General features: G+C 44.4%; 1 protein-coding gene and 1 pseudogene across 1 annotated transcript; one reads left to right on the top strand and one right to left on the bottom strand.

Moving 5' to 3' along the window:
* Positions 1–5,967: 5,967 nt before the first annotated feature.
* On the top strand, positions 5,968–6,457 carry LOC129503746 (ATP synthase subunit d, mitochondrial-like; annotated as a pseudogene).
* Positions 6,458–31,775: 25,318 nt separating this feature from the next.
* SCPEP1 (serine carboxypeptidase 1) lies at positions 31,776–64,208 on the bottom strand. Its single transcript, XM_055328399.1, has 13 exons — positions 64,089–64,208; positions 60,564–60,712; positions 56,539–56,628; positions 52,265–52,420; positions 51,842–51,916; positions 46,847–46,919; positions 43,421–43,458; positions 42,837–42,965; positions 41,842–41,935; positions 40,937–41,050; positions 37,984–38,121; positions 36,298–36,461; positions 31,776–32,366 (listed from the first exon to the last, which is right to left on the bottom strand). Exons 1-13 carry the CDS (start codon positions 64,150–64,152, stop codon positions 32,304–32,306), a joined length of 1,347 nt encoding a protein of 448 aa, XP_055184374.1. The 5' UTR covers positions 64,153–64,208; the 3' UTR covers positions 31,776–32,303.
* Between the last annotated feature and the right edge of the window lie 7,881 nt (positions 64,209–72,089).

The following is a 72,089-nucleotide window of genomic DNA, read 5'->3' as shown; positions in this document are numbered from 1 at the left end:
AAGAAGAAGAAGAAGAAGAAGAAGAAGAAGAAGAAGAAGAAACAAGATTTATCAAGTCACACTAAGGCTCTTGGACTCATTCTGTTATCCCATATGGGGGACAGCATAGATAAAAGAATTCTCGAGCTGTTTTACTGTGCAACTTAGGTTATTTAATTAGCATGGGGACAGTACCCGTGGGCAGAAAGAACTGCACTTTTGTTGTATGAAGTTTGTGGTCAGATGTTTAGTGCCCAAGGAGAAGAGGACGTGCAGGGAGTAGGAGATCATAAATGTCTTTGAATTTCTATATATAAAACTACTTTTGCAAGATTTCTCTGGTGCTTATTATTCAGTTTGATATTAACTATCAGTGGGTTAAGGGGCATGAGACCCTTTAAGAATGCAGAAACCAGCACATATTTGATTCTTTTTTTTTAATTTTTATTTATTTATGATAGTCACACACAGAGAGAGAGAGAGAGAGAGAGAGAGAGAGAGAGGCAGAGACACAGGCAGAGGGAGAAGCAGGCTCCATGCACTGGGAGCCCGACGTGGGATTCGATCCCAGGTCTCCAGGATCGCGCCCTCAGCCAAAGGCAGGCGCTAAACCGCTGCACCACCCAGGGATCCCCACATATTTGATTCTTATCAAAACTATACAGGCCATAGGTCAACCTTCTGAACTAAAGATGGACATTTTTCTTCTTCTATCCCTCATCATATAGTACAGTATTATTAGCCATAATCGCCATGCTGTACATTAGATCATCAAACTTGTTTATCTTATAAATAGTAGTTTGTGCCCTTTGACCGATGTCTCCCTATTTCCTCCATCCCAACCCCCTTGTGGCTCTCTTTTTTTTTTTTTCTTTTTAATCATCAAACACTATTCCACTGTCTGCATGTACCACAGTTTGTTTATCCATTCACCTACAGAAGGACATCTTGGTTAGTTCCAAGTTTTGGCAATTATAAATAAAGCTGCTATAAACATTCATATGAAGGTTTGTGTATGGACATAAGTTTCCAACTCATTTGGGTTAATACCAAGAAGTGTAATTGCTGGATCGTATGGTAAGACTATGTTTAGCTTTGAAGAAACTGCCAAACTGTCTTCCAAAGTGGCTGTACCATTATACATTCTTGCTTTTTTGGATTCTCGTTTTTTTTCCTTAATGTGTAATGAGAATTCAAAGTCACTTAGAGGAAATCTGAATATAGACTTCTAGATAATAAAAGCTTTATTTCAGTCCCTCACAGAGATCAACCCAATTCCAATGAATTAGATCCAGTCAACCAAATCAAATTCTAACGATATTTTTTACATTATTGAGAGATTCCAAAACATCTAATTTAGAATTTTCTTCTTTTGTCCATATTATCTTTTGAAAACCTTTTTATTACAGAAAATTTTGTACATAGCTCAAAAAGCAGATAATCAGTGTAATGAAATCAATGTGTAAACACCCCCCTGACCCACCAACTGGAAACCAACTTGTGGCCAACAGTGTCTCATCCATAACCCTGTTCACTTCCCCTCCCATATCTTAGTTTTCCAACTAGTAATTTTATTGAGGTTATTTCTTTATTTCTTTTTTATTTTTTAAAGATTTATTTATTTATTTATTTATTTATTTATTTATTTATTCACTCACTCATTCATTCATTCATGAGAGACACAGAGAGGCAGAGACATAGGCAGAGGGAGAAGCAGGCTCCATGTAGGGAGCCTGATGTGGGACTCGATCCCGGATCTCCAGGATCACGCCGTGGGCTGAAGGCAGGTGCTAAACCGCTGAGCCACCCAGGCATCCCTGAGGTTATTTCTTTATTAAGGTAAAATTCGTTTACAATAAACTGCATACATTTTAGTCTACAGTTTGATGAGATTTAACAGATATATACACCGTTGAAACCACTGCCATAATCAAAATACTGAACATTTCTATCATCCCCCAAATTCTCTTGTGTCCCTTTACAGTCTCTTTCTCCTTCTGCTGCTAGTTCCAGATCACCATGATCTTCCCTTTTTTCAATATACATCCCCCCTTATATTATTTTGAAGCAAATGTTAGATATCACTTTGTTTAGAGATATTTTATGTTTAATAAATATTTTAGGATACATCTCTAAGACATAAGATCTCCTTTTTTTTTTTAAAAAAAAAAGCATAACCACAATACCATGATCACACAGCATAATTAACAATAGTTCCTTAACATTATTACACATCCAGTACAGAGCAGATGCATAACCTGCACACTAGGTTGAAGCCTCCAAAAGCTGGGAAAGGGGAGACAGGTAGGGATCATGAGCAGAGCAAGGAAGCAGTATCCACTACTAGCTGCACAGTGTTCAGGAGCAGCCTGCCTACACCTGGCAGATGCTGAATGCCTTCTCCTCAGGTTGCCAGCTTTAGGAAAAAAAATACAGGATATTGGGATCCCTGGGTGACGTAGCGGTTTAACGCCTGCCTTTGGCCCAGGGCGCAATCCTGGAGACCCGGGATCGAATCCCACGTCAGGCTCCCGGTGCATGGAGCCTGCTTCTCCCTCTGCCTATGTCTCTGCCTCTCTCTCTCTCTCTCTCTCTGACTATAATAAATAAATTTTTAAAAAGAAAAATAAAAATACAGGATATTGAATTGGATAGTTGAATTTGAATTTCAGATCGGCAATGAATAATGCTTAAGAACACCTAGGTGTTACATGGGACATACTGATACTAAAAAGTTATTTATTGTTTATCTGAAATTTAAATTTAGCAGGTGTTTATCTGGCAATCCTACACCTTCTCCCCAACACACACATACACATTGATACAGAACACACGCTCTTCTAGGCCCTCAGCTCCATGTGACCCTGCCTTCAGTGCAGGCAACCAACCCCCACATCTATATATGGAACACTGTCATGAGCCCAGGAAACATCTAGAGGGCTGCTAATTCAGAAAGCTAAGTTCCATCTTGACCAAGGTGGGACTGGATAGAAAGAGCTCAAAATCCCCAAAGGAGAAAGGATATCTCCTCCCAGTCCCCCTCTTCTTCCCCTCCCTCTTCATGGACAGAGATTGACCTCCAAGTTCCTCTTGTGTATATCCAACTGGTCTAGCTCCAGAGTCTCAAACTTAAACCCAACCCAAAAGTCCTCTCTGCTTTTTCTTTTTTTTAAGTTTGTTTGTTTGTTTAAGTAATCTCTATGTCCAATGTAGGGCTCAAACTCACAACTCCAAGATCAAGTGTTGCATGCTCTTCTGACTGAGCTAACCAGGTGCCCTGCCCCCACTCTGTTTTTTGACAGGCTCAGAAAGAGAATAAATTAAAACGTCATTAATTGGAAGTACCCAGGGAGTAAGCTTTCCCTCACACTTTTGTACAGAGTTGCTCTTTGCTGTGGAAAGCTCCTAGTGGCTACTGTTAAAACATGACTAGGGTCGCATTCTTTAGCAGTCCTTTTGGGAATGCTTGGACATGTTGGCTCAAATGGCAAGATGATCTCACTTGATGAAGATAAAGCACTGTCCTTCTCACAATTTATTTTGGGTATAATGCATGTTACTGTAGTGGTGAGCCAGGCTGCAGGTGCACCTGTGTGGGACATTTGCAGAAGGCAAAAAGACCTTTATGCCCCTTGTGTGTCTGAAGAAGAGAGCTCTTTACCTGCCATCACAAGTGCCTGCACCAGGCCAATAACATCCCTCATGACACAATTGTTTTTTACTGGAGTTTTATTTATTGTAAACTATGTCATACATACAGAGGAGTAAACAGAGCATATGTACAGCTACATGTATCATGATAAATTGGACAGCCACCACCAGATCCAGAAGAGTACTCAGCTCTCCAGAGGCCCTTTGTACACCCACCCCTCTACGTTCCCTTCCTCCCTTCAGAGATGGCCACCACCCTAATTTGTGGAAATCATTTTTTACTTTTCCATTCAGGTGTCTAAACAACCCCACCACTAAACAAGCCTCTGTTTCTGAAGTTCATATAAATGGAATGTCATCGTATGTATTCCTTGTGACTTGTTTTGTCCTTAAAATTGTTCTTGGACTAACGATGTTTTCAAGCTTGTGAGTTCAGGAGTATGTCATCTTCACAAATATTAGTGGCCCTGATGTCACACGGACCAGCTTTGGCCTCCTAGCTCAGCCACTTACTTATTAACAGTGTGGCTCCTCTTTTTCTCCCTTGTAAAATTGAATAAATTATGCCTCTGGACATGAACACCTCAAGAACAGGAAGTGTACTTCATTTGTCTTTCTGTTTTCAGCAGTTCAGCGCCTGCTAGCTGATGAATCCTAAGTGAATAACGGAGTAGGGGGCCCCTGGCTGCTTTAGTTGGTAGAGCATGTGACTCTTAATCTCAGAGTGGTGAGGTCAAGTCCCATGTTGTGCTTGGAGCCTAGTTAAAAATAAATAAAATAGGGATGCCTGGGTGGCTCAGTGGTTGAGCATCTGCCTTTTACTTAGGGCATGATCCTGGAGTCCTGGGATTAAGTCCTACATCGGGCTCCCCACAGAGAGCTAGCATCTCCCTCTGCCTATATCTCTGCCTCTCTCTGTGCCTCTCATGAATAAATAAATAAAATCTAAACAAACAAACAAATAAATAAAAATAAAGGAGTAAGGATGAGGTGATATGGTGAGGACCTAGTACCACCTCTAATTCATAGCAAATGTTCAACACATGGTGGGTAAACTTATTACTATTGTCATTATTGTTTTTTGCTTTTTTTTTTCTTTTAAGTAAGCTCTACACCCAACATGGGGCTTGAACTCAGACCCTGAGATCAAGAGTCCCATGCTCTATCAACTGAGCCAGCCAGGCATCCCCCATTAGTGTTATTTATTTGAATATGCTATGGGAGGCAGCCTCTGAAAGGGCTGCCAGTGATCCCCAACTCCTGGTATTCTGGTACTTGTATCTTCCTTGAGTATGGCCTGGACTTACTAACTCAATTCTAACAAACAGAATGTGGTAAAAATGATGGGATGTCACATCCAAGAGGAGGTTATAGAAAGCCATGACTTCTACTGTGGGTCCTCTTTCTCACTGCCTCTTGGGCTGCTTATCCTGGAGGAAGTCAGCTGCTATGTCATGAGGTAGTCCTGTGGAGAGGCCAAAGTGATGGGGGCCCATGGTCTGCCAAAAAACGTGCATGTGAGCTCAGAAGCCTATTTCCCTTCCAGTTGATCCTTCAGGTGAGATGGTGACCCCAACTACAGCTTGACAACAACCTCACAGAAGACCTTCAGCCAGAGGCTCCCAGCTAAGCCATGCCTGGACTCCTGATGCACAGAAACTGTAAGATAACAAATACTTGCTATTTTAAGCTTCTACATTTGGGGGCAATTTGTTATACAGCAATAGATAACTCATGCACACCCTTCTCTTGGATGAAAGGAGCACTGGCAATTTTTAGAGCATGTGACAGATGAGGAGATGCACTGCTCAGATCTCCATTTAAGGAGATCTTAAATGCCGGATGCAAGGAGTGCAGTTCACTGACAGCCTTGAGGGGCCAGACCAGTTTTCAACCTGAGATCATGGCATGCTCTCCCCAGCTGATGGGTGAGCTGAAGTAGTGGTACAAGGGTCCACCCATCTCTGCCCAATGCAGGCCCCCTTGAATGGGCAGTCTTTGCTTCAGAGCTCTATGCTAGGCTGGCAGAGATTTTGTCTGGTCTGTACTGCATCTTGCCCATCTGTGGGTGTCACTCCCCAATAAACCTCTCTCATTCTCAATCCCACTTTGGCCTCAATTCCTCTTTTACCCATTCTGTAACCAAGGGCAATACCTGCTTTATAGAAATCTGAACTTTCTGGTCAACTCAGACCTGGGTCTGATACAAACTCCACCCCCTCCTAGCTCTGTGACTCTGGGCAAGTTACTTAATCTGTCTGAGCTTTTTCTTCTCACATGTAAAATGGATGATAGGCTGTGGACTGTGGGCTGCTGGGGTCAGTGAAGGATCTCAGGATGGCTGGGTGAAAACTTGCTCTAAAAACCATTGACTGGGTAGCTTTTGGGGAGATCATACCCTGAAACCAGAAGGCCATTGCCAACTCCCTGAAATCCAGGAATGAGATACTTACCTCCAGGTTGGCTACTCTTCCTGAGAAACCACCTGCTATTGACTGGGCTTACTGCAAGGCCAATGTGGCAAAGGCTGGCTTGGTAGATGACTTTGAGAAGAAGTTTAATGCCCTGATAACTCCTTCTTGTGCCAGAGGATAAATACACTGTTCAGGTGGATGCTGAGGAAAAAGAAGACGTGAAAAGCTGTGCTGAGTTTTTGTCTCTCTCAAAGGCCAGGATTGAAGAATATAAAAAAGAGCTGGAGAAGATGAAGAACATAATTCCATTTGATCAGATGACCATTGAGCACCTGAATAAAGTCTTCCCAAAAACCAAATTAGACAATAAAAAGTATCCCTATTGGCCTCACAAGCCAATCAAAAATTTATAAACTTGAGTTGGGGAGAAAGCCCTGGCCCTTATATTATAAACTTTGGACATTAAAGATAATGATATGGAAATAAATAAATAAATAAATAAATAAATAAATAAATAAATAAAATGGATGATAAATAATGTGGAGCTCAGGTGAAATATTTATAGAGTATATAACAGAATGTGGAGCACATAGTAAGTGCTAAATAAAGGATAACTATTGCATATCCACAGAACACACACCAACCAGCCACTTAACATTTTCCATAAAGTTGTATTGGAAATCAGTTCAAGATACTGTGTAGTGTATCTATATAGTAGATCCTTTTTTTTCTTTTTTTAAAGATTTTATTTATTTATTAAAGATACAGAGAGAGAAAGGCAGAGACACAGGCAGAGGGAGAAGCAGGCTCCATGCAGGGAGCCCAACGTGGGACTCGATCCCGGGTCTCCAGGATCACACCCTGGACCAAAGGCGGCACTAAACCGCTGAGCCACCTGGGCTGCCCTCTATAGTAGATCTTTGACATTCATGAGGATTATACCCATTACCCTTATGAAAACTACCAAATGCCCCCATAGCACATATTATCACCCATAAAATGAAATAAAGTACAACCGAACATTATCCATGACGTTTTAAGATCCTTAACAGTTCTGTAAATAGGGAACTAAACCTTTATAAAGCTGTTAAGTTGTGCCAAAACAGTTTAGTGAATTGTTTCTCTTGTTTGCATTGGACTTCATCACATCAGAGGACTGAGTCACCTCTAAATGCCACCCTTTTAATAAACCCAGACATCTGAAATTTAGCATGCCCAAACCTATTCCTCCCACAATCTGCTTCACTTTGGTAGATAATTCCAAGCCAGAAAACAGGAAGCCATCTATGGCACCTCCCTCCTCTCATTCCCACCTTTGATCCAATAGCATGTTTTGTCTTTTTGTTTTCCCTTCAAAATGCCCTAAACCCAAGCACCTCTATCTGGCTCCATTGACGCTGCTCTGGCCTCTTTCTTCTCTTTCAAGAACCTCCTAACTGGATTCCTCTTGCATTTGGAATAAAGACCAAAATCATTGCCAAGGCTTAGAGGCTTTGCATGAGCTGGCCTCTGCCCCTCTGCAATACTACCTCTACTCCCCAAACACGCTGGAGTGCCAACTTTGCTCCTCCTATAGGACCATCCCACAGGCACTTCCTGTGTCTGGAACTCCTCTCCACCTACTCTTTGCATTGCACACTCCTTCTCTGCCTTCAGTTCTGAATCTCCATGGCACCTACTAACCACCTTCTGAAGTTCCAGGGACGCGTGGGTGGCTCAGTGGTTGAGCATCTGCCTTTGGCTCAGGGCGTGATCCTGGAGTCTGGGATGGTGTCCTGCATCAGGCTCCCTGCATGGAGCCTGCTTCTCCCTCTGCCTCTGTCTCTGCTTCTCTCTGTGTGCCTCTCATGAATAAATAAATAAAATCTAAAAAAAAAAAAAAAGTAGGTTCCATCACCCACAGCCTCCTCCCACTGTCAACTGCAGCAGCCAGGCCATCTCCTTTGTTGCATGCATCCCAATTTGCCATGACATACTTGTTTATTTATTGAAGGCTTTCCTCAGTTCATTGCAGCTTCTTTGAGTGCATGAGTCTTCCTTATCCTTTTTGCTCAATCAGTGCTAAGCCCAGGGCTGGCCATACCATAGGCTTCGTAAACACCTTTCAAATGAATTTCCCAGCTAAGTATGCCTATTTTGTCCTTAACAGTCATTTTCCCCCGATTGCAAAAGCCATATGTTTTCATTGTATAAAAGATTATATTTAAATACAGATTTAAGAAAAGGATAAAACTGTGTCATCTCTCATTTAGAGACAGCCACCATTAACCCCCAGATACATGCTTCTAGGGCAATTGTAATGCATCTTAACCACATATATAGGGACATATATGTTCCCAAGTCCTTCAGCTTTGTGTGGTCACTCTTACAACAGCCAAATAGAACATCTTGGTCCCCATGCACACCCTGAGGGAAATCAGGCCTTCTGGAGGGGCAGTAATGGGGGCTTGGCATCCTTGTTTACAAGGAGTAAAGAGTTCAGATGGTAGCATTCAGTGACAGCCTCTGGAAGGTCCCCAGAAGCAGAGGAGGAGCAGCTCACATGGACAGCAACCCAGTGCTGGTCAAGAAAGGGAAACATACGGTTCATAATAAATGTGTCTGACTTAGAGTTTCCCACCAGTTTAGATTTCCTCGTGCTTCTTGAGACAGCCTGTACCTCTGAACTAACCCAGTCCTATTTCAGCCAACCTGCTTGGCAAAGCTGAGGCTAATAGCATGTCCAGACAACACAGAGAGGAACAATTACCAACAAGTGAGGTTAACCTCAGCCAGACTTAACCAAACGTGGGAAAAGTCTGAAAAGTCTAGGAGCCCCCAGAGCCATTTAGAATGCATGTGGAGGGATGCTTGGGTGGCTCAGTGGTTGGGCACCTGCCTTCGGCTCAGGGCGTGACCCTGGGATCTGGGATTGAGTCCTCCATCAGGCTCCCTGCATGGGGTCTGCTTCTCCCTCTGCCTGTGTCTCTGCCTCTCTCTGTGTGTGTGTCTCTCATGAATAAATACATAAATATTTTTTAAAAAAATAGAATGCATGTATAGTCATGCAGAGTGGGACAAGGGAGCCACTGGGCCATTTCATGATCAGACTAGATGAACAGGATGTGGCCAGACACTTTCCATGGGAGTTTATTTCCCCAACAACCCTGCAGGGCAGGGGATGTGTTTTTCACCCCTTTCACAGGGAGGTTAAGTCACGTGACCAGAGTGACCCAGCTAGAGGGGACAGAGCTGGGATTGGAACAAATCTGTTGGACTCTAGCATCTGAATTCTTTCTGTGGGTCAGAAAAATAGATAAAATGATAGCATCAAAACATGTTATTCATGCCATGGTCCTATGTTGTTAGAAAGTCATGAAAATAATAACTAATATTTATCACCTTGTGCTAAAATTCATATGTACATAACTTCACTTACTCCCCCCTGATAATCCTATAAAGAGGGCACGGTTATTTGTCTTGCTTTTGCAGATGAGGAGACTGAAGTACAGAGAATCAGAATGATTTGTCCAAGGTCTAGTAAATACCTGTGCTAGAAATCGAACCCAGAAAATCTTGCTCCCAAACACACCCATTTATGGCCTGTGCTATGCTCCTCCCAACAGAACCAGAGGCCAGCAGCTTTTAGGCGCTACTTGCAATAGTTCCAAAGCGCTGTCCAGGAGGAGGGACAGGACTACCCAGATCATGGAGATGGGGAGCTCTGGGGTTTGGCATTGCTGAATCCACATTTAGCCCGGCCACCTCACCTTGGGGCTGCCCCTCAGCTCAGCTCCAGGCCTCCATTTGTTCACCCCTGAACACCTCTGGCTGCCATCTCCTTCCTGCCATTTTGCCAGGACTGTGATGTGAACTCACAGAGGAACGAAAGTGCCACAGCCCTGCTGGGGCTTTCCTACCTCCTGCATCCAGCACCATTCTCTCTCTCTTTCTCACCTTATGTCAACAGACTGTGGGACTCAGCGCCTCCTTAGTTTCCAGAAAGATTGTTCTCGCCCACACACATAACAGGGAACATCATCTACTTGAATGAAGATTGAAAGCACAGCTGGGGAAGGGGACCCACAGCCCACCACTCACAGAAAACCATTATTCTAGTTTCATTCTCCAGCACTTCTCTCCAGCCTGCCACCCAATTGTTTGGCATCCCCATCTTGGCCTTTTTCCCACACGTATCCCCTGCCGTCCGGGGTGGCAGATGGTAGCCCAGAAAGGACTTCTCTCTTCTCTGTGTCTTTGCTTTTCACTTTCCTCCTCACCCCCTGGGCACACACAGATTCCTCTAAGAGCTTTGTCTGGCTTAGCCACTATCTTTTTTTTTTTTTTAACCTATTAAGTAAGCTCAACACCCAATGTGGGGCTTGAATTCAGGACCCTGAGATTGAAAGTCCCACACTCTAGCAACTGAACCAGCCAAGTACCCCAACCACTGCATTTTCTTATATAGTACATCCTTTGGGTCCTCCATCCAGCCCAGGTGATTTGTTAAAGGATTTGCTCCAACTAAGTGCTGTTCTCACCTCTGCTTGGAATCCTGGTTAATGCATGAGCTCCCTCTACCTCCCACTGCCTTCACTGAAATGAAGATCTCTAGAAAGAGGACGTTGGAAAAGCCTAACCAAAGCTGTGGTGCCCATGATGTGTGTGTGTGGGGGGGGGGCGTGGGGGGTAGTTCAGCTGCCTTTGCCTGTACTGGCCTTTTCTCCACTTCCTCCCTTTTTAAAGGTCATTGGCTTCAAAGGTCTTGGCAAGTGTGTCCCAAACTTTTATTTTTCCATCTGTGGGTTTCTAGCTCCTCCTAACAGCAAGAGGGATTTGTCTCTGGTGAAGGCTGCCAAAGGTAGTGGCAGGAATCTCTCAGAGAGCAATTACCTTGAAGAGCCTTCCCTGGAGAACAGGCTCTTTCTCTTCCAAATTGGAAAATTCTCACATTGTGCCAATTAGTCCAGAGGGCACTTGGAACTTTACCAGCTGAAATACGAAGGACTCTTAAAGGGAAAGTGAGCAAGGAATGAAGGCGCCCTTCCCTGTGCTGTGGCAGCAGGCAGGTGGCTTTCAGAAAGCACAGGTTAATAATGAGCCATTCTCCTGGCTGAACACACTGGAATAGAATGTTAAAACTCATCACCAATTAAAGTTAAATGCAAGGCTTACCTCTCCCTCCCCTGCTCCCCAAGAGAGTATAGATTTCATTGCCAGGTTCTCCTTTACCCTAGAGGTGAAATACCTATTCTGAAAAAGACATAATATCAGAAACCTTTTTTAAAAAAAGATTTTATGTATTTATTCATGAGAGACACAGAGACAGAGGCAGAGGGAGAAGCAGGCTCCATGCAGGGAGCCCGACATGGGACTCAATCCCGGGACCCTGGGATCATGCCCTGGGCTGAAGGCAGATGCCCAACTGCTGAGCCACCCAGGCGTCCCTATCAGAAACCTTCTAAAGTCCACACATAAATAGATAATTTGACCTGCTGAAAGTTAATTATTTATCGTAACAGGAGAACGGCCGAGGATGGTTGAATGTTTTCATTATATTGGCTTTGGGATGCACTGCACGATTTCTTTTGTGTGTGTGTGTGCGTGTGTGTGTGATTTTATTTATTTATTAGAGAGAGCACATGCAAGAGACAGGGAGAGAGAGAGAACAGGGGCAGAGGGAGAGGGGACTTTGGGATCTTGGCCTGAGCCAAAGACAGACACTTAACTGACTGAGCCACCCAGGTGCCCCTGCATGATTTCTTTTGAGACAGATTTGCTACCTCTGTCAGGCTTTGCCTAAAACAACACTTAACTTTGTTTGTTTGCTTTCCCCACATGGGCAGCAACTGCCTGGAGTAGTCCAGAGGTGTGCATACTGGCAGGAGGATGGCTGGGTCAGGTTAACACGTTGCCAGTGCAAAATCACACGCTGCATAGCCTCTCTTCCGGCTCACTTGAGAATTGACTGCCCACAAACCTAGCTTCAGTCCATAGTGAGTTAGGTGGAAAGAGGGAATCTTGCAGAAACTGGCCAGAGCCATCATTCTTGGTTTGGTAGAGGGGACAACATGCAGGGAGTTTGGAAAAGAGAGTGAGCTCTGTACACCAGAGGACATCAAATTAAGCTAACTTGATGTTACTATTTAATTCTGGAGAGAATCATCTGAGTGAAGCTCTTTGCTTTTGAGTCTGACCCTGATTTTCACTGCTGACCAATTCGAACTTTGGCAGGAAGGAGTAAGCACTAGGATTCCTCTAAACATCACAGCAATATATTGCACCTCCCTTCACCACACCCACAAATAACTTTTTAAAAAAGTAATCTCTACACCCGACATGAGGCTCAAACTCACAACACCGAGATATGAAGAATTGGATGCTTTACTGATTGAGCAGCTAGGTGTCCAGTAACCATCCTTTTTTTATTCGAGGAAAAACAACCAAAAACACCCTGATTCCCCAATCCTAATGTATTTTATTTTATTTATTTTTTTATTTTAAAAAATATTTTATTTATTTATTCATGAGAGACACAGAGAGAGGCAGAGACACAGGCAGAGGGAGGAGAAGCAGGCTCCATGCAGAGCCCAATGTGGGACTCCATCTCAGAACCCCAGAATCATGTCCTGAGCTGAAGGCAGACGCTCAACCGCTGAGCCACCCAGGTGTCCCAGTCCTAATATTTTAGATCTGACTCCCAAAGTGTATTTTCAGCAGACTTGATTTACTGTAACCGAAGTACATTCTAGCATAACCTTTATTTGAACTTGGCATTTTGCTTGTTAGATTGGCATTGTTGTTTTAAAATATTTTGTCAGTGGTTTTCCTTTTCCCAGCCCAGATGAAAACATGATTTGACTTGAGCTTTTTAGCAAATTAAAACAGGTTATTCTTCTAGGAGCAGAGTTAAATGTGTTCCCAGAAAGATGCCAAATGCCACTTTATTTTTGGTTGCAGTTCTCTCAAGAGGGCCTTTTAATAGTTCTTGGAGTGGGGATGGTAATCTCTGGAAACAAGATAATCTGGGAGAAGATTACCCTGTCCCAAGGTCCTTTCTTTTCCCTTACACTCAAGGCAACTATATTAGAAATTGGACGTCGTGAATCTCACAGTTTAACTTGGAATTACCTGCTTGCTGACACTAGATTTTGTGTTGGGACCAGGAATACTTTAAGAAGCTAAACCTAATGATATGGTCTGAAAATACATTTGAAATGCTTCCCATGGCAGTAATTCCCAATGTCTCTGGGCTTATGAAATGGAGTGTAGCAATGCCACTCCTAGTTTCTAAAACCACACTGTATTAGAATTAGGTTTAGCAGATGGCTCAGCAGTTGAACATCTATCTGCCTTCGGCTCAGGGTGTGATCTTGGGTCCTGGGATCAAGTCCCACATCGTTCCCTGCAGGGAGCGTGCTTCTCCCTCTGCCTCTGTCTCTGCCTCTCTCTGTGTGTCTCTCATGAATAAATAAATAAAATCTTAAAAAAAAAAAGAATTAGGTTTGGCCATATGTGGTAGGAAACCCAAACTACCAGGGGCTTAAAATAGAACTTTCTTTCTTTCCCATGAAGAGAGGGAAGTGGTGGAAAAGTGGAATGGTGGCTCTGTACTTCAGAGTCCTCAGAGACCCTGGTTTCTTCCAGCTTTTCTCCCAACTATGCCTGTGCTTTGGTCCTTATGCTCATTACCCCAAAAGGTGTCATGCACTTTCTAGCCACTAAAATGAAAAAAAGGGGGAAAGAGGGCAAAAAAGACCTAATGGGAAAGGTTTTGAGCCACCAACAGGAGAATATTTCTGCTTCTATTTCATTGGCCAAAACTTAGTCACATGGTTGTGCTGGGCTACAAGGGAGGCTGGCAAATGTAGTTCTTTTTTCTAGACAGCAGTTAAAAATCCTATTTCTTTGTCATATACTCTAGGGCTTATATTCTTAAAATTCATCAGTGTTTATCAATTTATCTTGAAAAAATTAGAATGGCTCTTGAGATTATTATAGAACAATACAAGATGGTGTCAAATCAGTATTAGAGGGATGCCTGGGTGGCTCAGTGATTGAGTATCCACCGTTGGCTCAGGTTGTGATCCCGGGATCGAGTCCCACATTGGGCTCCCTGCATGGAGCCTGCTTCTCCCTCTGTCTATGTCTCTGCCTCTATCTCTGTCTCTCTCATGAATAAATAAAGAAAGCCTTTAAAAAATTATATCAGTATTAGAAATGCCCCACTTTGGGATGCCTGGGTGGTTCAGCGGTTGAGTTGTCTGCCTTTGGCTCAGGGAGTGATCCTGGAGTCCCGGGATGGAGTCCCACATCAGGCTCCCTGCATGGAGCCTGCCTCTCCCTCTGCTTATGTCTCTGCCTCTCTCTCTCTCTGTGTCTTTCATGAATGAATAAATAAAATCTTAAAAAAAAAAAAGAAATGCCCTACTTGGGCACCTGGGTGGCTTAGTCGGTTGAGTGTCTGCCTTTGGCTTGGGTCATGATCCCAGGGTACTGGGATCAAGCCCTGCACTGGGCTCCCTGCTTAGAGGGGGAGCCTACTTTTCCTCCCTCTGCCACTCTCTCTCTGCTTGTGCTCTCTCACTCTCTCTGTCAAATAAATAAAATCTTTAAAAAAAAGAAAGAAATGCCCCACTCTATAATATTCATATTATTTGACCAGTAATTTTGCTTTTGGTAGTTCATAGTAATTAAATACTTCTAAATACAGAAGAAGTTTTAAACAAAACCATTATTAATCACATGGTTATTTATAACTGCACACACACACACACACACACACACACACAAAATGGAATTAGAATACCAAAATGTGAGGGAATGGGCACATCAACTATGGAATATGTTCTTAATGAACTACTATACCTCTGTTAAAAATTAGGTTTACAGGACAGCCCCGGTGGCTCAGTGGTTTAGCACCACCTTCAGCCCAGGGCATGATCCTGGAGACCCAGGATTGAGTCCCACGTCAGGTTCCATGCAGGGAGCGGATGCAGGACTTGATCCCAGGACTCCAGGATCTTGCCCTGGGCTAAAGGCAGGGAGGTACTCAACCCCTGAGCCACCCAGGCATCCCAGCATCATTGTTAACACCACTTGTAATGGGAAGTCACCGTTCCGACTTGCCAGCATCAAGGGAAATCCTCTGCTGGAGAAGTCCTGGGGTCTCAAGGGGGTTAGCCCTCCACTACATCTGCTTCTTGGCAATTAGAGTGATGTCCTGTGACCCAAGCACACTGATCAAATAAAATAAAGCATGGGATATACTTTAAAAATAATCCATTGGGGGCTGCCTAGGAGAGGGCACAGTCAGTTAAGCATCCAACTTTTGACTTCAGCTCAGGTCATGATCTCAGCATCATGTATTGAGCTCCATGCTCGGCATGGAGCCTGCTTAAGATTCTCTCTCCCTCTGCCCTTCTCACCCCAATCGTGTGCTCTGTCTAGCTCTCTCTCAAACAATAAACAATAATAATCCATTTTGGAGAGGGTGGTGGAATGTAGAATAGGTAAAAAAAAGTTTGCCCACGAGTTGATCATTGTCCAAACAGAGTGATGGGAACATGGTGGCTCATTATACTATCATCTCTACTACCGTATTTGCTTGAAATTTTCCATAATATAATTTTGTAAAAAATAGTACCTAGGATTTACTCCAGTTTCTGAAACTGGCTGGCTAGGCAATGCCAACAGTTCATTTAATTAAGCATTAACAGCTTTGAACAAAGCAATGAAATTTAAGGCAGGAGGCAAATATGAATTAGGTACCACTTGTATCATTTAGGGCTGTTTCAGTTGCAAGTGAAGGAAAATCTAATTCAAAATGGTTTAAGCAATTCATCAGATTCCACAGGAAAAAGTTGGAGAATACTTCTCCCTTCAAATATTATTTGATACAGGGTTCAAATATATCATTACGTTGGGACTCTATTGCTCTCCATTTCTTGGCTCTGCCTTATGCCAAGTTAGCCTCCTCTTCAGGTTTCCTGAGGTGTCTCTTGAGGGTCACATCTGTCCTGGTTCAACCCCGGCAGAAAAAAGGTTGTGGCTGCTGTTGGTGTCCAGGAGGGTCCTCCCACCCATGCACACATGCACACACTGTATCGTACATTTCTGCATCCCACCATCATCCGACATGGTTCCTGCACATGGAAGGGTTCAACAAATGCTTCTGAATACCTCTATGAATGGAAAATGTTGTGCCAGTGTACCATCACGGGATGAGCCAGACAGACTCAGAGGAGGAACTCCGTACCACCCCAGAGGGAACGGCCTTTCATTAGGCCCATCTGATGACTAATGTTTATTAATTCTGTGGAGGATAACACCATTTGCAGGCTTCTCGAGGGATTAGCCTTTACCAAAACAAAAACTAAAACTAAAACACCTTCCTCTTCTGTGGAATGATTAACAATGATAGCAGCTGATGCTCACTGAGGGTTTACTGTATGCCCTTCACACTTAACCATCACAATAACCTTACAATATACCTTTTGATTCTTTTTTAAAAATATATTTCTTTAAGTAATCTCTATACCCAATGTGGAGCTCAAATTTACAACCCCAAGGTCAAGAGTCTCATGCTCTATAGACTGAGCTAGCCTGGCATCCCGGTTATTATTATTATTATCCCTATTTTACAGAAGAGGAGGTTGAGACACAGATCACCTGGGTAGCAGTGACCTGAGCCACGACTGAATCCAGGTAATTTGTCTATGAGATGATTCTTTTAACCTCTCTGCTTCCTGGTCTTGGAGACGCTTACTTCCAAGCACTCCTTGCTCAACACTGATTTCAGGTTTCTTCCTACTTCTCCAAGTTCTCTTGTAAGTCTGCCTCCTCTGTCGGGTTGTTACATGTTTCAAGTTCCCATAGGATTCTCACTAGGCCTCCCTCTCTCCTCACAGTCTAGACTCTCCCTGGGCAATTCCATAAAGGCCCCCTGGGTTCAGCAGTCATCAGTAGCAGGGTAGCATTTGCCTACATGCAACAGAAAAAGTCATTATACTATAACTTAACCAAAGAGGGGCTTATTTTTCTAGTAAGAATACGTGATCTGGGACTGGCATAGTAGCTCTACAATGTCATCATTGTCCCAGGGCCCCTCTCCTGTTCTTCTCCACCATCCTCACACGTAGCTTGCACTTGCATGCTCTTTTTTGCCTTAAGAAAGATGGATGCTCTGCCTCTAGCAAGTTTATATTTGGGGCAGATGGGGAAAAGACAAAACTGCACTCAAGTCTCATCTATCCCTTTGTATAAAGTATGCTGGTAAACTATCCACCTACTTCTCCTTCCCTCCCATTGGGCAAAGCTGGCCATTCCTAGCAGCCAGGGAGTCAGAGGCACACTTCACTCTGAACAAATTTGAGACTGACAGAATGAAGAGAATTTACATATATGCAGTGGAATATTATTCGGCCATAAGAAAGAAGGAAATCCAGCCATTTACAACATGGATGGACCTTGAGAGTACCATGCTAAGTGAGCTAGTAAGTCAGACAGGGAAAGGGAAATACCATATGAAATCAGTTACATGTGGAATTTTAAGAACTCATAAAACCAGAGAGTAGAATGGTGGTTACTGGGGATTGGGAGATGGGAGAACTGGGGAGATGTTTAAGGTTACAAACTTGCAACTAGTAAATAAGTTCTGGAGATTTGATACACAGTATAGTGATAATAGTCAACCATACTCTAAGCTTCAGATTTGCTAAGAGATTAGATCTTAATCGTTTTCCCCATGAAAAAGAAATGATAATTATGTGACATGAAAGAGGTGTTAGCTAATGTACTCTAGTCATCATATTGCAATGTATTGCGATGTAGCAAGCCAATATGTTGCACACCTTAAACTTACACATTGTTATATCCACTACATCTCAATTAGAAAATGAGAATTAATATTGGACGGGCAACCAATGCACCATTTATACACCGCTGATCCCAAATTTACAATTCTATTTCAGACCTCTGCAGAAACTCAAGATGAGTTGAGTTCCCTATTGCCAGAGTTTTACTAACCTCAATCTCTATCCTTAGATCTATCCTCATCACTTTAATTAAGCTCCACTTTTGTAGATCTTTGATACCATCTGTGTGTAAGGCACACATTCTCCACCCTTTCCTTGCAGGGCCTTTTTTTCTCAAATACCCTTTCTTTTATATTGCAAATCAAAAGCTATGGTTCCTAATTTTTTTTTAATTTTTATTTATTTATGATAGTCACATAGAATGAGAGAGAGAGGGGCAGAGACACAGGCAGAGGGAGAAGCAGGCTCCATGCACCGGGAGCCCGACGTGGGATTCGATCCCGGGTCTCCAGGATCACGCCCTGGGCCAAAGGCAGGCGCTAAACCGCTGCGCCACCCAGGGATCCCTCCTAATTTTTTTTAAGTAATCTCTACACCCCTACATGACCCCAAGATCAAGAGTTGCATGCTCTACCAAGAGCCAACCAGGTGCCTCTATTTGCATTATTCTAATAGCGCCAGGCCTCCCTCCCTTCCTTCCTTCCTTCCTTCCTTCCTTCCTTCCTTCCTTCCTTCCTTCCAAGTAGACTCCATGCCCATTGTAGGGCTTGAACTCACAACCCAGAGATTGAGAGTTGCATACTCCTTGGACTGAGCCTGCCAGGTGCCCCTCTCCAGGCATTTTAGATGTCCCCGGATGATTTGGTGAAGGGCCATACACTCAGTAAGACAGAGAAGAAAATCACGAGTATTAGCATTTCAAAATATTATCTTGTTGTAGATAAAGAATGCTTGTGGCAGTAAATGTAAAGAGAGGCTAACATAAACATAAAGATGAATGACATCAACCATTACAAATCAATTTCCTGGGGCAGCCCCGGTGGCCCAGTGGTTTAGCTCCGCCTTCAGCCCAGGGCGTGATCCTGGAGACCCAGGATCAATCCCATGTCAGGCTCCCTGCATGGAGCCTGCTTCTCCCTCTGCCTGTGTCTCTGGCTCTCTCTCTCTCTCTCTGTCATGAATAAATAAATAAATAAAATCTTTTAAAAAAATCAATTTCATAGAATTACTCTGAGTCCAGAAAATGGGAACTATAAAATTTACCTAAGTACCTGGAAAGATATTGTGGTTGTTATTTTATTTACTATTACTGGTTTATTAGAAAGGATGTAACTCAGGAACAGCCAAATGGAAGGAATACATAGGGTGGGGTATGGGGGCAGGGTGAGGTGCACGGAGCTTCCATATCCTCTCTGTGTATGTCACCTGTTCAGCACCTGGATTTGTTCACCAGTCTGGAAGCTCCAATCACTGGAAAGTTTTCTGCGCAATACTATTCAATTATGCCCACTAAACAGGCATAAAATAGAAATTCATGATGTTTAAAAACATACCAAAATTAAATTTCCTTAGGGATCAAAACTAGAAGAGCTTATACTTAATCTTTCTAAACTGATTTCCTCATAAATAGGATGTTTTTAAGGTGTCCATTTCATGAGGTCAGTGTAAAGAATAAATAAGACAAATGAGGCATGTATGAATGCCCAGCATTTCATACACAGCAGGTGCTCAGTGTATGATAGTTGTTCACATGGTATAGTAGTCAGAAATGCAAATTTTAAGATGATAAGGTAGGAAAGGCACTTTTTTTTTTCAAGAATTATTTCAAGGTCACACATTTTTAAGAAAAAAGGATCTTATGAAAACTTGTTTCACTTAATGAAACCAAAGTGTCTGCTGATGACCTGATCAGAATCCTATGTATCTCCAAGACCAGACATATTAAGAAACTCCTCATCAAGACCCTGAGGTAATGAAACAGTGCAACCCAAGTTTGGTTCCCAGTTAGATTTGGAATATTGTTGGAGTCCGGAGCCAACAGCCAGGAAAGAATTCTTGAGATGTGTTTGGTGCAAAAAGGTGGTTTTATTAAAGCATGGGGATATAACTCGTGGGCAGAAGGAGCTGCTGCTTTAGGATTTTGAGGAGCAACTGATTATATACTTTGGGGCTGTGGGATATAAAGACAAAGGGAAGTTCCAAAAGGATGTTCATATGGTAAAGAAGACTATTACAAGGTACTGGAGGCCTGGCTCTTGTCAAGCTAAGGTTGTTTTCCCCTCTAGCAAAGTATTAACATTAAAAGGGTTGAGAGTTTCCTGGAGGAACTTTATACTCTGCCTGCCTCAAGTATTTGTCAACTGGCTACAGGTTATGAGGACATTTAATTTTATCTACATTTCCTTCTGCCTTTGTTTCCCACATCAGGTCATGCTACAGGTCAACCAGACAGAGCTCTCCAGATCATTCAAAGAAGGAGCACCTGGCAGGAGTCCACAAAAGGTCTCAGAGTGTGGTGAGAGGTGAGTGAAAGGGGAAATAGACTTTCTTGTAAAGGCAGCCTTCTCCATTTCTTAGGTAGGCTCTGTGCTCCCAACATGATGCCCACAATTTCAGTTCAGCTAATATTTATCAAGTGCTCTTTACCTGTCAGGATGTGGGCCAGGTGCTTGGGATATAGAGATGAGTCAGACACTTTTCTGTTCCCTTGAAGAGCTCTGTTGCCTGGTAGAGGAAAGAGATAATGGTAATTCCAGGGACAGTCCTACATCAGAAGCTGTACCAGATGACAGAGAGTCTTATTAATCTGGGGACAACGTGGAGGTGAAGTCAGAGAGGGCTTGTCCAGGTAGTTGAAGTCCTCTAAGATATAAGACAAATCCATTTTGCAGCAAATAAGGCTTTGGCACACTCAACCTACAACCTGCTTGATAATCAACACCACTACATGGGTATGGACTTCCATAAAGTCCAACCTCACAACAGGCAGCTCTAAGTCACAGCACAGTTCCTTGTGAGAAATGCCCTTCTTGCAGTCACTGAAGACACTACTCCCAAAGATCCGACTATGGCAAACCTCATCTGCCAAAACACTTGGAAAAAGGGCGGCACAAATAAGGAGGCCAAGTTTCTGAAAGGAGGAAATGTGGCAAATTTTCATAAACAGATGAGACAAAAAGTGGGTGTCATCATTAAGTGTTGAAATTCCACCAAAGTAAATGAGGTAGGTAGGAGCCTGCAACAGAGCAAACTCCAATGAGCCAAGAATGAAGCTCGAGGGCCACACTTCCCAATCTGGAAGAGGTCCATCGTGCCCTTCCTCCGTCCCCACCCCGGAACGCCAGCCAGCCAGCCATCTAATGAACACTGAACACCCTCCCTGCACCAGGGACATGAGGACATCATCACAAGGAGCCTGAGGGTTAGAGTATGGGTAGGGTGCTAGGAGGGGAGCTCTCAACCTCATGTGGGGGATCAGAGAAGGCTTCTGGGAGGGGGTCTTGTTTATGCCAAGACCTGAAAGGTAAGTAAGGAAGTAGCCAGGTGGGGAGAAGCAGGACATATCTCATCAAGAAGGGCACGTGACCAGTCCAGGGCTGGGTGTTGGAGTAGGGAGGAGAAATGCCTCTTCCTTATTTCTGGTTTTAAGTCTTCCCTAAAGAAGGGCCTCTGGCCCTTAATCCTCCACAGTGAGGAAGGGTGAGTTATTTGATGGGTATCTGTTTTGTGTTAGTCTCAGCCTATAGACAGTAATGTGATGGCACCAGCCAGGAATGCCTGGGAGCACTCACCTGGGCCCCTACTACTGCTGTGCGCCTTCCCTCCTCCCACTGGAGTCAACCCGGAGGCTGAACTGCAAGATGCACATCCCAATAAGCTTCAGGGAACTTGAACAAAACAAGGTTTATTACTCACAAGCCCCAGAGGGGGCATGACAGCCTGAAGGCCACATCCTGAGGTCAGGGATAGACAGCAGCAGACCCGGGACTCTGCCTTTTCTGAGTGGAGTTTGGGGACCTAGGTTTCATGAGTTCACTCTTTATTGGTGAATTTAAAACATAAGAGCGGGTAAATAAGTTCTGGGGATCTAATGCACTGCATAGCAATTACAATCAATTGTACTATAAAGTTCAAAGTTGCTAAGAAACTAGATAGTAACTCTTTTCACCACACACTCAAAAAATTCTGTGACATGACAGAGGTGCTGGGTCCAGTTGTGCTGTAAGCATGCTACAATACGTAAGTGTAGCAAGTCAACAGCTCCTATGCCTAAGACTTATGCGATGTTGTGTATCCATTATATCTCCATGAGAAAAAGAAAAAGAATAACTTTAAAAATAAAACATAAGAGCAGAATTAGAGCCCAGGAAGGGAAAGGCAGGGACACTCACGTGGCCAGTTATATAGGTCACCCCGGGCTCTGTAAAAGGGGAACTTCATGGATGGGGCAGCCTGGCTCTCTATCTATGTGTGTAGCTGGCAGTATGCTTATTGGACATGAACGTCTTTAAGATGGATGCCTTGGCAATCAAAGGCTTAGTTAATGGCAGGCACTTGTGTTATGATCTAAAAAGCTAATTGTCAGGCTCTGGCACTACAGTATCATTCAAAGTTTGGTGCAGGAAAGAAAAAGCTCTCTAGATGCTTTGGGTAGGAAAGGATTTACCAGGTTTCTGTGCTTACATCATTGGAAAGACAGAGGAGGGGAAGAATTGGCTCTAGGATAAGGCCTCCAGGGTCACTCCAAGAAGCCAGGAGAAATGGCCCATGTGGGGCTACTACCTTTAAGCCCTCCACTGGATTACTGACTGAACACAGACCTCCATAGTTGCAACTCAGAGGCCTGGAGACCTTAGTCAAGAAACTGCCACAAGAGCCTGTTGATATGCTCCAAGAATGAGTGCTGGATGGCTGCTGCAGAAAAATCTCATGTGTCTACACCCCAACCTGTTGGCAACAACAACAAAAATAAAAAAGGGGCCACTATCAAATTTGCACCTATTTCCAACTAGACCCCTAGCTACAAAGGAGTCTGTGACTACATTTTTAGCCTTCTGACCTCTGCAGTCAGGAAGGTGCCTTTGAGGGTGGGCTGGAGGTTGGAGAACTGAGCCACAGTACTCATCATCACAGTGGGGCACTGACATTGGTCAACATTTCTTGACTGGGTAGATCCAATCTAGCATAGGTGCTGGATCTCAGGATTTGATTTTTCCTTTTTCTCTCTCTACTGAGATAAGTGAGAGGCAGTGTCTGCCCTCCACGGGCCACCTTTCCCTTAGGAGGGCTGGTCCAAGGTCAAGATTGGGGACTGGGAGTTAGCAGGTGGATTTTGACTCAAACACTGAGCTATGTCCTCCAATCTATTTTGGTTTTCTTATCTGCTGACTTTTTTGTTTTGGGGTTTGTTTGTTTGTTTTGAATTGTTTCTTGGGAACCCCGGGTGGCTCAGTGGTTTAGCGCCGCCTTCAGCCCAGGGAGTGATCCTGGAGACCCGGGATCGAGTCCCACATTGGGCTCCCTCCATGGAGCCTGCTTCTCCCTCTGCCTCTCTCTCTCTCTCTCTCTCTGTCTCTCTCGCTCTCTCTCTGTGTGTGTGTCCCTCCATGAATAAATAAATAAAATCTTAAAAAAAAAAAAGAATTGTTTCTGAGTGTGGGTAGGGAAAAATACAATGTATGTAGGATCCTCCCAAAAACCCATCTTCTAATATGCTGCAGTGCAAAGAACTAGAGATAGAGAGACACCAAATGAGGCTGAAGTGAATGATTCTATTAGGTGTTCTGGGTCTACTAAGGATTGTGGATTTGAACATAAGGCCACAAGAGAGCCATTAGAGAAGCATATTTGAAGGGATAGGCCTAAAGTAAAAAGGCATTAAGTGGACAAAACAGCAAAACGAGGAGAAACCCATTGCAGGAAGGTACGATGAGCTGGTCCCCTTGTTCTGCCCCTTGTGGGCTATGTGACCTCTGGGTCTCAGTTTCTTCATCTGTAAATTGGGCATAATTAAATCTTTATATCGGGAGAACAAGAAGGGAAAAATGCCTAGGATGGTGCTTGCCAGAAAAGGGTTGAATCTGAATCCAACTTTGTAATCACTAATGAGGCAAGTTCACAAAATGAATTTGGACGAAAACAAAGTACCTAAAGCACCCTCTCTCTGAAACCAAACCCCAAACAATGAGTTTGCCTGAGAGCATTTGAAACTTTGTATGGTGGTTACACACTTACATTCCCAATCTTCCACCCATAGCTGTGGGAACGCAGCCAAGTTATGTGATCTTTCCAAGCCTTAGTGCTTTAAAATGGCAACAAATAGGGGCAGCCTGGGTGGCGCAGCGGTTTAGCGCTGCCTTCGGCCCAGGTTGTGATCCTAGAGACCCAGGATGGAGTCCCACGTCAGGCTCCCTGCATGCTTCTCCCTCTGCCTGTGTCTCTGCCTCTCTCTCTCTCTGTCTCTCACGAATAAATAAATAAAATCTTATTTTAAAAAATGGCAACAAATGATTGTACTTCACTGCAGAAGCCTGGGGGAATCAGATGTGAAAATCCATGCAGAACGTCTAGCACAGAATAAATGTTCAAAGGTGGTCATCTGGACCAAACTGTCAGAGGATGAGCAGGTTTGAGACACAACTCCCCCCTGCAAGGCAGGACTGCAGTGTGGTGCAAAGTGAGTGGATGCCAATTCTTAAGGGTCGCACCACTGCTCCTCCCACTTGCCAGGCAGGCATCAGGAGAGACCTAAAACATTTTGGTGAGCTCATTCTTCCACCATAGCAGTGTGGGCAGCACGTCACCATGCTTTCTCCACTGACCTATTCCTGACAGAAAGGGATCTGAGGTGAATAAAGATAGAAGCAAGTATGAGAAAACAGAGTGTCAACCCACCATGGTAGCTGGCTTCTAAAGGATTCCCGATGATGGTCCAGCTCCTGGTACTCAGGCCGTTCTGTAATCCTCTCCGCTCCTGTGTGGGCTGGACCTGTTGACTTGCTCCTAAAGAACAGAACAGGCCAAAGTGGTGAAGTAGCATTTCCGAGATCACTTATTAAAGATGGTGACCTTGATCTTGCTGCACTCTGCCTCCTCTCTTGCTTGCACTGATGAAGCAAGCTGTCACACTGTGAGCTGCCCTCGGGAGAGGCTTACAGGGCAAGTAACGGAAAGGCCCTCAGAACAACAGCCTGTGAGGAACAGAATCTTGCCGACAACCTCATGAGTGAGCTTGGAAGCAGGTCCCACTGGAGTCTTGAGGCGACTATAGCCCCGGCCAACCCTGTGATGGCAGCCTCGTGAGAGACTCTTAAGTACAGGACCCAGCTAAGCCACACCCAGGTTCTTTTTGTTCTTTTTTTTTTTTTTTGAGATTTTATTTATTTATTTTTATTCATGAGAGACATACAGAGAGAAGCAGAGACATAGGCAGAGGAAGAAGCAGGCTCCCCACAGGGAGCCTGAGTGGGACTTGATCCCAGGACCCTGAGATCACGAGCTGAGCCACCCAGGCACCCCATACCCAGGTTCTTGACCTACACAAGCTATTGGATAATAAATGTTTTAAGTCACAGTTTATAAGTAATTTATTATGCAGCAATAGATAATTAATCTGCCCAGCAAATAAGAAGTCCCTAGGTCTCTCTTGACTTTGCTTCTTACCAAAGTGGTTGGTTGTTCATCCTGAAGCAGAAAACACTTCTGAACATATGAATACAGGGAATATGTTCCCAATAATTACTGCCCAATCTGCCAGCATTCCCTCCCTCAGGCAGCGGAAAGACTAAATGGACCATATAGAACCACAACATCCAATCTTCCTAAATAAGAACTAAGTAAGTGAACGATCTAAGAAATAGCCAGATGAACTGGATGGGGAATTAGAGGATTCCCATCACCACCCTCATTCAAACAGATACATGCACAAAAAAGCAAACACACGAACATGAAAAACACACAAAAAAACCAACACTCAACTAAAATGGAGGAAGTTAATGAGAGATACAAAAGATAGATGAGGAACATTCCTTCGAAGGTTTATACTAGGAAAGTCTAAATACTTTGCTCCCTCTCAAGGAGATTAGAGCAAACATGGAGTCCAGGAATTAGGAAATGAAGAGGCAGACAAGAAGACATCAATAAAAAGGTGAAACAGGAGCTGGTGTAACTGGGGGAGATTAGGAAAAAGATAATTATAGAAAATAAAAACGCTTTAGAAACATCAAAAATTGACCAAATTTGGGGCACCTGGTTCAGTCAGAAGAGTGCATGACTCTTGATCACAGGGTTATGAGTTCAAGCTGCATGTTGGGTGTAGGTAGGGGTGACTTAAATAAAACTTAAAAAAATATTGACCAAAAAAAAATTAACTCAGAGTTTACCAAAAATTATAGTAATATTGATGTAGTCTTGTTTTTCCCAGATTTTTTTGAGATATAATTGACATATTGTGTGAGTTTCAGGTGTACAATGTATTGATTTGACAGGTTTATACATTGCAAAATGATTAGCACCCTAGTAGCGCTAGCTACTACCTGGCAGCAGTCTTGGTTAAAAGTACCCAGGATGAAAACTGAACGACAAAAAGTGGGAACAAGAAGTTGAAATGATAGGGCGGCCAGGGTGGCTCAGTGGCTAAGCGCCGTCTTCAGCCCAGGGCGTGATCCTGGAGACCCGGGGATCAAGTCCCACGTCGGGCTCCCTGCATGGAGCCTGCTTCTCCCTCCACCTGTGTCTCTGCCTCTCTCTCTCTCTCTCTCTCTCTCTCTCTGTGTGTGTGTGTCTCATGAATAAATAAAATCTTTAAAGAAAAAAAAAGTTGAAACAATGTTCACATAAACAGTGGAAAGCATTGCTAAACTGAAGATCTGAATCCAGAAACCAAAATGCTCACTACAGGGCCACCTGGATGGTTCAGTGGATTAAGTGTCTGACTCTTGATTTTGGCTCAGGTCATGATCTCAGGGTTGTGAGATCGTGCCCCCTGTCAGGCTCCAAACTCAGCATGAAGATTGCTTGAGATTCTCTCACTCCCTCTCCCTCTGCCCCTCACCCCTCCTCATTCTCTCTCTCTCTCTGAAAAAAAAAAAAAAAACTCTAAAACTTACTAAATCTCAGGCAAAATTACTTAAAAACTATAAACACCAGAGACGCCTGGGTGGCTCAGTGGTTGGGCATCTGCCTTTGGCTCAGGGCGTGATCCCAGGGTCCTGGGATTGAGTCCTACATTTGGGCTCCTTGAAGGGGGCCTGCTTCTCCCTCTGCCTATGTCTCTGCCTCTCTCTGTGTGTCTCTCGTGTATAAATAAAATCTTTAAAAAAACTATAACCATCAATGTACCATCTGTAGTTACCAACTAAAAGATTAAACGAAGAGGTGTATAGCATCCAGGTATCAAAATTAACTGTTTATAAAAGTAAAGAAAAAACAAATAAACAAAGTCAAGTTGTTTTCAAATTTCTCAGCAGCAGTTGAAGCTAACAATGAAGGAGAGATGTGACCCAGGGCTCTGCATCTGATTAAGTTGGTGCTCACATGTACAGAACAGAAAGGCATTATCACACATGCAGATTCCAGTTGTGGGGACCTTTGAATCCATTAAAGAATAATTGAATCTAATTTATGGTATCAGTCAGGATTCAATCAGGAAGCAGAACTGTGTGCATGCACATCCATGTTTGTGCATTTGTGTGTGGTGGGGGGATTTGACTCCTGCAGTGTGGGAGCTGAGTGGGCAGCCTTCTTAAAGCTGGTGCCTTTGAAATGTGTTGCTGGAGACTGAAGGACACAGGGCCAGCAGTCGGAAGGGACAGGAGACATACAGTAGAGAAAGAACAAGAACAATCTGAATCCCATGAGTTGGTGTCCAGGAGGACAGTCCATGGGACAGAAACTCATGCCAGCTGGGTCCTTATCACAGAGCTAAGCACGCTCAACTGGCCCAAGAGGCAGAGAAGCTCCAGGAGGATCCAGGGGAAGGTGGAGCCATTGCAAGCGCGGCTGCTAATGAGCTGAGCCGACAGATAAATGATAGCATGATTGGGCTGAATTGGCCACTGTCTCATGTCCATCCTCCAAATCTCCATGAGCATCTCTAGTAGTTGGGCCATTCTAATCAGAAACATGCAGGAAAGGTAATTCTAGAAAATATAATTTGGCATAGGCAAGTGGAAACACTACAAAGATCCCACAGTCCATCCCTTTTTGTCTTGGCATCTGTACACACTGCCTTAAACCACACTTATTCTCCAAATAGAGATAACAACAAAATCACGCCTCTGCATCACATGACACAATATTCCCTGTGCACCCAAAACCACACTGACCTTCTCCTCAGAACAGTCTCAGGGTCCCTTATGTCTTTGAATAATGTGCTTTCTCTTCTGAGCTGGTTCATACTCTCTTTTTGACATCTTATAATTTAAATACATATAAAGCTATTTACTATGAGCATATCTTAAATTAGAAAATAAAGGGTTGGGAGAAGAGATTTTAAAAATTTGGCTAATATTTATTAAAATATATTCACACTCAAATAAGGAAGAAATAATTGTAACTATGACAGTCTTTATTCTATACCAGGTAATGAGGTCACAGCTAGTATTTATAACTACAATTATTCATTACTTATTTCGTATTTCTTTTGTCCTCAGCACATACCTCAGTTGGTTGTAGTCCTTCTCTTGGTGTAATGACCCAAAGCTTTGTGGAGGGTGTGGGCCATTACCAGTATAGACTGAGTTATTACTGTTTTCCTTTGACTTTAATCAGAGGCCATGAGGGTACTATAAGGTATCACAAAGGATCTCCTGCATTCTCCCTCCTTATCCTACTGTGTAGTAACAACCCAATTTCCTTTGATAGCTAGGATCAATCAACCCACCAGTCCTTTGCCTGTTTATTCAGTGCCCAAAGACACCAGATGGCAGCTTCAAGCTCCATTTCAAGGCAATCTTTGCTGTATCTCCCGGTGAAAGCATTTCTCCCTTTATAACTAAGACTTCTAGACCAGCAGAGGCTAAAGTTGTAGGAAGGGGAAGCAAAATTTTGACTAATGGGTCAATAGGGCTGATAGTGAGAGGAGTGACATTCATTTTTAATGCCTTGATTGCTGGACTCCTGGATCCAGGGTGTGGGAGAAGCATGATGCTGATTTAGAGCATATACCACATACTGAAGGACACTGCCTCAGCCCTGCAAGGTATCACCACCTAGCTGGTACTGTAACTAAATCTTCAAAAAGTCATTCAACCATGCATCAGGGCAGTTGCCTCAAGATGACGGGGAAACATGGTAAGACCAGTGAATGCCAAGAGCACGAACCCACTTCTGCACTTAGTCTGCTATGAATACCATGATGGTGGATGACACATTCTGTAAGGCCACAGATGGCAGTTTTGGCAGAAGAACTGTGGGCAGTGAAGGCAAGTCTATGTCCGGGGCAAGTGTCAACTCCAATAAGAACAACTTGCTGCCTCTTTCATAGTGAAAGTGATCCAATGTAATCAACCTAACACCAGGTAGCTGGCTGATCCTTCTGGGCAACGGTGCCATATCAGGGGCTCAGTGTTGTCTCTTCTGCTGCAGATTAGGCTCTCAGCAGCTGTAGCCAGGCCAGTCTTGGTGAGCACAAGTCCATGTCCAAGAGCTAATGCATGACCTCCATTACTGTCACTGTGGCCACTTTGGTTGGCTTTGAGTTCACAGGAATTGCTGGGGGAGGAGGCTGTCTGATGTCTACGGAATGGGTCATCCTACCCATCTGATTATTAAAATCTTCCTCTACCCTTTGGCGAGGATTCACATGGAACACAAATTAGCTTCATATTTTGCCATAAAGGTCTATCCTCATACCTCTTCCTCAGGTCTTTTGATTTTTCCGTTGTGTTCCTTCTAAGTCCAACTACTCAGCCAAAAGAATGAGTTGGACAGACCCTTTCTTCTGACCATCTCTTTCCAGGAATGAACAAACAGGTACATGTCCAAATTCTGTCCACTGGGGGGATTTCCCTTGCTCATCTTCCAGGGCTGTCTCAGAAAAGGGCTTTAGTGCTATAGCTGTTCACTCTCAGGTGATGCATGCCCACCATGTAGAACCATCTGTAACTAAACCCCAGACTTCCTCCCCAAGGGAACTGATCATAGGGAATTTCCCATGAAGGCATGAGTGTGGGTTGAGAAAGAATGTAATGTGGCCGGAAGAGGGCTTTGGGCATCTTGTAATTGGTTATAGGATCTTAGGGGAAGAGAAGATTAACTTCCTTAGGCAGGGATGGAAGAGTTGATTCTAGTGGCAAAAAAGATTTGAGGTCCCTAGCTTCACTCCAATCTACCCATGTGACTATCCTAACGTTAAAACTCAGATTCCTTCCCAACTATTACCCTAACTTCTTTTTCTTTTTTCTTTTTTTTTTTTTTAAGTAGGCTCCACACCTAACTTGGGGCTTAAACTCAGGACCCTGAGATCAAGAGTCACATACTATACCAACTGAGCCAGCCAGGTGCCCCCTAATACCCTAACTTCTAACGAAAGAGACCCTGGGAGGCTGGGAATTCAACTGTGTTGTAATTCAATGCTAGAAGGACTCACAGGACTCAGTAAGTAGTTACATTCATAGGTAAATCTTTCAGTAAAGGATACCCAGCAGAAGCAGCAGAATAATATGCACTGGTGGAGTCCAGGAGGATCCAGCATAATAAGCCTGTCATGTTCGTTCTTGTCCAAGGGCACACAGGAGTGCTTTCTCTCCAGTAGGGAACCACGGGTAAGTCCGGGCTGCCCCTGCCCAAGGAGGCCTGCTTTAGTCTCAGCTCCAAGGGGGCAGGCTATATAGATATAATCTTTTTGTTTGTTTGTTTTTAATTTAAATTCAATTAGGGGCACCTGAGTGGCTCAGTCGGTTGGTTAAGCATCTGCCTTTGGTTCAGGTCATGATCCCAGGGTCCCACAATCAGGTCCCACATCAGGCTCTCCACTAAGTGGGGAATCTGCTTCTCCCACTTCCTCTGTGCTCTAATAAATGAATGAATGAATGAATGAATGAATAAATAAATAAATAAATAAATAAATAAATTCAATTAACCAACATATGGGTTACATCATTAGTTTCAGATGCATAACCCTCTATTAACACTCTCTTCAGGTTCTACAGGAAGACTCTGGGTTTGCTTTTCTTTTTCTTTTTAAGATTTTTTTTTTTTTTTAATTCATGAGAGGCACAGAGAGAGAGAGACAGAGACACAGGCAGAGGGAGAAGCAGGCTCCATGCAGGGAGCCCGACGTGGGACTTGATCTCGGGACTCCAGAATTACGCCGAGGGCCGAAGGCAGGCACCAAACCGCTGAGCCACCCAGGGATCCCCCTGGTTTTCTTTTTCTTTTTTTAAAGATTTTATTTCTTTATTCATGAGAGACAGAGAGAGAAAGAAAGAGAAAGAGAGAGTGAGAGGCAGCAACACAGGCAGAGGGAGAAGCAGGCTCCATGCAAAGTGCCCGACATGGGACTCCATCCCAGGTCTCCAGGATCATGCCCTGGGCCGAAGGCGGCACCAAATCACTGAGCCACCCGGGCTGCCCTGGGTTTGGTTTTCAGTGTCTCAGTGCCACAACCACATGACATAGTGTTTCTTTCAGGGCCATCATAGAGGCCATTATATCCCTTCTTCAGACTGCGAGCTGCAAATTAAAACTTAAAAGTCCTGATTTTAAAATTAAAGACATCATTTTAATTTTAAAGAAGTTACAATTCTTTGACTAAACAATTAAGCCTTTAGGAATTTACTGTAAGAAAATAATAAGGATGTGTATAAAAATATAATTGTCAGGATGAATCACCAGAGCACTGTTTATAGCAGTGACAAAATAGATGTTGCTTCCATGAAACAGTTGTGCATTTGGTACTGACAGTACATCCACAAAATGGAATGCTCAGCACCTATTAACAACGTTATAGAAGAACGTTTATTGACATGAAGAGGTGTTTGGGGCAAATTGATATGTGAACCAGGTAGTAAAACAACATACAGTAATGATTTCATTTTTGTAAAAAATATATATGCATATAGAGCAGAAAAAGACTTGCAAGGGTAGATGCTAAATTGATAAGAGCTTATCCCAGGGAAAGGAGTAAGAGGGTGTTTATTTTACCTGTATCTCTATTTTGTCCTATAAATTACATAATTTACTCTTGTAATACAAAAATGTTAACTATTTCAACCCTTCATTTTGATGAAAACAAATCCATTAAAAAAAGATTGAGGTTTCTTAGAAGCAGAAATGATTTCCAGGTGCACAGAGGCAGCGAGTGTTTTCTGGAGAAGTGGGTGGGAACCATCATGGGCCAGGCAAGCCTTGCAAGCCAGGTGCAAGCCACAAGCCGGTGGGGAGAATGGTGCCTCCTACAGCTTCAGAGTCCTTACTCCGGCCTCCTGAGCCTCAAGGCCAAGCACTTCACCTCCAGACAATCCTACTCTTGCTGAGTCACCATCCTCATCATCTTCAGAGCCATGTCCCCTTGGTCAGAAGGAACCTAGAACCAAACAGTATCTGAGTTTGCACTCCTGGTTCTGAGTTCAAAGGGGTTCAGGGATGACATACCAAGACCCTGCTCCTGGGAGGAGTGCCAGCTGCCAATGATGCCCCTGAAGGAGGGTCCCATCTGTGCAATGACCCCTGCATGGGACAAAAGCTCATCAGGTTGCAGGGGTCTAAAGAAGTTAGCATTTAGGAAAGAATGTGCCACTCCAATTGGAGCTGATCTGCTTGCTTGCTTTTTCTTTTTTTCTAAAGATTTCTTTTTTTTTTTTTTTTTTTTTTTTGAGAGGGAGGGAGGGAGAGGCAGAGGGAGATAGGAGAATCAACAAGTGGATAGCCTGCTGGGCAGAGTCCAACTCAATCTCATGACCGAGAGCCAAAATCAAGAATTGGATGCTTAACCTACTAAGCCCCCCAGGCACCCGTTGATTTCTTTACGAGACCCTTGATTTCTTTATAAGACCCTCTCTCTGTCTCTCATGAATAAATAAATAAAATCTTAAAAAAAAAAAAAAAAACAGTGCTTATGTTACCAGGACCTAGCCTGTTCAAGGAAGAGGGATGATTCTAAACATTTTTTTTTTTTTTTTTAAGATTCTAAACATTTTAAAGGATTCTCTGAGTACAAGGGATCCCAGACTGGGAATGGAGTACAAAATAGCCAAGAGGGAAGCCAATAGTAAATCTATCAACAGATATAACAAACAGATGCTTTGTTTGAGTGGCATCCCATTTTTTTTGGGGGGGGGAACATCTCATTTTTTATTATTGTTATTATTCAATTTTCTTTTGTTTTTTTCTTAGATTTTTCTTTTTCTTTTTTTTCTTAAGATTTTATTTATTTATTCATGAGAGACACTGAGAGAGAGAGACAGAGAGGGAGACATAGGCAGAGGGAGAAGCAGGCTCCCCGCAGGAAGCCTGATGTAGGACTTGATCCCAGGACCCCAGGATCACGACCTGAGCCAAAGGCAGTCAGTCAATCACTGAGCCCTCCAGGTGCCCCTCCCTTAGATTTTTCAAGTAGGTTCCACACCCAATGTGGGGCTCAAACTCATGATCCTGAGATCAAGAGTCACAAGCTCTACTGACTGAGCCGGCTAGGTACCCTATCCCTTAGATTTTTCAAATAATTCCTTTATAAACCTCCTTCCCATACACCATCAAAAAGGGGAGGGACAGAGGCCTCAGTTTCTCCTCCTCAAAGATGGATGTCGAGGTCAGCCCAGGTGGCTCAGTGGTTTAGCGCCACCTTCAGCCCAGGGCCGGATCCTGGAGACCCAGGATCGAGTCCCATGTCGGGCTCCCTGCATGGAGCCTGCTTCTCCCTCTGCCTGTGTCTCTGCCTCTCTCTCTCTCCTCTCTGTGTATTCTCATGAATAAATAAATAAAATCTTAAAAAAAAAAAAAAAGATGGATGTCGAGTTGATGGTCCAAGTTCTGAGAGTCCATAGCTCCTTGCTTCTCTATGGCACACTACTGTCCCCAACCCTCCTGTCCAACCCCAACCCTGAGACACAGGCACAGTGGGGTATACCAGAACGACATTTCATCCACTAAAGGGGAAGTGGTTGGGGATAATTTAATAACAGTTTCCAGGAGCTATTTTAAGGCTGTGCCAACTGATGTCTTGGTTCTATTGGTGACAAGCCAGAGGAAATGGCCTGAACTCCAGCACGCCAGCGAGAGACCATGCAATCTCCTTCTTCTACCCTTTCCTCTTCCCCTCCCACCTGCCCCTGCAGGGACCCTTTTCTGGTCACAGTACTGTGCCCTAAGACCTCCTACTAGCTTCTTCCCTAGCTGATACTGAGGGTACTCAGACTATCTAAAGCCCAACAAAATACCTTCCTAACCCTGGGTCCTGCTGGGTCTGGCTTCCCTCTACTGTCTTTTCAGATCAAGTTTCTTAAAGGGGCAGGCCACTACTTCCTTCCAGGTTTCCAAGAAGTTGTCTTCCCTCCCTCACTGCTCATTCATCTGCTCCACCCTTTCCAGGCTGGCTTCCAGGCCTGCCACTGCACTGAAAGCGCTTGCCACGAGCAACACGGATACCAGTGCGCCCGACTCACTGCTTACACTTTGCTCCTTTATCTGAAAGGGTGGCAGCTTGTGTCACTATCGGGCCCCTTGAGACTTTGCAGATGCCCAAGCCCCTGGTCTCCCTCCTATTTTTCTGGCTGTCCTTTCTCAAGCCTCATTTGTAGATCCTTCTTCCACTTTCTGCCTCTTAAATACTGGCGTACCCAGGGCCCCATCCCTAGCCTTTTTCATATTTGACTTCCAAATCTCTCTCTCCAAGAACAAAAATTTGACTCCCGATCATACACGCACAGTGTATATATTCAGCTGCCTTATGAGCCATCCCACTTGGCAGTTCTACAGGCAAACAGTTACCAAGTCCTGCCAGTTCCCCCTTCTGATACTTTATGAAATTTCCTCTACTTCTCTCTGCCTCCTGGATTACTATAAAAGTGCCTTAGATCAGCTCTTTGTACCCATCTTATCTCAGGCCCTTTGCTGCTAGAATGCCATTTCTTAAACAAATCTGGCAATTTCACTCCTTTGCTTTAAGATCCTCAATGCCACGCCATTGCTTTCAGGATATGTGTGAGCTCCCTGGCAAGGTATCCCCAGCCTCATCTCTCCCCAGTGCCCTGCCTGAGGCAACTCTGGACCTGCCCGTGCTGTTCTGGCTTCTATACCTCCTTCTTGCCTAGCTCATACCCCCAAGGAGTTGGTTTGTGGAGAGGGCACTTTGGCCCCTGCCGACATCTCTGTTAGCACCTCCTCTGCCATCCAAGTAAACACACTATGTGTGTTTGATGTGCAAACTATGTGCCTGATGCACAAACGGAGTTTAAAGGCCAGTTCTCTAGCTAGACCACTGCCTCTCAGCAGTGGAGATTCTCCATGGAGATTCTATCCTAAGCACCAGGGGGACAAGTGGGGAGAGCTGCCCAGAGGGCACATAACTGCTCCTCCCAACAAATCTCCTCCAGGAAACCACTGTCCTGGGAAGAAGAGAGACCTGTATTTAAGTGGCCAGACCAGAGCATAACCATGAGGGAAGCACCTGGCCCCTCTGGCACCTTTGCAGATGTCTGTGTGTGTACACTATGCAAATACATGTGTTTACAGTGAATTTATCCCTCCATAATCTCCCTCAGCCCATGGACAGCACCCAGTCAACCTACAGCCTGGGGAAGATATTATGTTTGCTTAGCAAGTGCAGGAATCAGACAGCCTCATATTTGTGCAAAAAGCTGCTTCTAAACTGGAATTCTGAAAGCTACTGCTGCTCAGAGACACTCCCCCCACCTTCTACCATGCACTGCGACCTTCTATCATGCAATGCCAGAGCGCTGCACTTTGGTTTCCACTCCCTGAAAATGTTAGGGGAAGACAATTTCTCCCTTCTTTCCCTAAAACAAATTATTAAGAGGAAAGTAATGTTAAACTCAGTTAAACTAAAAAGTAGGGGCACCTGGGTGGCTCAGTCAGTTGAACATGTGGCTTCAGCTCAGGTCATGATCCTAGGGCCCTGGGATTCAGTCCCATGTCAGACTCCCTGCTCAGTGGGGAGTCTGCTTCTCCCTCTCCCTCTGCCCCTCCACCCCACTTATGCTCTCTCTCTCCCTTTCAATCTGTCTCAATTAAATACAATATTTAAAAAAAAATAAAGAGTAAAAGAGAGCCCAGATTAATGCTCTCAAAAGGATTTAGCTTTTTAAATGAGAATTTCTCGATTCAAAGGAATGAAGCATTAACAGCAGGATTCCATTAGAGACCTGGAAATACTTCCACACTCAAAGCACTTTTTCTAAGACCAGTCCAGGCAGTGTACCCGTGCGTAATCAACTGCCCGTGGCTTCAATCTCAGATCAGCTAAGGGCCCATGACAAAGGCTGAGGATATGGCCTCACCATGTGCCCAGCTCTGAGGATCCAGTAGAAAGCCAGGTTCTTGTAGGACTTGACGAAAGCAGACGTTTCCGAAGATTTAGGGTCACTGTACAGGGCCTTCCACTTGAGCTGATTGAATTTGGGCAGTTCTGGCCACTTCAGTCTCCGTATCCAGGCCTCCTGACCTGGAGAGAGGAACAAAGCAGGGCCCTGCATTAATAGCTGGCTGGGGAGAAACAAAAATCTACATCCCATAACTTCACTTTTACCAAACTGTAATGGGCACAGAACTCATCCCAAGATCTTGTTAAAAATGCAAATTCTGAGTTGGTGGGTCTGGGTAGGACCCAAGACTCTGCATTTCTAGCAAACTCCCAGTGATACCCAAGATACCTGGGAGAAATCTAAAAGCTGAGAGCCTGACTACTTGTGCCTCCACGTCTCCTACCACTGTAAGCTCTGAAGGAAGGAAATTGGGGACCTCTGGAGGTGGCAGGACTCTCTGAGGACTAAGAAGTCCTGGGCAGGTCATGGAAGAAACCCAGAACACTTTCAAAGTGTCCTCAGTGCCCTTGGCTTACAATTGGTGGAAATAGTCAATCCTGCTGACCTCAAGAAATATATCATACCTGTCAGATAGTGTGCCTCGATTTACCTGCTGGTTCTGAGAACCTGCCTCTAAGTCTTAACCTGGTCCTACTGAAACCAGAACCACAAAGGCTATTCCCCTGGATCCTCATATTTACAGAGTCAGTAGGGTTTAGCTTTAATTCAGCTTGCAGTGCTTACCACTGTGACAGTGACAAAAACTCAGTTCAACAGTGCATTTATCCCATGGCCAGGAAAATGTCTCCTTTTCTATTTCTGCAGGAGTAACTGTTGTGTTTTTCTTAATCATACATAGGGGCCTCAAATCTGGCAGGCCCAGGCTTCTCTAAGGGGTCACAGTGATGAGGGAGCAAAAGGCTAGCTAAGGGCAAAGCACCAGCTGACACCCTGCAAACTGCCCCTCTCCTCCAAATGGGACATGTGTGACATTCATCAGGCACTCCTGGCTGTCCTAAAGCTAAGGGAAGGAAAAACAAATGGTTAACTAATAGAGATCACAGTCTAGCAAGACATGGGTCGCCCTAAGGTTACAAATATCTTCATGATTTACAAGCAAAAACCATTCTTATCAATAACCTCACTTCCAGAAGGAAACTCTCAACTATCTTAATATTAATGCCTTACTAGAGGGAGAAACACCCTTAACTTGACAACAACGAGGCCTCCAATATCTTGTAGGTCCTCTTTAGCATGAAAGAGTTCTTTTGAAAACCTCTCTTTTTCCTTACCTCCCCCAACTCCCAAGTATATAATCCGTTACCCCTCACAACCCTGGGGCAGCAGCACTTTTTGCCCATGGGTCCTATCCCCATGCTCTAATAAAACCACAACTTTCCACCAAAGATATCTCCAGAATTCTTTCTTGGCCATCAGCTCCAGACCTCACTCCACCAAACCTCACCTATGTTCCAAAACTACATCAACAGCTCTGTCCTCTTCAAAGAGGTCAAGGTCAGGGAGGATGGACCTAACAGGAAAGGGCCTTCCTCCTGGCATTTCAGTGCCACTAGGCCCAAGTGACTGCCACATCGGAGGTCAGTTCCCTTCCAGCTCAACCCACAGAACTGCCTCCACATGCCCCTCAGAGTGTGTTCCTACCTATGGTGTCCACGATGAGATCGAGCTGTCCGTTATACACGGTCACATTGACCCCAGCTTCCAGCAGCTCATCCACAATGCTGATGGCCGGCTTCATGAAGTCCCCTTCCATGTTCTCAAAGACATTGGCAGACTGGCCTGCACATGAGGATAGAGAAAGAGGTAACAGCCTGCAATCTGCCACAAGAGGCACCTTTCAGACCAGAGCCTCCTGGGCCCTGGTGCCCACTGTACTTCACCTAAAAAGGCTGAGAGCACAAGCGCTTCAGCCATGGGGACCAGCCAGCCCAGAAATCCATGCCTTGAGCTAGTCACCTAAAAGGGAAGCATATTGGGATGCCTAGGTGGCTCAGTGGTTGAGCCTTCGGCTCAGGTCGTGATCCCGGGGTTCCAGCATCAAGTCCCGCATCGGGCTCCCTGCATGGAGCCTGCTTCTCCTTCTGCCTGTGTCTCTGCCTCTGTCTCTCATGAATAAATAAATAAAATCTTAAATAAATAAATAAATGGGAAGCCTATCAAACACATGTGCTCTATTCACTCAAGTGCTTGTGATGACAGCAGACTCATTTTTATTTTTTTTAAGATTTTATTTATTTATTTATTTATTTACATATGAGAGAAAGCACGAGCAAGGGGAGGGGCACAGGGCAGGACAAGCAGACTCCCTGCTGACCAGGGAGCCCTTGTGGGGCTCAATCCCACAACCCCGAGATCATGACCTGAGCTGAAATCAAGAGTTGGATGCTTTACTGACTGAGCCCCCCAAGGTGCCCCTAGTTGCCATTTTTTTTTTAAGATTTTATTTCTTTATTTAGGAGAGCCACAGAGAGAGGCAGAGACACAGGCAGAGGGAGAAGCAGGCTCCATGCAGGGAGCCCGATACAGGACTCGATCCCGGGACCCCGGGATCACGCCCTGGGCCAAAGGCAGATACTCAACCGCTGAGCCACCCAGGTGTCCCCCTAGTTGTCATTTTTAAAGAGGAATTGAAACCTACAGAACAGTAATGCCCAAGCAAAAAACAGGGAGTGTCACAAAACACTTGTTTGGCCGGTCCTCTCAGGGAACAATGGGGCAGGTGTGAGCTTTCCTTCTTTGTTAAGTAACACCAGGGCCAAGTTGTAAGCTCTGAATGAGTGGGCACATGGGCCGTGTAATAAACCAAATCAGACCTAAAGCAACGCTGAGCTGGCCCTCAGGAAAGCCACGAGGAGGAGGATCCCCCGCAAGAGAGAAGCTGGTCAGTATAGTGCATTCCTGCTGGATTCCGGACCGTCCTCGCCACAACGCTGTATGGGACGCTAAGAGCAGCTAGTGTTCATTTCTGTTTGCCAGTCACTGCGTGAAGCAAGCACCTTACAAGCAACACCTCATTTCCTCTTCATCAACCCTGGGAGGTAAGGAGCCTTAACTCGTGCAGCAGTTAAAGCAGACGAGGCTCAGAGAGGCTGAGAACCATGTCTAGGGTGAAAGAGCTAGTCAGTGGCAGGTGGGGCTGTGAGCACAGGGTTGGGGGGGCTCCAGAGCATGTAGGCTTTTTTTAAAAATAATTTTTAAAAAAGATTTTATTTATCTATTCATGAGAGACACACACACAGAGAGAGAGAGAGAGGCAGAGACACAGGCAGAGGGAGCAGCAGGCTCCACGCAGGGAGCCCGACGCGGGACTTGATCTTGGGTCTCCAGGGTCACGCCCTGGGCTGAAGGCAGCGCTAAACCGCTGAGCCACCCAGGCCGCTCCAGAGCACGTAGGCTTAACTACAAAGCAGAGCGCAGGACACTGGGTGTGGATGGCAAGTCTGGCACCCACAGCGCAGGACACTGGCGGGCCGACAAGTCTGTCCTTTCTGCACGGACACAACTGGGGCCACAGAGAGTTTCTCCATCAGTCATTGTCTGCAAAAATGGAGTCCCCTTGCGCGTTCAGCTGCATGGGGCGGGGATGGAGGGGCCCCATAGCCAGAGAGGCTGGCTCTGGAAAACAAAGTCACAGGGATCAACTGAAGGGGCAGTGCAGAAATGGTGCTCTAGAAGGCTCGACCTTTAGCTGCCTTCCCCCAGTGGCTTACACCCCTATACTCTGCCACGACAGCTCCCCATGGTGGTACCCACCCTAAAGCTCTGACACTGTATCCTTTCACTTAATCTAATTAACTCCTTCCCCCTCATTTCTAGAAAACTCTGAGGGGTGAGGTGGAAATGAAGACGGCCCACGGAGCCAGGGCCAGAGCGGAGTCTTAGGCTCTCAGCAGCTATCAAGGGGCTGCCCTAGAAAGGCATAGCCTTGGGATAACTCAGACCTCAAGGAAGCCCTTCTCAGCCTGGAGTGTCTCCTCTCCAGGACTCTGGGAGTCCTGCTGGCTCACAGCCTCCCTATAGGACCGAGCAGGAACTTACCCAGATTTCTACCTGGTCTGGGCCTCTGAGGACCCCCAGTAGTTCCTAATATGGCCTCCAGAACAGAATGCAGTAGACCCCAGACCACATCTAGCATCAGGACCTGGGGAAGTGAGGGGGGCTGGCCAGGAAGCTGGTCAAAGCCTGCCCTAAAGGACCTTTGTCTTGAAGTCATGCCCACAACCAACAGTGGCTTTGGAAGTGGCTTTTTTATCTTAATTTGTTTTATTATGGAAAACTCCAAACTGATACAAATGTCAGACCAGTGAGAGGATTCCCAGGTGCCCACAATTTGGCTTCAACAATGATCAACACCCAACCCATCATTTCATTTCCCTCCCCACCCACTGCCAGCCTCTTAGTCTGAACCAGTTTTGCCATGTTATTTACTGTCTGTATTTGTTTGCTCATCTATAAAATGTGGCTAGTAATGCTGTCCTACCTGCAGCATATTGCCACCACTGACAAAACCCACTCTTCAAATTAAGGCATCTGAATTGGCACCTCTATTGCCTTATAACCCCACAAATGGCACTTAATTAGGTCATAGAAGTACCTCCCCAGAAGCAATCCTCAGGAATAATTTTAAGCTTCTTTCTGATGGGTCCATTCATGAGCTGACTTAAGGCATCCCGTTGTAGGTGTCTCACGTGGCGTTGGTAAAGATGAACTGAAACAAACTGGTACATGGTGAGTCAAAGGACTGGAAATAAGACCAAGAAAATGTCTTTCCCAACTGCTGGGATAGTGTGTCAAAGAGTGAGGCTTTCAGCTGGAAAATGAAAAGCATAATCTTAATTCACCCCAGATGGAAGAAGAAAGCCAGAAAGGCACCGAAAGTGGAGATGCTTTATTAATTTTGATTGCTGCATTTTATGCACTTTGGGGCCATGGAGATTATCCAGCATGGCCAAAGGAAATCAACTGAGAAGTGGAATCTAGAGGGTCCTGCAGCCTTTATAGCCCTCCTATGGGAGGCCAGGCATTCAACATCCAGAGTGAAACTGGGTCAGCTGAAAGACAACTCAATCCAGCCTTCAGGAGGACTGATGTTGTGATGTGATGTGCAGAAGTTGGAGCCTAAACTACAAAAACACTAAGCAAGCAAAAGAAGCCCAGATGCAAAAGACCACCGAACTGCATGGTTCCGCTTATATGAGTTGTCCGTCCCGGAAAGGCATCTGTAGAGACATCGACAGATTTGTGGTTGCCTGGGGCCAGGAGTGGGAACAGAAACCAAGTGCCAGGAGACACGGGATCTTTTTGGTGTAATGGAAATGTTGTAGAACTTGACTGTGGTAATGACTGTGCAGCTCTGCAAATGCACTAAAACTGCTGAATCATACACTAAAAATGGGTAAATTCTGTGGTATGTAAATTATGTCAATAAAGTTAAAAGAATGGATTCCCTCTTGCACAGAGATGGAGACAGATGGTCTAGCCACATCAAGGTTGACTTACCTAGGTGGCTCTGGGTGAATTCTAAGCTCGACTTCATTGCAGATGTGGGAGTACTTTTAGTTAAGATGTTATAGAAGTTCACCCCATCCGTGTTCTGAAATACAGAATTATATTTGGCTGTTTGTTTTATTTATCCACTATCAAAGCTGCAAAACAGAAAGGCAACTGGCTCTCCGTCTTATCCAAGGACAGCTTTAACTTTGTAGATTTGCCCAGGCCAGAAAGAAACGCAGCTCTGGGGGCATCCAGGTGGCTCAATGGTTGAGCGTCTGCCTTTGACTCAGGTCATGATCTCAGGATCAGGCTCCCCATAGGGAGCCTCCTTCTCCCTCTGCCTATGTCTCTGCCTCCTTCATGAATAAATAAATAAAATCTTAAAAAAAAAAAAAAGAAAGAAAGGATCTCCCTCTGCCTATGTCTCTGCCTCCTTCATGAATAAATAAATAAAATCTTAAAAAAAAAAAGAAAGAAAGGAAGGAAGGAAAGAAAAGAAAAGAAAAGAAAGAAGAGAAAGAAAGAAAAAAGAATGCAGCTCTGAGGGCTGAGACCAGCTGTCCACCTGATCTTGGAGGGGTAGTGAGTAGCTCATCTGAGTGGAGCTCAGATGCTGGAGAAAACCAAGGGCCCCGCGTGTTAATTTACAGGGCGAACAGGGCTACAGAGGGTCCTGCACACTCGTCCTCAGCTATGCATTCTTCCCTCCTGGCTCACTGGGGCACAATGTTGTTTGGCAAGGATTCAAACATTCACTTCTGCAAGACGTATTGTTTTTTCTAGCACGCATACATCCAGTCAAGGGGCAAGCAGGTCTTGTAGGCCTGGATAGCTTTCTGACCTCATCACTGCTCAGATTTGTTGGCTTTGTCATTCACCATGTGATCATTTTCAGATTTTCAGGGAGTTTCAGGATACACCTAAGTCCTGACAGCACAAACCAGGGGCCCCTGCTCCAAGGGAACAAGCCAAGTGGGCTGCACCTGAGTGTGTCCTGTTACCTGTTCAATGACCATTTCTGCTTTCTCCCACAGCTGCGTGGCCTCTTTGTAGAGCCCCTTATTCACAGCATCCAGGACTTGCTCTGCCACCTGAGACACCTCTGCCAAGCCTTGGTCGTCAAGAAGAGACTGGAACGCAAATGGAGAATGAAAAAGCTCACTTTGCGCAGAGACACAAGCCTAGCATCACTACAGCTGGGGACGTGTGACAGAAAAAGTGGGAGGAGAAAGGAGGACTACATATGGAAATCCATGGTTGTTAGTCACATATTCATTGATGAAAGAAACACAGCAAAACAGTTGCAGAATCCAGATGGTGGCTACCTGGGTGTGCACAGGCATCTTCCAGCTTTTTTGCACATGTGAAAATTTTTATAATAAAAAGTTGAAATTTTAAAACCTGTGTTTCTTATACCTGGAGAAATGGGTAACTGTGCTGATAGTTCCTTAGATTTTCCCTCAAGGAGCAGCATCAACCTCCTAGGCAAACCTAGCTATCCTATTCTTCCTGGGGACAGAGCCAGAAGAGGTCAGCTGGGCTGCTTACCATGGAGGGTGAGCAGGTGGGAGACTCATCTACTCACCACACTGTACAGGTAAGGTCCCCAGGAGAGCACTGAATCTAGAGGAAACCACATAGGTACAAAATAAGTCTGTTGTGCCTCTTTTCCCAAAGAAAAACCCAACGAGCTTCCCTCCCAAAGCAGAAAAGGAAGCAAGAAACCAGGTGGCTTTGGGTCTAAAGGCTCCTTAACTCACTGGTGTCCCTGCAGGGCCAATGTCTCAGTAGTCAGGAGGTGGGATGATGTGGGAGCCTTCATGTTGACTCAGGACTAATGACACGTTAATTTGGCCTGATACTGGTGCAGCAAGTGAGTCACAGCCAGTGATGGCATCCCCACAGAAATGCTGTGTGTGTGTGCGTGTGTGTGTGCAGTGTGTGTTCCTCTCTGCCAGACCTCTAGGCTCTTCGACAGCTTAGAATATTTCCCCTGCCCTCGCATTTCTGCTGTGTATTTGCTCCTCCAGTGTGGGGACATTAGCTTCTGCCAAGGAGCTATTTAAGGAAGAAGACTAAGGATTTTGTAACTCAAGTGTCTATGACTATACTGTCAATCAATTCTTTTCTATTTCACAAACGTATTGAGAATTTACTAAGGGTCTGAAGCCATCAAGGAGTTTTAGATCTCTAAATGAGTAAAACAATGCCTGCCCTCAAAGAGAATAGGTGGCTTGGTTGGACAGAATCACAATTCACCTACCTCCCAACAGAAGGCTAGGACCACAGAGATGTGCCAAGAAAGTATCAAGGACCACAACCTGCACATTTGAATGTGTCACTCCTTTGCTTAAAAGTCTTCAATTATTCCCTAAGGCCAAGCATCCCAAAATATGTTTCAAATAACCTCAGTACTGTAGGAGTTCAGTCTAGGTATCAGAGTAGAAAAAATGATTCTTCAGTTAAATATCTTTAAGGCTATACAAAATAAAGTATTCCACACTCCATCCCATGGGACTTCGCAGAGCCTTTAACATCCGTGTGAAACCTTGGGGAGGTGGAGCCAGTACTTAGCACTGGCGACTTACATGACCACGGAGCCATTTGTATAGCACCTCATTGGTCTGGTATTCTTCAGAGTACACCCTGAGAAATGCAGGCATACTAGGTCCTCCGGGACCTAGCTATCATTCAGCTCTCCAGCTTAATTACCAAGCTTGTGCCTTAGTTTCTTGAAATACAGAATCATGTGCAATTTTCCAATGTGCCCCATTCCTTGCTTGATCTAGACCAGGGAGGGACAAAACATTTCTGTAAAGAAAGAGTCAACATTTTTTGCTTTGCAGGCCAGCCAGTCTCTGTTGCAACTACTCAACTCTATTGTGGCAGCCTCCAAGCAGAGACAGTATGTAAACAAACAGGGGCGACTATGTCCCAATAAAAAGCTTCTGTACCAAAAGAGAATAGCAGAACAAATTCAATTTGTAGGTTGTAGTCTCCAACCTCTGATGTCCAACAGAACTTTCTGCCATGATGGAAATATTCTATATTTCTCTGGTCCAGAATGAGTCAATAGCCACATGTGGCTACTGGGTGCTTGAAATGTGGATAGTGCAATCGAAAGATGTATTTCAATTAATTTAAATTTAATTGCATATGGCTATGGCTACCATCTTGAGCTGTGTAGATCTTCTTGAAGACATGGAGCAGGTCTGCGCATCTTTCATAGCACCTAGCACATGCCCACTACCTAGCAAATAATAATGATTCATACAAATTTAACAGTATTTCTTTCTCAAAAAAGGAGTACTGGGAGGGAGGGGTGGAACTTAAGTGGATCTCAAAGAAGGGATTCAGATCTGGGTAGGAAGATTTCTTTTTTCTCTTTCTTTCTTTTTTTTTTTTTGTTAATTTAGAGACAGAGCGGTGTGCATGAAGGGTTGGGGATTGGGATAGGGAGGGAGGGGCAGAGGGAGAGGGAGGAAGAATCTTAAGAGGCTTCATGCCCAGCGCAGAGCCTGATGCAGGACTCGATCTCACAACCCTGAGATCATGACCTGAGCCAAAATCAAGAGTTGGATACTTAACCGAATGAGCCACCTAGGTGTCCTTGGGCAGGGAGATTTCTAAAGGGGAAGCTGGTCCCAGCAAGGTGAAAAAGGATAAACTCTGGACAGGATGAATAGCACTTGCAAAGCCATGGGGCTAAACTTCCTGGTCTTGTGTAGGTAGTGTAGTGTAATGGGTGAATGCTTAGATTCTGCATAGCCTGCTGCCAGGAGGTGAATGCTGACTTTAGCTGTGTCACTTTAGGAAAATTGCTTAACCTCTCTGAGTCTCAGTTTCATCATCTCCAAAACTGTGGTAATAACACCATCCATCCCATGGAACTCTTGTAAGCATTCAATGAAGTTAATACATACAAAGTCTTGACTGCTGTTAGGAAACTGTGATGAGACCCCAGAAGGCACTGTGAGGCCAATGGCTAGGATTGTGAGACAGGGGGCCTCACACCTCTGATCAAGGCTTCCAAAACTTCATGATGTCCCAGGAGGTCCATCCAGGAAGGAAGGAAAAACCAAGAGCAGCCCTTCTCCTGATGCTAACTCAAGAGCTCTCAGTTATTCCATTTCAGGCCTGGATGATGCCAAGAATAAGGGCAAGAAATGCCATTTCCAGTAACGTCAGAATTCTGTGGCCTAAAATGTAGATAGCCCTGAGATTTAGAAATCCTGTGTTAGAGTAAACCCCACCAAGATGACTATTTCAGACATCGGAAGCCACGCCCTAGATGTGTACATCATAAACAACTTTTAACTGTACTTCCAAAGAGGACACTCTGGTTATGAAACTAGGAACCTGAGCTGCAGGACCTAATAGTAACCTTGTCTCACCACCAGTGTGAGCAACAGATAGGAATTTCACCCCTAATGTTCATTCTAGTGGTGGTGACAAGTGACCAACAGACCTGGATTTGAATCCTGACCAGGCCACTCATGCTGTGTGTCAGAGAGCAAATTTCATCACCTCTCTAGTCTTTAGAATGTTTTCAACTGTTGGGGCACCTGGGTGGCTCAGTCGGTTAGGCATTAAAATCTTGATTTTGGCTCAGGTCATGATCTCAGGGTCGTGAGATCAAGCCCTCTGTTGAGCTTGTGATGGGCATGGAGCCTGCTTAAGATTCTCTCTCTCTCTCCCCCTCTGCCCTGCCACCTTCTCAAAAAAAAAAAAAAAAAAGTCAACTGTAAAATGTGATTCTTTTGTTGTGAGAATCAAATAAGAGAATTCAGTCATTCAGTCCAGTCAGCAGCAGTCCATGGTAGGAGCTCTATAAATGAGTTCTCATCCCCAAACTTCTTGGATGCTCCTGAGGCAAACACTTCCTGTGTTGACATCTCTAAGGACCCAGAAAATTCTGTCACCCTGTTTTTTGATCTGGACAGCAAAGCCCAAAGTTCCAGGGAAAGATGGAGGAAAGGAGTAAAGAAGTATCTGAGAATTCTGTACTTACGAACAGGAGAGATCCACGAGTCACCCAAAGCAACACCGGCAAAGTTGCACTGGATGGTCCCTTGCTGAATGGCCTGAAAGAAGAGCCAAGAAACATCCTTGCCAAGGGAACCCAGAGACCTCCATCCCTTCCTCAGCAGGAGGGAGCCAAGCCTTTATGCACCACCCTTCCTGAGCACAGAAAACTTCTGCTCATCCTTTCTAAGATTCCCAAAGACCTAAGCGACCCAGTAGAGAGCAAGAGTAATTCTTTTCCTGCTGCCATTTGCAAAATGACAAAGAACTGTTTGAATTTCTCTCTACTGTTTTCATGAGTGTTGGCATGAATTAGTTAACATAAGCATGGAATACCTCTGGAATGATACAGAAGTAACTAATAACAGGCTAACTTAGGAAAGGGGATTGGGGCAAGAGGGAGATTTTTTACAAAATACCTTTTTCATTTTTTGAATTTTAAATTATGTGTGTGCATAAACTATTCAGAGATCTAAAATAAAACAATGAACATCCTGAATCTGAACATTAGCAATTACACAGAATTATGTATTTATCTGGGTTTTCCAAAAGGAACTTACTTCTTTAAAAAAAAAAAAAATTTTTTTTTTTTAAGTAATCTCTATTCCCGACATGGGGCTCGAACTCATGACCCAGAGATCAAGAGTCTTATACTTATCCCACTGAGTCAGCCAGGCACCCCAGGAACTTATTTCATAAGTTACCTAAGTAGTCCAGACGATAAGGGAAAGTTCCACTTTATAAAAGAATACCAGCTAATAGGTGTGAAAAAAACAAACAGGAGAAAACCACCATTTTGAAACTCCTAATGAAATTACTGACTTACTTGAGAATTAAAAATTGGCATTAAAACCGTTAGGTGAAAGATGGATGAAGAACTGAACATCCACATAGTTTGAAGAAAACACCACTCAGATAATTTTCTGCCCAGGCAGAGGGTGAGAAAGTCCAGTAGAAAAATCAGAATAGATCTAGATGCTATGTGCTTTCTGATTTGAAGCCCAATGAAGTACACAGCGTCATAGATATCAGAGGCTGGCAGCTTATTATATAAAGGGACAGAATTTCAAATATTGTAGGCTTTGTAGACCAGTCTATGTTGCAATTACTCAGCTCTGCCAGTGTAACTCTAGAACAGCCATAGGCAATAGGTAAACAAATGAAGAGTTCTAATAAGACTTTATTTGTGGATGCTGAAATTTGAGTTTCATGTAATTTTCATATCATCTTTAAAAAAAATATATATATATATATATAATTTATTTATTAATGAGAGACATAGAGACAGAGAGAGAAGCAGAGGGAGAAGCAGGCTCCATGCAGGGAGCCCAACGTGGGACTCGATCCCAGGACTCCAGGATCAGGCCCTGGGCTGAAGGCGGCGCTAAACCGCTGAGCCACCCAGGGATGCCCACCATCATGAAATATTCTGCTTTTGGGGCACCTGGGTGCTCAGTGGTTGAGTGCCTGCCTTTGGCTCAGGTCATGATCTCAGGATTGGGCTCCCCATAGGGAGCCTGCTTCTCCCTCTGCCTATGTCTCTGCCTCTGTATGTGTGTTTCTCATGAATAAATAAAATCTTAAAAAAAAAGTTATTCTGCTTTTATTCCCCTCCCTACATCACCACCACTTGAAAGTCTAAAAGGCACTCTTAGTTCATATAAAAGCCCTTCTTAGCTCACAGATCATATAAAAACAGGTGGTAGGGGCGCTCAGATGGTTAAGCGTCTGCCTCCAGCTAAGGTCGTGATTTCAGGGTCCTGGGATTGAGCCTCAGTCGGGGTCCCTGCTTAGTGGGGAGCTTGCTTTTCCCTCTCCTGTGCCCCTCCTTCTGCAGCTCCCCCTGCTTGTGCTCTTTCGCGCTCTCTGTCAAATACATAAATACTTAAATAAAAACAGGTATTGAGCTGGATTTTTCCTGAAACCTGACCTATTACAATATATGCTAGCCAAAACGTTTACCTTGAATCTATTAGACTTTATAACTTACAGTTTTGTAGGAAATACAGTAAAGAGAGAATTTAAATAAACACCATGAAGACATGACCAGACAAAAAAGGAGACAAGCCAAGTAGTCTGGTTTCTTCACGGAGTCTGAGTCATTTTAAAGGAACTGTGCTAGATGAAAACAGACTTTAGAGACATCACAGCCAGCTGTGATTCTTGCATCTGCTTTGATGCAGGACCAACCAGCTATCAAGGACACTTTGGGATCATTAAAGGAATCTGAATATTTGAGATGAAAATGTGCTGAAATGGGAAGGTGAGGACTAGTGATGAAGAAAGCAGGCTGTAGACATGATGTCTAAGATGACCTCATATTGGTTTAAAAAGGATTTTATAAAAGTGCAGAAAAAGATGTAAAGGCACATCCACTAAGGTGTTAACAGGCTCTCCACGTGGTGCAAAGGTGACATTCTAAGTTTAAATTTGTGCTTTGCTGTATTTTCTAATTTTCTGTTATCACACATATACTATTTCTTACAAAAGGTTAATTTTTTTTAAAAAATTAATAAATCTTAAAAAAGCAAAGGCCATATAAGAGCATTGTAAATAAATTTAAACAGTGTCGTGGACAGGAGAAAATGTGGAGAGACTTGCCCTCTGTCCCACATGGCCAGCTGGCCACAGTTAACATGTTACATACCCTTCTAACCCCTTTCTTTGCTTTCACAAGCTTATACACACAGATATAGAAATGTAGCCATTCTTTATACTGGCTGCAAAGTGTCCTCTCGTGGAAGGATACATTTATTTTATCTAACTAATCTTATAGGGACAGCCCTGACCTTGTTTCCTGTTGAAGGGCATGGTAAACAATAGTGTATTAAACATCCTCGGACTTGGGGCGCCTGGGTGGCTCAGTTGGTTAAGTGTCTGACTCTTGGTTTCAGCTCAGTTTGGGATCTCAGGGTCATGAGATTGAGCCCCGTGTTAGGCTCTGTGCTCAGCTGGGGGTCTGCTTAAGTCTCTCTCTCCCTCTGTTCCTTCCCCGACAAGCTCTCACTTTCTCTCTCTCTCTCTCTCAAATAAATGTAAAAAAAAAAAAAAAATCTCTGACACACTGACACACACACACACACACACACACACACACACACACAAGAATTCCCACAGGACAGATTCCTGGAGCTGAAATTATTGGGTCTGAGGGCATAGAGATTTACAAGTTGACAAAGACTGCCAAATTGCCCTTTTAAAAGGATTTCCCGGGCATCCCGGGTGGCTCAGCGGTTTAGCGCCATCTTCAGCCCAGGGCGCGATCCTGGAGACCCGGGATCGAGTCCCATGTCAGGCTCCCTGCATGGAGCCTACTTCTCCCTCTGCCTCTGTCTGTGCCTCTCTCTCTGTCTCTCATGAATAAATAAATAAAAATCTTAAAAAAAATAAAATAAAATAAAATGATTTCCCAATTTCCAGTCTCACCAAAAGTGGAGAAAAACATTTATTTCCCTGACTTCTTACCAAAACTGGGTGTCACTAATCTTTTAAATATTTGTAAACCTTATAGATTTGGCTAACAAAAGTTGAGCATTTGTCATATGTTCACAGGCTGTTTGCATTTTTGCTATATACATTGCTTTATATTTTTTGCCAATTTACTTCTAGGATCTTGTCTCTTTTTATGGTTATCAATATAAGTACTTTTTTGGGATGCCTGGGTGGCTCAGCTGTTGAGTGTCTGCCTTTGGCTCAGGGCGTGATCCTAGAATCTGGGATCGAGTCCCACACTGGGCTCCTTACAGAGGGCCTGCTTCTCCCTCTGCCTATGTCTCTACCTCTCTGTGTGTCTTCCATGAATAAATAAATAAATTCTTTAAAAAATATATATAAGTATTTTTTCTAGCATAGATTTATGCCGGCATACATATATATGTCTTCTGAAATTATGGAACTCTTGAGTTTTAAATTTTAATGTGATCATAAATAAATAAAAATTAAAAAAAAATCTTTAAAAAAAAAATGGGATCCCTGGGTGGCGCAGCGGTTTGGCGCCTGCCTTTGGCCCAGGGTGCGATCCTGGAGACCCGGGATCGAATCCCACGTCGGGCTCCCGGTGCATGGAGCCTGCTTCTCCCTCTGCCTGTGTCTCTGCCTCTCTCTCTCTCTGTGACTATCATAAATAAATAAAAATTAAAAAAAAATCTTTTAAATTTTAATGTGGTCTAAATATATCAACTTTATCCTTTTTAGCCTTTGGGTATTTCGTCTTATGAAGGAAAGCTTCAGGGACACCTGGGTGGCTCAGTCAGTTGTGTCCAACTCTTGATTTAGGATCAGATCATGATCTTGGGTTGGAAGATGGAGCCTCATGTTGGGTTTTGCAGAGTCTGCTTGAGATTCTCTTTCTCCCTCTGCCTCTACCCTCCTCCCTGCTCACACACCCACACTCTCTCAAAAAATAAAAAATAAAAGAAAATAAAAATTTTTAAATGAAGGTAAGCTTCAGGTTCTCTTATAGTTTTGATTTTTATGTTTGGATTTTTTCTTTATGTTTAGATGTTTATCTAGAACTGATGTTTTATGAAAGGAATTCAACATTATAGTTTTTTAAAGTGAGAACCATTTGTTTCCATGCCATTCATGAAATATTCTATCTGCTGCCCAATGATCTGAAATGCCATCTTATCATCGGATGTGATAATGCCATATGATCATATGCATTACATATACAGGTTATTTACATACATATGTTTATACACCAGTATATGTAAAATCTGTTTCTGGATCCTTTATCCTGCTGCATTTAATCTGTTAGTCTGCTGCTGTGCTAGCACATTGTTTCACTCGCTGTAGCTTTCTTTCCAGCTTATTTCACAACTGGTAGGGCAATTTTCACTGTTCTCTCTGAAACTTCTTGTGATGATTATTACAGATTTTATATAAGGTCCTACTCAAAGTATATACAGTATAAGGTGATATAGAAAAGAACAGAATCAGTTTCTGTCTGAAACCCAAACAGAGTCATCTTTCCCGTTACCTTATAAAGTTCTAGACCAATGCCAGCAGCCATTTTGCCTCCGTAGGACTCTGAGAAAATGTAGAATGGAATCGTCTAGCAAGAAAAGGAATTTACAAAGAATTAAACATCCCGAATGCTTTTTTTATTCACATGAATTTCAAATTTCTATTGCATGTCATGGCCAGACAAGACAAATCTGCTTTTATTGGTCTTTCCCCCCATATCTGATCAGAATACTGGGCTCCAAGGTCATTCTTTCAAGCTCAAAACCACTTTTAGAGATGACAGAAACAAAAGGCCACAATCTGACCTCAGGTGCAGAAAAGTTTTCTCTGACAATGGCTAGACACTGATCTCTTGGGGAAATTTAAGTTTATTCAGGTGGATGTAGTTGTGTGACCGCTAGCCCCTTTGCTTAGCTGTGCCCGAGTCACTGCTCACCTGGAATTCCTTGTGGCAATCGAAGAAAGTCTTCAGGAGAACCATCATGTCTGACGCCACTGTGGCAAGGTCTTTGGCATATGCATCACTCTTGTTCACGTAACTGAACCCAGTGCCCACGGGGTTATCCACAAATAGGAGACTGGCTGACTGGAGCTACATGTCACATAGGAAAGTCAAGTGGTACAATCACTCAGTCACTGACTGTCTTTCTACCATCTTCTATGAACTCAACAAAACCCAAGGATGTGAAGGTACCAGCATGCTTACAATCCTACTGCTAAAAGGGATTTCAAAAAATAGTAAGGGACAGGAGGGACGCCTGGCTGGCTTAGTCAGTAGAGCTTGCAACTCTTGATCTCAGTGTTGTGAGTTCAAGCTCCACATTGGGCCGGAGCCTACTTTCAAAATAAATAAATAATAAGGGCCAGAAACAGAGACTAAGACAGAGAAAGGCAAAGTAGAAGTGATAATTCAGTCAGAAACAAGTTCAGGAATGTTCCAGGCTAAGGAAATGGCATGTGCAAAGACTCAGAGGCAAAAGTAAACTGCACTTAAGGGGGCAGCTCCTGTGGCACAGCGGTTTGGCGCCGCCTGCAGTCTGGGGTGTGATCCTGGAGACCAGGGATCGAGTCCCACATCGGGCTCCCTGCGTGGAGCCTGCTTCTTCCTCTGTGTCTCTGCCCCTCTCTCTGTGTCTATGAATAAATATAAAATCTTAAAAAAAAAAAGGAGGACCAGAAGGGAGACACAGAGAATCCAAGGACTCAGAGGGACATGGAGGAAGAATGGCCCTGCACTGAGTGACTAATGGACACGTGAGTATGGGAAGCTAGGTGTGAATGAGTGGTCAAAGGAATGAAGTCCAAGCCAAGGAACTGGCCAGGCAGAGGCCTGAAGGTAGAGTGTAGATGGACAGATGTTGGGAGATGTGGCAGGAGGTAGGGAGAGAGCAGGAATCTGGATTGATCTTCTGGGAACTGAAAGAGTGATTAAACTAAGGAGAGATCTGCATTGGAGATGCACTCTGAAAGCAGCCACTAGAGAGGATGGAAAAGGGGTGGATGAAGAATATTACCAATGCTCGGGTGTTAAAGAGAGTTATCATGTGACACAGCAATTCTATTTTGAGGTGTATCCCCCTTCACCAAAACTGAAAATAGGAACTCAAACAAATGTTTGCCACCAGTGTCCCCTGCACTATTCATTGAGCCAAACCATGGCAACAACCTAAGTGTTCATCAGCAGATGAAGAGACAAAATGTGGTATAGCCATACAATGGAGTATTATTCGCCCTTACAAAAAGAGAAGTAGTGGCACACACAACATGGATGAACCTCGTAAATATTATGCTAAATGAGAGAAGCCACACACCAAAGGCCACATACCGTATGACTCCATTGTTATAAAATGGTTAACACAGGCAAGTCTACAGAGACAGAAAATAGATTAGTGGTTGCCTAAGGAGAGACTGGTGGTTAATAGTCAAGGGGTAGGAGGCTTTCTGGGATGGGAGAGTAGTAAAATGTTTTGAAATTTATTGTGGTAATGGTTATAAAACTCTGAATATACTGAATGACGCTGAATTGTATACTTTAAATGGGTGAGTTGCAGGGTATGTGAATTATTTCAATAAAGCTATATTTTATGAATTCATTTTTTTTTTAAGATTTTATTTACTTATTCATGAGAAACACAGAGAGAGAGGCAGAGACACAGGCAGAGGGAGAAGCAGGCTCCATGCAGGGAGCCCGATGCGGGGCTCAATCCCAGGACACGCCCTGAGCCAAAGGCAGAAGCTCAATCGCTGAGCCACCGAGGCGTCCCTACGAATTCATGTTTAGGGGCGCCTGGGTGGCTCAGTCAGTTATGCATGACCTTTGACTCAGGTCATGATCTCAGGGTCCTGGGATTCAGCCCTGTGTCAGGCTCCACACTCAGCAGGAAGTTTGCTTCTCCTTCTGCCCTTACTCATGCTCCCCCTCTCTCCCTCTCTCAAATAAATAAATAAATCAGATCTTTAAAAAAGAAAAAAGAATTTATTTTAGTTAAAACTGATTGGATGAGTGGGTGAGGAGCACAGGAAGACAAGGATGGCTCTCTGATTTCTGGCTCAGACACCTGATTGGATGGTGGTACCATCTGCCACAATGAGGGACACATGGAGTTGGCTGGTTTTGTGGGTGGGTAGAGGGTACGGTGTACTAATGAACATAGATTGGAGTATCTTGAATAGGGAATGTATGAGGGACATCCACACGGAGACATCTCAGAGGCAAATGGAGAAATAGTTCTGGGGCAAAAAGTTCTGAGCTAGAGATACTGACTTGGGAATCATCATCATCTATGTATCATTAAAGCAGTCTCAGAGGATAGGGCTGCCAAAAGAACATACATAGAAGAGAATATTACCAAGGACACAGTATGGGAAACAGCAACATCTAAGACATGGGAATGGCCAACAGGATAGCAAAAAAGTCCATGAAAAGAATCCCATGAAGGATCTGCTGGACTTGGAATTGGGAAGCCAGCATGCCCCTGAGGACAACAGCTCCAGCAGAGTTAGGGGAAGAGCCAAATGGGTTAGGGCAGTGCTTCCCAACCTTGTCTGGGCCATGGAGGAGATACGTGTACTGTACCCTAGAGCTAATATGCGTTGGGTTCCCTAGCACCCACTCTCTCCTGCCCCCAGCCCCTAGCCCAGAAAGCTCTAGGCTAAAGCATATATAGGAAGTAAAGACTAGACAGCAGTAAACAGCACACCTCATTTTACTGTTCTTTCTATAAATTGAAGGTCTGTGGGCAACCCCACATTGAGCAAGTCCATGAGTACCATTTTCCCAACAGCAATTGCTCACGTAATGTCTCTGTGCCACATTTTGATAATTCTTGAAATACTTAAACTGTTTCATTATTATTGTACTTATTTTAGTGCTCTGTAACCAATGAACACCACTCATGGGAAGTTCAGATGATGGCTAGCATTTTTTAGCAATAGGGCACTTTTTCATTAAGGTATGTACAGTGTTTTTTTACACATCATGTTAGTGCCCATGTAACAGACCACAGTATAATGTAAGCATTAACTTTTATATGGCCTGGGAAATTTAAAAAATTCAAACCAAACCCAAAGTGTCTCCACGGTATGCCTATATAAAAAACTCTCTTAAGAAAGGGTAGTAGCTAGGGACACCTGGGTGGCTCAGCGGTTGAACATCTGCCTTCAGCTCGGTGTGATCCTGGAGTCACCAGATCGAGTCCCACATCAGGCTCCTCACGGGGAGCCTGCTTCTCCCTCTGCCTTATGTCTCTGCCTCTCTCTCTGTCTCTCATGAATAAATAAAATCTTTAAAAAAAAAAAAGGTAGTAGCTGGAGTGGCTTGTGTAGTAGGTTGGGGGAAACCTGTGTACCCTGCACCCCAGGGAGAAGAGAGACTAGAGACAGCGTAAGGATGTGGAAAGGTACTAACTGTCCAAGTTAGGAATCTTGGAGGAGGGACCTCAGCAGGGAGGAGCCTCGAGTTTTGTTTTGAGACGGGAGGGTAGTGAGGGGCAGGGTAGTGAAGCACTTATTAGCGAGGCCAGGGGCTAGCTGGTCACAGGTGATGGCTCCGTTCTCTCGGGGAGGCGGGGAGGCCGGTCAGACCAGGAGGGGAGCGGGGCCCCAGCACACCGATGAGGGCAGCCTCAGCCCCTCCCTGCCAGCCAGACGGTTTTGCCCACCAGCATTTGGTACCCGAGAGGAGATCCAACCAGGGGGACAGTGGGACTGATACAAGCTTGGGGGTGGCATGGCTGGTCAGGGAGAAGGATGAAGGAGCCAGGGGTTGAGCAGAGAGGGGTTAGGGCAGGAAGTGAAACTAAGAATGAGGGAGGGAAGGAGGAAGGCAGAGCTAGAGAGACACCAACAGGGTAGAGGACAAAGGCTCTGAAGTCGTGATGAAGTCCAGAAGCAAGGTGGTAGCGAGGGGGTGAGACGGGGTTGGCATGAAGGTGGTGGCCAGAGGCAGGGACCCTGCAGAGATCGCCCATATGGGGGGAGTCATGAGGACTCTGGTGTCTGCGAGAACAAGCTTCTGCTGCGATGTGGGAAGGCCAGAGAGTCCCAGGAAGGGATAAGCTATCCTGAGAAATGGACACAGGGAAAGGGATGGGGCAGTGCTGCTAAACTTGTGACCACCCCCCCCCCCAGACTGCGGGAGGGCCGGGGTGGCAGTGTTCAGGCTTGGCGAGGCCACAGGGCATATGCAGATAGGGGCTATGCTCACTGTACCCAGGTGGTTCTTCGTGGTTTGAGATCACTATCAAGGGGCCCGATTTCCTCAAAGTTTCCAAATCCAGTGCTGGAACCACCTGGACCACCCTGTGGAAGAGAAAATAAACCCAGAGAAAACATTAGTTAAAGCATCATAACACTGACCACATTCACAATAAACAAGTTATGATTTTTTTTAAAAGATTTTATTTATTTATTCATGAGAGACAGAGGCAGAGACACAGGCAAACAGAGAACCAGGCTGCATGCAGGGAGCCTGATGTGGGACTCGAAACTGGGAATCCGGGATCACACCTTGAGCCAAAGGCAGGCACTCAACTGCTGAGCCACCCAGGGTTCCCAACAACTTATGATTTAGGGATGGCTGGGTCAACATTATAGGAAAGACACAGCTGACCTGGAGAACCGGGGTGTCTGTATCAACAGAACCCCCTGGTAATTGACTGCTCAAGCTTTCTACAGGGAAAAGACCCAGGGATGCCTGGCTGGCTCAGTACACCATGTGACTCTTGATCTCAGGGTTGTGAGTTTGAGCTCCATGTTGGGTGTAGAGATTACTTGAGAATAAAATTAAAATCAAAATTAAGTAAGTAAACAAATAAATGGAAAAGATCTGGTCTAAGAGCCCCAGAAGGGACTTTCCTACCCCTGATCCTCTGAGATTGAACCCTGGCCTGCCATGAGGTTCACTGATCTTCACGACACCTTGCCCAACTGCTCGCATTTCCAAGATGAGCAGTTAGTCCAGGGAAGGGGCATACCCTGTGACTCTCCACCACACCACTGTCTCCTCAGTGTCCCTGCGAAATGACTAGGGCCACAGTTTAAGGGGCAGTGTAATCACATGGATCCCTAGGATATAATTTAGCAAATGCAAAAGTCCTAGAGCAGGGAGGGCTGGACACTGTGTGCTCAGGACTGAGGGGCGGTGGGGCAGGGCTGTGAACAGAGCTCAGTGTCTGGGCCCAACCACGGGAGCTGGACGTCCCATGGGTTGTGAAGGGCTAAGCCAGGGAAGGTGGCCCTTTGGAAGACAGTCAGGGGAAAGCATGGTCAGTGCTCTTCTGAACAAAGCCTCGGGGACCAGCTGAGCCAAGGTCACAGGCCTTCAGAGAAAGGATCCTGCCTCCCTGTGCATGAGCAAGATGGACAAGAAAGGATCATACACAAACATGGAAGGAATAGCTCCGGCAAAACAGAAGCCAGGGCTACTTGTATAGGACAATCTAAGGGGGGTGGGGGGGAGACAACATCAGGTCAGGGCTCAGGGGTAACTGGAAGATTCCAACAGGGAAAGACTGTGTGAAACTATGTAATGTTTTGAACCTACCCCAAACTATTATAAAACTGGGAGGCGAAAAAAAAAAAAAAAACTGGGAGGCTATCCATCCCTCTAATTATATGCACTCGGTATCTTAAGCTTTCCCAATATCATGGTAAAAAGCTCACAAACCAGGGGCAGCTGTTCACCACAGTGACATTTAGGACAGTGAAAGGATGCACCTCCAATGCCCCTCGCTAAGGGAACAGATCAGTACAGACTGTGAAACAGCCATTTAGAACCACAAACTAAATGGAATTATGTGGCAACACTGCAAAATGCAACACACAGTAAATTAAGAGCAAGCGTATATCTCCAGGTGGGTGCTGGGCCCCTTTCTCCTAGTGGACTGACTGGGAAACAGGACAGGACCAGAACAAAAGGAGGGAAGCTGGGAATCCTAGGAGGCTTGGCCTTGGTGGGACAACTCCCAATTTTCTGGCCTGCTTTTGATAAGCTGTGGTCAGAAGCAGGAGACGACACCCCTCCCTCCCCTAACCCCAATGGCAACAAGAAGCTGGCTGAAAGATGTTTCTGTTCTATTTGAGAACATCCTACCGCAAAGTCTTTTTTCCCTTAGAACTTCGGAATAGGGTGCTTTCATGGCCCAGGACTATCTGGTGACTCTGAAATATGGGAAACATGTCAGCAGACCAACTGGACTGCTTAAATGACTTGAAAGTGTATCGAAAATAGCTCACTACTGCACTCAGAGTTACTTCACTCTGGTGACATGACCTCAATTACTCAAAGACCTGCCCACAGAAGTCAGTATGTGTGTCACCAGTAGGCTGCTAAAATAGATTTCCTTTTCATCGAAATTAATTATTTCTTCCCTAATCATAGTCTTTTTCCTTCTCCTGTGGGCCTCAGAGGAAATGAAGGGCAGGTTGGTTACTTAGCCTGTGGATAACCTTCAATGAGTATCTTAGCTCAGAGGGTTAACCTAACCAAAGTCCTACACTGGGTGGCGTGACAAAGTGTACGCACAGAGCAGAGAAATCAGCTGTAGGCAGAGGGAGCCCCTCCTCCAGAAGCTCCTGCACTGTGTGAAAGGGGCCACGGTCACTCAGCTTTGGGATAGCAAGTTCAGGACCCAAGATGCCATGTCTCCTGATTGTTGGAAAAAGGAAAATGTTTTGAATTTAAGATGTTGGCAAGTGAGATGTTTGGTGGCGCATTTGGAGTGTCCAACTCTTGGTTTCAGCTCAGATCATGATCTCACGGTCATGAGATTGAGCCCCAAGCTGGGCTCCACACTCAGCCTGGAGTCTCCTTGGGATTCTCTCTCCCTTCTCTCTCTCTATCAAATAAATAAATAAATAAATAAATAAATAAATAAATAAATCTAAAACAAAACAAAACAAAAAATGTTGGCAACTAATTCAGATAGAACAACCACCTCACTCTGCAATCAACCAAAGGAAAGATCTGCAACTTCTAAAGTTGAACAGTTTTTAAATTCCTAAGAGCCCAGAAAGTGCTTCAGGGGCAGCATGTGACAAAGAGGATGCTGACTGGGTAGCACCTGGCCTACACTCCAGTACTTCTGCTTTCTGCTTTGGCTCCGTTTGTAAGCTTTCACTTGAGGTTGGAAGAAGTCCTGCTGATTAATAAAATCCTCAGATGAAAAACCAAAGCTCAGAAAACAGAACTCTGCTGCATTTCCGCCTCCGGCAGCCCCGAGGTAAACAGAAGTTCACAGGGATACACACATGCATTCTTCTTATCTGCACCCTCAAGCGGGGCCTCATGTCCAGCCCTCAAAGGTAACAGTTGTATAACGCTACAAGGGAAAAGGCCTTTCCCTACAAAGGGCTCCTCTGAGCCCTATCTCACCAGAAAGTCTGTGGGGGTTAGCCAAGGAGGCCAAGCCCAGGGCACTGGCAGGTTGCTGGTGAATGCTGACATTCTGGGAGGAAGTGACATTTGCATCCCTGGGAAGGGAGAAGAAGGACACTTATTTACCGATGAGCCACCTGGAGCCTAATCTGGGCCATACCTCCAGTCTCTAGAGGCTGAAGCAAGAGCGTGTTCCTCAACCCCTCCCTACAGACTGGTCTTCCAGGTGGGTGTGGGCCACCTCTGGGCAGGTATTTTAGGAATGCAAGGAAGGCTCCTCTGACTACCCCCAAATACCCTTCAACCAGTCCCCTGCCTTCCAGCCTACAATCAGAGATCAAGATGAACATGCAAACACACTCAGGGAGAAGGATAGGCCCAATATTTAATACTAAGATACAAAAGGCTGAATCCTTTACAAAGATCAGCTTTTCTGGGGGTGAGGATTTAAGGTCTAGGATTTAGACCCTATTTATTTAGGGTCTACTAGGGACTAGTAGAAGAGGGAGAGGGAGGGGCGCTCAGAGTGCCCTAGCCTTTGCTTTGGAACCTTTCAAAACATTTCTGTGAGCATAAAGTCAAATGTGTCTTTAAGAGCTTCCATGAAGGCGTCCTGCCACTGGCCGAGCTCAATATAAAAAGACCCCCCCACAAAGGCTAGAACCCCTCACTCTTTGATTTGGCCCCCTCGGTAGACCATTGCCTTTGCCTGCCCCAGGAGGACACCAAACCTCCAACCCTAGGAGACCCTCCATCAGCTGCTGGATCTGATTAGTCCTTCACAGCTGAGCTGTGAGACCTTAAGACCAAGCAAAGCAGTATGTGGGGGAAGCTGGCTGGGCAGCCAAGCCACTTTTACCTGAAGCCACATGACCAGGGGCAGTTCTGAAAAGTTCTTGCAGGGGTTCGTGGCATAATAGAGCCACCAGAACATGTGGGCATCCTTGCGGATGGTCACGTAATCCCATACTTCCTTTCCCTCTTCTGCAGGCCAGTCAGTGACCGCTCCTAAAACAGAAGTACAATGTGATCTTCCCAAAGAATGTGTAACATCCAGGTAAAGTCCAAACCTGCAGAGACAGCCATGCTAAACTGGAGAAAATTTGGTTCCTATTTGAGGCAATTTACTCACTTTAATATATTGTGGAGATAAGGAAAAGCACTTCAGTTAATGAAAAAGCAAACCAGGAGTGCCTGGGTGGCTCAGTCAGTTAAGCACCTGACGCTTCATCTCAGCTCAGGTGTTGATCTCAGGGTCATGAGATCATGCCCTGCATCGGCTCTGTGTGGAGCAGTCAGCTTGAGACTCTCCTTCTGCCTCTCCCACCCACTCTCTCCTTCTAAAAAAAAAGAAAAGAAAAGAAAAAAGAAAAAGGCAGGGCAGCCCGGGTGGCTCAGCGGTTTAGCGCCCTCTTTGGTCCAGGGCCGGATCCTGGAGACTTGGGATTGAGTTCCACATCGGGCTCCCTGCATGGAGCCTGCTTCTCCCTCTGTCTGGGTCTCTGCCTCTCTCTCTGTATCTCTAATAAATAAATAAAATCTTTTTAAAAAACTATTAAAAAAAAGGCAAACCAAAAAAAGTTTTTTTATGATAATCACATATATATATAGAGAGAGACAGAGACAAGCAAAGGGAGAAGCAGGCTCCATGCATCGGGAGCCCGACACGGGACTTGATCCCGGGTCTCCAGGATCACGCCCTGGGCCAAACGCAGGCGCCAAACTGCTGCGCCACCCAGGGATCCCCAAATCAAATTTAACAGTGGCAAAGGAGGTTAAGGGCTTTCACTTTTTCCTCTGCACCCTCTGCAATATTCAGATTTTTTTTAAAAAAATATTTTATTTATTTATTCATGAGAGACAGAGAGAGAGGCAGAGACAGGCTCCCCATGGGGAGCCTGATGCAGGACTCGATCCCAGGACATGAGGATCACGACGTGAGCCAGAGGCAGAAGCTCAACCACTGAGCCACCCAGGTGCCCCAATACTTAGATTTTTAACAATAAGCCTGAAACACATTTACAATTCTATTTTAGAAAGACAGATTCACATTTCTGGGAAAAAAAAAAGAAAAACTGCAAGATGCTGGCTTTTAATATCTCATTTAATATATGATTAAAGAAGTATCCCAAATGAGAGGGACCAATATTCACTTTATTATGCTGGGGCAACTGTTAGCTTTTGTGAGGGAGAAAAAAAACAACAACACAGGTCCTTACTTGACACTGTAAACCAAAATAAATTTCAAGTGGATCAAGTGTTTCAATTTTAAATTTTAGACATTAAAAAAATACAAAAATATAATTGAATGCTTTTCTGATCTCTGGTTGGGGAAGTGATGTGGCCATACCCCCAGAGACTACAAAGAAAAAGATAAACAGAGTTGAGGACAGAGGCTTGTTATATATTCTGTACAACAAAATTTATGTACATCAGAAATAAAATTAAAAAGCATACAAGAAAGAAAGATCTGCAACAAATATGAAAAAGGGTGATTTTCCTTTCTCATGTAGATCAATTTCAAAAAGTAAGATCAAGACAGCCCGCATGGCTCAGCGGTTTAGCGCCGCCTTCAGCCAGGGTGTGACTCTGGAGATCCAGACTCAGGATCGAGTCCCACATCAGGCTTCCTGCGAGGAGCCAGTTTCTCCCTCTGCCTGTGTCTCTGCCTCTCTTTCTCTCTGTGTCTCTCATGAATAAATAAATAAAATCTTTAAAAAAAAAAAACAAAACAAAACAAAAAAACCCAAAAAGGAAGATCCTAATTAAATGTGTGAAGGCTCTGAGGAAATAATTTACGAAAAGGAAATTTGAATGGCCAATTAATATGTGAAAAAAGAGTTAACATCACTAATACTCAGCTATGAAAGTCAAATCAATATGAGGTCACTAAAAAAACGTTGGCTTATTTGATGGATAAAAAAAATAATGGCAGGTGCTCAATGTCCACAAGGAGACAGGAGATCAGTCCTCAGCACTGTCAGCAAGAGTGCACGCTGGCATCACCTTTGGGGAAGGCAGCTTGGCTTTGCAAATATCAAAAGAAAGATATTCCATAGATCAAAAGCTATATATATATATATATATATATATACACACACGCGCGCGTATCCTTTAATTCCACAGCCTCAATTTTCCCTAGTTAACTTTGTAGCATCTGAAAAGATGTTGTATCAGAAAAGAGTAGGTTCGATACATTTTCTGTCACCTTTGCTAAAGTAACAGCTCTCGAGTCAACAGTTGTTTTCCGCAAATACCCCTCTGTGGGTAAGAAAAGGCTGAGGCTAAAGATGATGAGAGCTGACCCTCCATGATGGGAGTTTCCTGCCTTCTACTTCCTCTTTTCGGAAATTTCAAGCCCCCGTGACAAGGCAAGGCACAAAAACTGGTCTGAAACAGAAGAGAAGGGAGTAGACCAGGACACTACTCCCTTGGGGGTGGGATTTGGGGGTTCTGTAAGAAGGATGTAGATTAAGAAAACCAGAAAGTGGCTTGAGGAGCAAAACAGAATGGCTAGATCACAGATGTGGCTTAAAGATTCTCTGTTCAAGTGACCTAAGATTACAGTCTCCTGGAGAAATGACAAATAGGGTTTGCGTCCCTTTTGACTTAGCGGCTGGCACTCCTCCCTTCCCTGGCAGTGACCACTGCTAAAAATTTGGGGAGGGCGATATATTTGACAACATTTCCCAGACCCAAGCTGAAGGGCCAGAGGATCCCCAGTTTACAAAACGGAAGAGAACTCCTAAGCACTCGGCCTAAGATCACAAGGCGAGTTTGTGGCCAGTTGGAATTCTCGGACCTTGATTCAGACCACGAGACATTCTGGTGAAAGAGTGAAAACCAATGTGCAAGTCATCCTATTAAACACGAATTTGTTTTCGTCAAAAAGAACTGCAGTGAGGGGAGATGTTATCCCGTCCTGATAAGGAGAGAGAGAAAGACCTTATCTCAATGAAACGTCCCATTCGTGATAGGGTTTGTTTTTCAGGGTCCTTCGCACCGCACGTTTCAGCTCAAAATAAAAAGCCCTCATGAACCCATTTAGCAGCCAATCACCGCAGGAAAAGGGCGGTGGACTTCGGATCGTGGAAACCTCATGGATCAGCAGTTTTCCCAAGTCATGTATTTTGCACAAATGCTTCTACCTAGGGGGTAGGGAAGAGAGGAGTACCAGACCACTCAGCCAGTAGAAAAAATACTTAGCATAAAAAAAAAAAAAAAAAGAAGAAGGAAGGAGAGCGAGGTTCCAAAGCAGTATAATTATGCAAGGTAGAAACTGGGGGAAAGAGATTTGCTTTCAAAAGCGCAAACCACTACACACGCTCAGCCCTGGAGAGAGAAGGAGGCACCGGCCGCTGATGCACCTTTTGCCCGAACCTACCGGTGCTCAGGCCCAGAAGTAGCAGCAGCAGCGGCACGGAAGAGGCTCGGGGCGCCAGCTCCATGGCGAACACCGGGCGGCAGCATCAGCAGCTGCAGGCTGCACCCCGCGCCCCGCCACGTGACGGCGGTGGGTGGGGCCTGGTGGGGGCGGGGCCTGTCTAAGGGGGCGGGGCCTTGCCGGGGCTGGGCGGGGCCAGGGCGGCGGGGAGTGAGCCGCGGTGGCTACCAGCGTCCCGGGCGCGCTCTGCTGGGCTGGTCCCCCCGGAGCAAGACGGCCGCGCTCGGGGTGTCCTGTCTGTCCCACCGCATCCTCCGCGGACGTTTTGGGGACAGATCAGAGAGGAAGAGGCGGTGAATGCATTTGATGGCCTGGGTCATGGGACGGTACTGAAACGCTGCAGAGAAGTAACCACGAGAACCGCCCTTCAAGCCGGGCTCCTCTCTTCCTTCCCCCAAAATAGGCCTCGCATTTCAAAAGCTACCGCGCGTGTACCTCCGAGAGATGAAGCCAGAACCAGCTGGTTCGTAGAAGCCTGCGATTCCGTTTTCACAGATTTATCTTTAAAATTACTTTAACTATAAAATTACATATGTCACGGACATTTTGGAAATTACAAAAATGTGTTGGATCCTACAAAACCCTTGTTGGCATTTGGGGTATATATATATTTTTCCTGTGGTCTTCATCTTTTGAAGTACAATGATAAAAAGTTTTATTGTTTTTTTTTTTTCTGTGTCGATGATAATTTGTCATTGTCGGAATTCGGTGTTAGCATCGTCTTCACAACGGTCATTTTTTTTAATTTTTATTTATTTTATGATAGTCACAGAGAGAGAAAGAGAGAGAGGCAGAGACATAGGGAGAAGCAGGCTCCATGCACCAGGAGCCCGACGTGGGACTCGATCCCGGGTCTCCAGGATCGCGCCCTGGGCCAAAGGCAGGCGCCAAACCGCTGCGCCACCCAGGGATCTCCACAACGGTCATTTTAAAGAGGAAATTGTAGGTTTGGGGAGGGAGAGGGAGGAAATGAATGGTGGAGATGTGTGTGTGTGTGTGTGTGTGTGTGTGTGTGTGTGTGTGTGTGTGTGTTAAAAGGTCTTTTTTTCCCCTAAGGATGTACTGAACAACACCTCGTGGAACTAAGAAACAAGATAATACAAGGACAGTGTGAGGGTCAGGTTATTGCCAACTACTCTATTTCAAAAAGCACACGTTACAGAAAACGAAACAGAAAAACAAAGTCCATGTGACAAGGACTCCTTTTCCTATCCCCCTCAGCATCCCTCTCCTCCTGACTCTCATCAATGGTCAGGTGTTTTTATCTGCCACCTTGTGAAGTGAAGTGACAGTCCTGCCGGTGATGGGCAAAGGCCCTGAGATTGAGGCCAGAGAAAAAAAACAGGTAACCAGGTTCCCTTAAGCTTTAGCTTGGGGGGTGGCCCGGAGGTGGTGTAAAATGCCATACTGAGGGTACCAGCCGGGTGGGGGGGAGGGTAATAAACCTCTAGGGGAACATTTGAAAAATATACAGATTACACCCTTAGAGAAACAGAAGTAACTATCTTACAAACATTGTAACAAAGCTTCCAAGTTGGTCTGTGTCACCAGAGCTTCAAATCCTCTTAATCAGTTCCAGTATAGCTAGACTTTCAGGGTTTTGTGTTTTCATTGCAAAAATAACACTATAGTAAATATATTTTCCGTATGGTATTTTCAGGGAATTATTTCTTGAGGATAAAATAGAAGTGATACTCTTGTATGAAAGTCTACAAATGTTATATAGCTTTATTTTTTTTTAAGATTTACTCATTTTAGGGATCCCTGGGTGGCACAGCGGTTTGGCGCCTGCCTTTGGCCCAGGGCGCGATCCTGGAGGCCCGGGATCGAATCCCACGTTGGGCTCCCGGTGCATGGAGCCTGCTTCTCCCTCTGCCTGTGTCTCTGCCTCTCTCTCTCTCTCTCTGTGACTATCATAAATAAAAAAAAAATTAAAAAAAAGATTTACTTATTTTAGAGGGTTGTGGGAGGGGCAGAGGGAGAGGGAGAGAGGATCTCAAGCAGAGTCCCTGCTGAGCAGGGAACCCCACTTGGGGCTTGATCTCAGGACCCTGAGATAAAGACCTGAGTCAAAATCAAGAGCCAGACTCAACCAATTGAGGCAACCAGGCTCCCCACTTTAAGCCCTGGGGTGGGCTAATTCGGTAGGGGTGATGGAGATACAGGTAAGGGCCAGGGAACTGCCTGATAAAACAATGATGGATGTATGGGGTACCCAGGTGACTCAGTCCAACTCTATCTCTGTTCAGGTCTTGATCTTAAAAGTCTGAATTCAAGCCCCATGGTGGGCTCCCCACTGGGTGTGAGGCCTACTTAAAAACAAACAAAATAATGGTGTAAAAATCAATTAGAAACTATGGTTACCCCTCAAGGATAAAGGGCAGACATTGACAGGGGTACGGGACATAAAGTAATTTCCTGAAATAACAGTAATGTTGTATATTTTGATAGGTGTGTTGAACAAATAAAATACACTGAGTAAAATTTTTTAAAGTTTTATTTAAGTCATTTCCACACCCCACAAAGAGCTTGAACTCATGACCCTGAGATCAAGAATTGCACACTCCTCCAACTGAGCCAGCCAGGTGCCTCTCAACTTAGTACATTTTAAAGATCTTATTCACTGTATTCAATGATTCATGAATTTGGCCGCACATCATCCAGCAGATAGAAAGAAAGGGGATCCAAGGAGCTCTACAAAATTGAAGGCTTTTTATAGGCAGAAACCTCTCAACAAGGAAGTCATTAACAAAAGAAAAGAAATGAGAAATAAAATAAAATAAAACAAAAAAGAAAAGAAAAGAATTGTTTCAGGAAAGATCCTCTTTCTTGCAGGGGAGGGTGGGAGGTGGGCTTTATCAGGCAGATAACCTAACAAGTGCTGATTAGCAGGCTCTAGAATCACTGGGGCACCTGGCTAGATCAGTCAGTAGAGCATGTGACTCTAGATCTCAGGGTTGTAGGTTTAAGACCCATGTATGTAGAGATTACTTTAAAATAAAAATCTTGGGGATCCCTGGGTGGTGCAGTGGTTTGGCGCCTGCCTTTGGCCCAGGGCGCGACCCTGGAGACCCGGGATCGAATCCCACGTCAGGCTCCTGGTGCATGGAGCCTGCTTCTCCTTCTGCCTGTGTCTCTACCCCTCTCTCTCTGTATGACTATCATAAATAAATAAAAAAAAATTTAAAATAAAAATCTTAGGGGTGCCTAGGTCTGCCTTTGGCTCAGACTTCTGGGATCAAGACTCATATCAGGCCTCCCTGCTCAGAGGGGAGTCTGCTTCTCCCTCTCCCTCTGCTGCTCCCCCTGCTTGTGCTCTCTCCCTGTCAAATAAATAAATAAAATATTAAAAAATAAAATATTAAAAAATAATAGTCTCTTAAAAATAAATAAAGATCACATTTCTGCAATTAAGTTTTGGTTTGCTGGGATGCCTGGGTGGCTCAGTGGTTGAGCATCTGGCTCAGGTACTGGGATCAAGTTCCGCATCGGGCTTCCTGCAGGGAGCCTGCTTATCCCTCTGCCTATGTCTCTGCCTCTGTGTGTGTGTGTCTCTCATGAATAAATAAAATCTAAAAACAAAAACAAAAACAGAATGAGGGGGTGCCTGGGTGGCTCAGTTGGTTAAGTGTCTGCCTTCACCTCAGGTCCTGATCCCAGGGTCCACATTGGGGGGGGGGGCTTGATCCCAGGCTAAGCTGGGAGCCTGCTTCTCCCTCTCCTTCTGCTGCTCCCTCTGCTTGTGGCTTTTTGCTCTCTCTGTCAAATAAATAAATAAAATCTTAAAAATAAATATAAATAAATAAAACCACAATGTGATACCACTACACATCTTTCAGAATAGCTGAAATGAAAACCAGCAACGAAGGATATGAAGACATTGAATCACTTCATACATTGCAAGTGGGAAGGCAAAATGGTACAGCTACTCTGGAAAACAGTTGGGCAATTTCTTAAAAAACTAAACATGCCAGATGGCTGGGTAGCTCAGTGGTTGAGCATCTGCTTTTGACCCAGAGTGTGATCGTGGGGTCCCAGGATTGAGTCCTACATCAGGCTCCCTGCAGGGAGCCTGCTTCTCCCTCTGCTTGTGTGCCTCTCTCTGTGTGTGTCTCTCATGAATACATAAATAAATACTTAAAAAAAAACTAAACTAAACATGCAAGGGTCCCCAGGTGGCTCAGTTGGTTAAGCATCTGCCTTTGACTCGGGTTGTGATCCTGGGGTCTTGGGGTGAGCACTGTGTATGGCTCCCTGCTCAGTGGGGAATCCACTTCTCCCTCTCCCTTTGCCCTTCTTCCCCCCTTGTGCTCTCTCTCTCTCTCAAATAAATAAATAAAATCTTTTTTTTAAAGCAAAAACTAAACATGCAACTATCATATGACCCGCAATTGCACTCCTGGACATTTATCCCAGAGAAATGATTTACATAAAAACCCATCAAGGAATGTTTATGGCAGCTTTATTTGTAATAGCCCCAAACTGGAAATAACCCAAATGGCCTTAAACAGGGTCAACAGGCCTTCACCCCAAATGATTAAACAAACTGTGGTTTACTCAAGCCACCGAATACTGTTCAGCATAAGGAACAAATTATAGATACACAGAGCAGCATAGATGAATCTCCAGAGAGTTATGTTGAGAAGCAAAAAAGTCAATACCAAAAGGTTACATACTTTACAATTTCACTCATATAGCATTCTTGAAAAAACAAAAAAAATCATAGAAATAGAAAGCACTGTGATGGCTATAATAGAGCAACAGGGAAGATCATTGTGATAATGGAATTGTTCTGTGTTTTGGCTGTATCAGTCAATACCCTGGTTATCACTGGGGGAAATTAGCTAAAGGGTACATGGGATCTCTCTGTACTACTTTCTACAACTGCATGAGAATCTATAATTATATTTAAAAACTTAATTTAAACATACTGTATCGATTGATTTAAAGTAGGCTCTCCCTCAGTGCAGGACTTGAGCTCATGACCCTGAGATCATGAACTGAGATTAAGAGTCAGATGCTTAATCAACTGAGCCACCCACTTAAAAAAAAAAAAAGGTTAATTTAAAAAGGAAAGCAAATCAAAGCATAAAACATATAGTGCTCTACTCCTTGCTCTTTTTTTCTCATTATATCCTAGGCACATTTCCATGGCAGTATATTTGGAACTACCTCAATATGGATTTCATTACATAAATTTTGATACAGGGACACCTGGGTGGCTCAGCAGTTGAGCGTCTGCCTTTGGCTCAGAGTCCCAGAATTGAGTCCCTTGCATAGGGCTCTCTGCAGGGAGCCTGCCTCTCCCTCTGCCTGTGTCTCTGCCCCACTCTCTCTCTCTCTGTGTGTCTCTCATGAATAAATAAATAAAATCTTTAAGAAAAAAATAATAAAAAATAAATTTTGATACAGTGAAATTCTATACAACCTTGGATGTACACTAATTTTATTCAATTAAATCTCTGTTGATGGATATTTACTTTGTTTCTTGTTATTTGGTTTTACAATGTTTCAGGAAACATTATATAGGATTCTTTGCTCATAGTATTAATCTATACATGCCTAGATATGGAATATGCCTAGATATGACCTATCCTATATGGATAGGTCAAAGTACATGAAAAAAAGCGATACATGAATTTATAATTTAGACAAATGTTGTCAAATGACCCTTTAGAAGTTTTTAAAGGGTCATTTGACAAATGATAGGTCCTTTCAATAAATTTTTACAGTCATGAACGTTGCAAAATACAGACAAACACATATAATTGGGTACCTACCACTCAGTCTTATTAAATTAATGTTAATACTTTGGTTCTGAGTCTTAGATCTGATCAGATTTAATCAGATCATATCTAAGACTAGTCTGACTCTTAGATTTATCGCTTTGAATCAATCCTTTGTCATCACTCCAGGTTCCATAGTAAAGAGAATGGTGGCATTTTGCCTATCTCTAGGAAGGAAACAAGAATAGGCAGGCAAGTACTTAAAAGCCACCTGCTGCTTAGGTAACTTTCCATTTTTGGAGTAGCAGTCTTGTAGGGGGCGGCATAAGTCAGTCCTAAGGAATACCCAAACACTTTCTAAGGAGAAACAAGCATGTATGGTCTTAAGAGAATTAAGTTATACTTCTTGTTTCACTTGAACTTCTTCCTAAAGTTGCTTGCCTGAGAATGTGACTGCACTGTTTTCTGTTCTTCGAAAAGAAATGTATCTCCTGGGCAGCCCGGGTGGCTCAGCGGTTTAGCGCCACCTTCGGGCCAGGGCCTGATCCTGGAGACCCGGGATGGGAGTCCCACGTCGGGTTCCCTGCATGGAGCCTGCTCTGCCATTCTCTCTCTGTCTCTCATGAGTAAATAAATACAATCTTAAAAAAGAGAGGGAAATAAATATATCTCTTTCTCTCTCCTGCCCCATATAAATAAGCCTCACTGGCACCTACTAGGTCGTTTGTTTCTACCATGTATTATTAAATTTACATTAAGGAGGGACACCTGCACCCCGATGTTTCTAGCAGCAAGGTCCACGATAGCCAAACTGTGGAAGGAGCCTCGGTGTCCATCGAAAGATGAATGGATAAAGAAGATGTGGTCTATGTACACAATGGAATATTACTCAGCCATTAGAAACGACAAATACCCACCATTTGCTTTGACGTGGATGGAACTGGAGGGTATTATGCTGAGTGAAGTAAGTCAATTGGAGAAGGACAAACATTGTATGGTCTCTCATTTGGGGAGTATAAAAATTAGTGAAAGGGAATAAAGGGGAAAGGAGAGAAAATGAGTGGGAAATATCAGAGAGAGAGACAGAACATGAGAGACTCCTAACTCTGGGAAACAAACAAGGGGTAGTGGAAAGGGAGGTGGGCGGGGGGTTGGGGTGACTGGATGATGGGCACTGAGGGGGGCACTGGACGGGATGAGCACTGGGTGTTATGCTGTATGTTGTTGTTTATTGAACTTCAATAAAAAAAATACAAAAAAAAACTTTAAGGAAAAATGAGGGCCCTTGGCTGGCTCAGTCAGTAGAGAATGTGACTTTTGATCTCAGAGTTGTAAGTTCAAGCCCCACATGAGTTTAGAGGTTACTTAAAAGTAAAAAACTTTAGGGACACCTGGGTGGCTCAGCAGCAAAGTGCCTGCCTTCAGCCCAGGGCGTGATCCTGGAGACCCAGAATCGAGTCCCATGTCAGGCTCCCTGCATGGAGTCTGCTTCTCCCTCTGCCTGTGTCTCTGCCTTTCGCTTTCTGTTCTCTCATGAATAAATAAATAAAATCTTAAAAAAAACTTTAAAAAAACTTTAAGAAAAAATGTAATGCATTCTACTGTAATAATGCACATGACAGCAACCATTGATACATAAAATCTAGTAATGCCCTGAACTTGAGAACAGCTTTCTTGTATTGGGATTAACTCCTTTCTCTTAGATATTGATACGCTCTCTCAATTCAAATGCATTCTTATAAACATAATTGATTTCAACTATCAGATTAAATTGCTAATAAATCTATAACAGTTCACAAATGTCCATCACCCTATCCATGAATACACAAGTCTTTGATTACAATCCCCATTTCAATGGAATTGTCATTTTTACCCCAGTTTCATCTAATTTTAGCTCCAGAAACCAGGCACCTCTAAGTGTAAATGGTATAATGATCACTTAAGTCTTTTTTTTTTTAAAGATTTTATTTCTTTAGGGCAGCCTGGGTGGCTCATTGGTTTAGTGCTGCCTCTGGCCCAGGGTATGATCCTGGGGACCTGGGATTGAGTCCCATGTTGCCTCCCTGCATGGAGACTGCTTCTCCCTCTGCCTGTGTCTCTGCAGAGAGACACACACACAGAGAGAGGCAGAGAGACAGGCAGAGGGAGAAGCAGGTTCCTCACAAGGAGCCCAATGTGGGACTTGATCCCAGAACCCGGGATCATGACCTGAGCC

The sequence above is a fragment of the Nyctereutes procyonoides genome, unplaced genomic scaffold (genome assembly GCF_905146905.1).
Source record: "Nyctereutes procyonoides isolate TBG_1078 unplaced genomic scaffold, NYPRO_anot_genome, whole genome shotgun sequence".
NCBI lineage: Eukaryota > Metazoa > Chordata > Mammalia > Carnivora > Canidae > Nyctereutes > Nyctereutes procyonoides.
The sequence above is the reverse complement of the archived record's forward strand: the minus strand, read 5'-3'. Positions and strand labels throughout refer to the sequence as shown.

Coding starts and splice junctions, on each gene's coding strand:
- SCPEP1 (XM_055328399.1), bottom strand. CDS start 64,152: ATGGAGCTGGCGCCCCGAGCCTCTTCCGTGCCGCTGCTGCTGCTACTT. Junction 38,122..40,936: donor TGAGGATTGCTTCTGGGGAG/GTACTTCTATGA, acceptor CCTCATGTGCAG/GCCAGTCTGCCAATGTCTTT. Junction 32,367..36,297: donor TCCTCAGAGCTGGGCACATG/GTGAGGCCATAT, acceptor GTTTGGTTCTAG/GTTCCTTCTGACCAAGGGGA.